Below are 72,089 nucleotides of genomic sequence, written 5' to 3' on the forward strand. Positions count from 1 at the left end.
TTTTCTGGAAAATCTAGTATAAGATCACATTAATACGTGTCTTCAAAATTTGAAATCAATATCATCTAAAACTTAAAATTGTTGTTTTCTTTGTAGAAATACATTAAGATATGATTTCAGTTTATTTAACAGTATAGCAATATTATTCAGTAGTTTCATTTCTCTTGGAGTCAGATTTAACAAATTAGACGATCTTATAAATATTTTTATTTCAATCTAATTTATCAAAACTATTGCCATAAATTGTTGATGGTATTCTCTTATCATTCTTGTAATGCCTCCTAAACTGTAGTTATGATTTTCTTTTTATTTATAACTCTACTGACATGTAGATTCTTCTCTTTTTTTTGATTTATGTTGTCAAAGATTGGTCTACTGTTTTTAATCTTGCCAAAAAATTAGCTTCCGTTTTTATTAATTTCTTATGTGCTTCCTAAGTTTTATATTTCATTGATTTATATTTATATCTATTTTTATGCTATTTATTTATCTTATTTATTTCACGTTACCACCAAATTCCATTCTGTTCCCTTAGCCAGAAACTTGAAGTTACCTATGATTTTTCCTAATGAACACTCCATGTGCATATTTTAATCCCATAAATGTACTTCAAATCTACATATTACTGTCCCTCATCCCATAAGGAATATAATAAATGTGGCTTCTATTCATTGAGTTATCTTTTTTAATTCATTTTATTAACTTTTTTCAAACTTTTAAATCTTCTCCTAACAAATAAACCTTTTCTTCATAGAATTTATACTCTTTATAACTTCTTATTCTTTTGTGAATTACTTGATCAATGCTTTCTCACTAGACTTAAAACTTTAGGGACACTGGGACCCAGTCTATTATACACCAATATGATTGCATATATGGGTAATAAATAGTTATATTCTGAATATATAAATACATTAAAACACCGGTAAATAAACATGGCTACCATATAAAATTGTAGGAACTGGGATTTTGACTCTGCAAAGTACCTTTTAATTTAGATTGGTAGAAAATTGCTGCATTTGGGAGTAATTTATTAGCCAGCTGATACAAATATCATACAAAAGATTTAAGAGCAATACAGGAATTAAACAGGTATCTTTTACAATCGTTCCAATTTGAAAGTATTAGGATTAGCATCAAGTAAAAAAAAAAAAAAAATCTAAAGGGAAAGTAAATAGAAACATTTGCAAACAAGAGAATTTTGATTCATTATATTCAGGGAACTTATACGGTGCATCTTTTGTCATCTAATTGATAAAGTAATTGTACCCAGTTTGTATGTGTTGAATGAAAATGTGAAATCTCTTAGTGCAAGTTATTAATTTAAAATGTTGTTTATTTTCTACTTATCCAAGAAAGAAATTAGGTCAATGACAAGTGATAGATAACCTGTTGATCTGGTCTATTTGGTTTTACTGTGCATTTTTCTCCAAAAAAAAAGAAAAAAAAAAAGACCATTATGAGTGTCAGAACTGATACAACCAGAAAACTAGACACAACTTAACTTGAATAATGAGAAGACAGTATTTTTATTTGGTTATATTGGTACTATTGGTAATATTGGATTTCTCCTGAAATTATTCTTAGAATGGTTAAAAAATGAAGTCAAGAAAAAGATTTACAATGGAGTTTATATTGAAGAGTGGAATTGATGGATAATGTTTAGAAAATCTCAAGATGGTTGTTTTGGCTTCAAGTTTTATGTCACAGCCTTTGGGAAGAATCTTTAAAACCCTCATAGGCCACATGCTGCAAGTGAAGTACACTCCTATGCTTTAAAATATTATGAATCAAGTGTTTTAGTCAGGTTGTTTCTCTAAGAAAAATCAATCAATGCTTTTATTATTGTAGATCAGGCTATTTCCACACTAGAGTTTGAAAAACATTTGTTACTTAAGGAAGTTTTTTTTTTTCTTTTGTTGTTTCTGTTTCAAAGGCATCTGAAAAACATAGATTGGCTTCTCAGAGATCTGTAAGAGCACTCTGCATGCCAAATGTCTGGTCCTTGAACTAGGGAACAAACAGACCAACACAGCAATACAATTTATGAAAACAAGTGAATAATGTCTTTTACTTTATGCTATTATTATTATATCATTGAGTCAGGGTGTTGCTTGTCCCCCAGGCTGGAGTATAGTGGTGGAATAATGGCTCTTTGCAGCCTCAAACTCCAAGGCTCAAGCAATCCTCTCACCTAAGCTTCCTGAGTAGCTGGTACTATAGATGCACACCACCAGGCTTGGCTAAAGAAGGATTGTTTTATCTTGTTTTATTTTTTCTTCTTTTAGGTTCACAGGGTACATGTGCAGGTTTGTTAAATGGGTAAACTGCATACCACTGAGGCTTGATGTATGAATGATTTAGTCACCTAAGTGGTGAGCAAAGTGCCTGATAGGTAGCCTTCCATTCCATTCTCCTCTCCCTCTTTCCCCACTCAAGCAGTCCTCAGTGTCTGTTGTTTTCATCTTTGTGTCTATGTGCATTTAATGATTAGCTTCCACTTACAAGTGAGAACACAGGATGTTTAGTTTTATCTTCCTGTGTTAGTTCATTCAAGCTAATGGCCTCCGGCCACATCCATATTGCTGCAAAGGACATGATCTGATTCCTTTATTTGGAGGCCTACTATTCTGCAGGGCCATATGTACCACATTTTCTTTATCCACTACCCTATTAATCTGCATCTTGGCACCTTGTTGGTTCCATGGCTTTACTATTGTAAATAGCACTACAGTGAATATATGAGTGCATGTGCCTGTTTGGTAGGACAATTCGTTCTTTTTTGGATGTACACCCAATAGTGGGAAAGAGCTTTTGCACAACAAAGAAAGCTATCAACAGAATAAACAGACAACCTACGGAATAGGCAAGCATATTCACAAGCTATTCACCTGACAAAGGTCTAATATCCAGCATCTATAAGGAACTTAAACAAATCAGCAAGCAAAAAAATGTATAACCCCATTAAAAATGGGCAAAGAACATGTATATATTGAGCCATGGAATTACTGGATCATATGGTTGCACTCTTTCAGTTTTTTTGACTAATATTTTCTCCCGTTCTGTGGGTTATCTCTTCACTTTGTTGATTTTTATTTTTGTTGTGCAGGAGATTTTTAACTTGATCCCATTTGTCCATTTTTGTTTTGGTGGCTTGTGCTTATGCTGTATGACTCAGGAAATTTTTTGTCAAGACCTATGTCCTGGAGATTTTCCCTAGCATTTTCTTGTAGTAGTTTTCTAGTCTGAGGTCTTAGATTTAAGTCTTCAATCTGTTTTGATTTGATGCTTTTATATGAGAAATAGATGTCTAGTTTTATTCTTCTGCTTATGGATATCCAGTTTTCTCAGCAACAGATATTAAAGAGATTGTCTTTTCCCCAGTGTATGTCCTTGGCATCTTTGTGGAAAATGAGTTCATTGCAGGTGTGTGGATTTGTTTCTGGGTTCTCTAATCTGTACCGTTGGTCTATGTGTCTGCTTTTATGCCAGTACCATGCTCTTTTGTTTACTGTAGCTCTGTAGTATAATTTGAAGTCAGTTAATGTGATTCCTCCAGTTTTGTACATTTTGCTTAGGATAGCTCTTGCTTTTCTCAGTCTTTTGTGGTTCCATAGTAATTTTAGAAATTTTTTCTTTCTATTTGAAGAATATTATTAGTATTTTTATAAGGATTGCACTGAATCTGTAGATTGCTTTGAGCAGTCAATTTCAAATTACCATTAGTGGTCATTTTAAGAATATTGATTCTTTCAATCCATGACCTGGAATATCTTTCCAATTTTTGGTTTGCTTTTCATTTTTTTTTTTTTAATCAGTGTTTAATAGTTTTCATAATAGAGATCTTTCACTTTTTTAGTTAAATTAATTCCTAGGTATTTAATTTTACTTGTTGCTATTGTAATTGAAATTACTTTTTTATTTCTGTTAATTTTATGTATAACATTGAAAAGTTATATATGTTGAACCATTTTTGCACCCCATGGATGAATCCAACTTGTCATGATGAATTATCTTTTTAATGTCTTGTTGAATTTGGTTTGCTAGTATTTTGTTGAGGATTTTTGCACCAATATTCATCAGAGATATTGGCCTGTAGTTGTTTTTTAATATGTTTGGTCTAGTTTTGATACCAGGATAGTACTGGCCTCATGGAATAAATTTGAAAGTACTCCCTTCTCCACTGTTTTTTTGGAATAATTTGAGTAGGACTAATATTAGTTGTTTTTTAATTGTTTGGTAAAATTCAACAGTGAAGCCTTTGGGGTGTGAGCATTTCATTGAAGAGAGACATTTTATTATGGCTTCACTCTCATTACTTGTTATTGGTCTGTTGAGGTTTTGGATTTCTACCTATCTTTGTAGGTTGTATATGTCTAGAAATTTGCCCGTTTCTCCTAGATTTTCTAATTTATTGGCATATAATTGCTCATCGTAGCCACTAATGTTCATTTGAATTTCTGCAGTATCACTTGTAATGTATCCCGTTTCATCTCTGATTTTATTTATTTGGATTGTTTCTCATTTTTTCCTAGTCTAGCTAAATGTTTATCAATTTTGTTTAACTCTTAAAAAGCACAACATTTTGTTTTATTGATCTTTTGTATTGTTTTCTGCATTTCAAAGGTGTTTAGGTTGTTTATTTGAATCTTTTCTTTTTCTTATGTAGGCACTTAAAATTTTTTTCCCCTTCATACTGCTTTTGGTGTATCCTATGTGTTTTGGAATATTGTGCTTTCATTATCATTTGTTTCAATGTTTTTTTTTTTAATTTTCTTTTTAATTTCTTCATGGACCCACTGGTTATTCAGGATTATATTGTTTATTTATTTATTGTATTTTCATAGTTTCTAAAATTTCACATTATTAATCTCTAGTTTTTAATTCCATGATGCTCAAAAAATATGCTTGATATTATTTCATTTTTGACTATTTTAAGACTTATTTCATGACTTAATACATAATTTATCTCTCAGAATCGTCCTTGTGCTTAGGAAAATAATGTGTATTCTGCAGCTCTTGGATAAAATGTTTTGTAAATACCATCAGATCCATTTGGTTTATAGTGCAGATTAAGTCCAATGTTCGTATGTTGATTCCCTGTCTGCAAGATCTTCCAGTCCTAAAAGTAGGCTGTTGAAGTCTCCAGCTTTTATTGTATTGAGGTTCAAATCTCTCTTTAGCTGTAATAATATTTGCTTTATATATCTGGGAGCTCCACTGTTGGGTACATATATATTTAAAACTGCTATATCCTCTTGCTTAAATGACCTATTTATTAGCATTACTAAACTTATTCGTTTCTTCTTACAGTTTTTGTCTGGATATCTACTTGTTTGATATGAGGATAGCTGCTTCTGCTCCTTATTGGTTTTCATTGTCATGAATATCTTTTTTACATCCCCTTATTTTCAATCTATGTTTGTCTTTATAGGTGATTAGTGTTTCTTACATGGAAAAGGTCAATGAATCTTTTTATTTTTTATCCATTCAGCCACTCTATGTCTTTCAATAGGAAATTTTAGTCCATTTATTTAAAAGTTATTGTTGAGAAGCAAGAACTTACTCCTGCCATTTTGTTATTCAGTTTCTGGTTGTTTCATGGTGTTTTCTTCTTTGTATCTTTCATTCCTGTCTTCTTCAGTGAAGGTTATTTTCTCTGGTCACAAGATTTAGTTTCTTGCTTTTTATTTCTTTGTGTAACTATTGTAAATTTTTTTTAAATTTGTGATTGCCATGAGACTTGCAAATTCTATCTTATAACCCATAATTTTAAGCTGATAACATCACTGTGTAAACAAGCAAAAAGAAAACTAACAAAAATTTTACACCTTAGCTTTATCCCCTCACTTTTTAACTTTTTATTGTTTCTATTTATATCTTATTGTACTGCCTATGTCTTGAAAAATTATTGTTATTATTTTTGATTGGTTCATTGTCTTTTCTTTCTACTTAGGATAAGAGTAGTTTAAACACCACAGTTACAGTGTTATGGTATTTTGTGCTTTTCTGTGTGCTTAGAATAACCAGTGAGTTTTATATCTTTAGGCAATTACTTTTTACTCACTAATCTGTTCTTTCTGATTGAAGTACTCCCTTTAGCATTTCTTGTAGGACATGTCTAGTGTTGGGTTAAAAAACTCAGCTTTTGTTTGTCTTGGAAAGTCTTTGTTTCTCCTTTATGGTCAAAGGATATTTTCATCAGATATACTATTCTAGGGTAAAATTTTGTTCCTTCAGCACTTTTAATATGTTATGCCACTCTCTTCTGGACTATAAGTTTCCACTAAAAGTCTGCTGCCACGCATATTAGAGTTTCATTGCATGTTATTCATTTCTTTTCTCTTGCTGCTTTTAGAATCCTTTCTATATCTTTGATCTTTGGGTGTTTAATAATTAAATGCCTTGCTGTAGTCTTCTTTGGGTTAAATCTGCTTTATGTTCTATGATCTTGGTCTTGAATTTGGTATCTTTCTATAAGTTAAGGAAGTTCACCATTATTATTATTTTTTTTTTGAATGAACTTTCTAGCCATGTCTTGTTCTCTACCTCCTTTTTACATTCAAGAACTCTAGATTTTCTCTTTTGAGGCTATTTTCAGTACTCTGTAGGTATGCTTCATTGTTAATCATTCTTTTTTTTCTGAGTGTATATTTTCAAATAGCTTGTCTTTAAGCTCATTCCTTCTTCTGCTTGATCAATTCTGCTATTAAAAGACTCTTATGCATTCTTCAGCATGTCAATTGCATTTTTGAGCTCTGGAATTTCTGCTTAATTCTTTTTAACCATTTTAACCTCTTCATTAAATTTATTTGATAGAATTCTGATCTCCTTCTCTGTGTTATCTTAAATGTCTTTGAGTTTCCTCAACACAGCTACAGGCAGTGCTTGACTTAGACCATGGTCGGGACAGTGGAACGGTCGTAACACGATTTGGTCGTAAGTCGAGTAGGCTATATGTACAGTTGAAATAGTATACGCAGAAATGGTAGTGCTGCCAGAAGCTGGTCCGCACTGTCGTACGCCCAGCTGGGCAACGTTTGCGCTGCCAGACACGGAGCAGTCGTGGCTAGCGATTGTGGTCCTAAAGTCGAATGATCGTAAGTTGCATAGGTTGTAAGTCAATCAATACCTGTACTTTGAATTCTCTTTGTGACAGGTCACATATCTCTGTTTCTTCAGGGATGGTCGCTGGTGGCTTATTTAGTGCATTTGGTGAGGTCATGTTTCCTTGGATGCTGTTGATGCTAGTAGATGTTCCTTAGTGTCTGGGCATTGAATAGTTAGAGCAGGCGTCCCCAAACTGTCCCTCAGACCATTGGAGGGACACCACATACTGTGTTCCTCTCACTGATCACCAATGAAAGAGGTACCCCTTCCTGAAGTGTGGTGGGGGGGCCAGATAAATGGCCTCAGGGGGCCGCATGTGGCCTGCTGGCCATAGTTTGGGGACACCTGAGTTAGAGACTTACTGTAGCCTTCCCTGTCTGGTCTTGTTTGTGCCTATTCTTCTTGGAAAGGCTTCTGAGATATTCAAAATGACTTGGATGTTGTGTTCTAAGCTGTATCTGTTTTGGGGGAACCCAAGTCCTATAAAACTATGGTTCTTGAAAATTCATATGGGCATGTTCTTGATTGTCCTGGACAAGATCTGGGAGAATTCTCTGGATTTCCAGTCAGAGATAATTGGTCTCTTCCCTTACTTTCTCCTAAATGAAGAAAAAAGTCTCTCTCTATTCTGAGCACCTGAAGCTGAGAGTGGATTGACGTGAGCACCCTTGTGGCCACCACCACTACAACGATGCTGGGCCAAGCCTGATGTCTGCACAGCACTGAAACTCACCCAAGACCTACTCTAACCACTCCCTGGCTACTGCCTATATTTGCTTAAGGGCATGGGCCTCTACAATCAGCAGGTGGGAATATCAGCCAGGCCTGTGTCCTTCCCCTCCAGCAACAAGTTACTCCAATCTCCAAGGAGGTCCAGAGGTGCTGTCCAGGAGAAAGGGTCTAAAGTAAAAAATCCTAGAAGTCTACTTGGTATCCTCTTGTACTGTGCCTGATCTGGCACTCAAACCATAAGGCACAATTCTTCCCATCCTTACCTCCCTCCCCTTTTCAAAGGCAGAGGAGTCTCACTCATGGCCACTGCCACCACAGGTCGGCAGGGAGTGCTGCCAACTTGTGAATGCTGCCTGGCCTGGGACATTCACCCATCAGGGAACTGTGCTTTCCTTTGGCTTAGGGTAAATCCAGAAATACCATCCAAGAGCCAAGATCCAGAACTGGGGACCCCAAGAGCCTGCTGGGTGGTTTAACTCCATGTGGCTGAGGTAATACTTAAGGTTCAATATAAAGTTCTTTTTACTTTTTCCTCTACTTTTCTCAAGTAGAATGGGTTTTGCCCCATAGCCACCACAGCTTGTAATGTGCTGAATACTTACCTGAAGCCAGCAAGTCTCAAAACCTCACCCAACACCCTTGTAGTATTTGGGTATCACTGCTGGTTATTCAAGGCCCAAGGACTCTTCAGTGAGCAAGTAATAAATCCTGCCAGTCCTGAGCCCTTCCCTTCAAGGCAGCATGTCCCCTTCTGGTCCAGGGTGAGTCTAGAAATGTCATCTGCAAGGTAGGACCTGGAAAGAGGGCCTCGTGACTCTGATCAGTGCCCTATCCTGCTGTGGCTAAGCTGGTGTCTAAGATGCTATACAAAGTCCTCTCCACTCTTCCCTCTACTCTCCCCAGGGGGAAGAAAGTGGTCTCTTTTCACGCTGAAAGCAGTACATCCTGGGGCTAGGGGAAGGGTGACACCAGCACTCCCTTAATCTCTCCAGCTGGTCTCTAGTAGGTTGCATCCACTCCCACCCACGTCCACTGTCTCTGGGCTCAGTTCAGCACTAGGAACCATGTAAAACTTGCAATCCTTGTACCCTAGACTGCCTTTCAAGTTTATTAGGGCCCCAGAGCACTTTAGCTTTTGGTGACAAGGCTTGCGGGAACTAAAATTTTGACCACATCATTGACAATTCTGCTCTGGCTAGGGCTGGTTTAAATGCTCCCGCAGTTGGTGGACATCAGTTGAGTTTGGTCCAGTTTTTCCTTCTGCTATAATGGGACAGCACTAAGTTTGATGCTGTAATTGCTGTGCTCTCCCTCCGCTAGCACCCCAAGACACTCTCTGCACCATGCAGCAGCTGCTGAGGGGAAGGGGCAGGTGGTGTCAGTGATTCAAGACTATTTTTTTCTACCTCTTCAGTGCCTCTTTCAGTGATAAGAAGTTAAAACAGGTACTATGGGTGCTCACCTGATATTTAGTTCCTATAAAGGTGGTTTTCTTGTGTCATAGTGAGGGAATGTATTCTCTTCCCGGGTCCACAAGGGGGTGTGGTTTCAAAGGCAAGAATTTCCCAGCGCCGTACCTCCACCCAAGTCTCCATCCCAGAGCTTAGAGATCTTTAACTTTCTCACACCACAGGAGCAGAGACTGCCCAGAAATCAAAAGTCAATTACTCCAGAGGAAGTTTGAAGGAACTCCTTTCATAGGACAGAAAACGTGAATGGGGCAGGGATATCTCCCAGGTTCAAAGTCCCCTCTGTCTCATTGGTGTGGACTCCATTTCTGCATCCCCTCCCATGACAACAGCATGGGAGCTTGCCCCCCCTCTCTCTCTCTATTTCTTTTTCCTTTTTCTCTCTCTCTGCCTAAATAAATCACTTTCTGCAAAACTCTTTGGGGTCTGATATTTACTTAAAACGAGCTCACCACACTTGGCGGGGTCCTCTCCCACATTCTTGGTTGAGTGAGGGACGAAGGGCCTGGAAGAACACATCCTATTTGGGAGGTGAGCCTCCCTCGTGTCCAGAACCTGGTCTCAATAGTTGTGAAATTCATGTCCTTGGGGAGGGCATGAAAGGTGGAGCCTTCCATTCTGTCATCTTGCTTTGCTTTCTCGTAATCTGCTATTTTACTAATTTCTTAGAACAAGCTTCCCTGGTGAACTACAAGGCCTTACAAGATCTGTCTATGACAATAACTTCTTGAGGGAGATGCTTAAATAACTGATTTTGAGATTTTCTTCTCTTTAAATATATGCGTTTGAAGGTAAATTGGTTTTCTGTTCATGGCCTTAATGTCTTTCCGTTGTTATGTTTTTATTATCTTACAGTTCAAAAGACTTCCTAATCTCATTTATAACTAAGCCTCCAATATAATTATAATTAATTTAACTCATGGGTTATTTAGAAATGTATTATATAACTTCCAAAAATATATCAAAGAATTTTCAAATTATCTACTCATTACTGGTTTTCTGGTTAATCTTCTGGTGTCAGAGATCATAGCCTTATGATTTCAATGTTCTTGAAGATGTTTGAGACATGCTTTATGACCCCATGTGCACAATTTTTTTAAATGTTTAATGTGATTTTTAAAATAAAATATGTAGGCAGTTATTGGGTATAATCTTAGGAATATTAGGTAGATCCATTTTTTAAGTTTTATTTTACATGTTTTCTACTTCTTTTTATTCATTCAAGCTACGAGTAACAGAAGCTTGCTAATATCTCACACACTACAAGTAGGTCTGTCTGTTTGTTCCTTTGCATAGGCCCCTCTTGATTTATTTGAAGACTCTTATCAACAGACAAAATTTAATTGTTGCTTTAACTTTTCTGATGTATTGACCTTATTATAAAATCTAAATTTTTATCCAGTAATATTTTCATATTAGAATAAATGGGCCTTTTATGTTTTAGTTGTTTTCACATGGAATGTCCTTTTCCATACATTTATTGTTTACATTTCTGTAGCTTTTCTTTTTAGATCTGGAGTAATTTCCGAGGCTCTTCCCTATTGGAAGGTACAGAACTCCAGCTTTCCTCCTCTCAGCCATGTGAAATCCCCAGATTCTGAGACTCTCAGATATGATTTTTGAGAAAAACAAATGCTTCAAGCGAAACACAGTTTCAAATACTGAACTCACTCCTCTGTGTTTCGCTTGGGCTGAGAGTTTGACTTATCAGTTTTTACTGTCTTGGTTGCTCTTCCACTTTTTCCAAATAGATATATTTGGTTTGTCTGGCTCAGCAGAAGATTTGGCCTGAAACGAACTACACTGCTACTGACATTTATAAAAAATTCTCCTTTTATTCTACTTTTTGTATATCAGATTGAAAGATCATATTACATGGACATTCATATCATTTCTCTGCTAAAAATTGACCCATGGCTTCCTATTACAGGATAGAAGCACGGGTCCCCAGGATGGCATACAGGACCTTTTAAGAACTGCTGGTGTCCGTATCCCTCTGAGCATATCTTTCTGCTTTCTCCTTCCTCAGACTGCTCTGGTCTTTTGCCCCTCTGTTGTTCCTAGGACATGCTAGGCCTCTGCCAGCACATTTTAGGCATACTTCGTACTTGTTCTTCTCTGGAAAAACAAAAAGAAGGGAACAAAACAAAACTAAACAAAAATCAAAAAACCCTCATTCTCAGATATTCTGAAAATCATCTGCCTTATATATGTCTGTGTTAAATCAAATATCAATAAGGTATTTCTTGACCATTAAAATAGAAAAGCCATGACCCTACGTTTTCATACCAAACATCACCTAACCTCCACCCTACTTTATTTTTCTCTTTAGAACTTATATCCACCTAATACATTTTATGGTTTATTTTATTCTTCCTTCCTCTCACAGAATGCAATCTTTCTGAGACCCAAGATTAGATTCTCTGTTTTAGTATCTTATCTAACCATGGAAGCTAAGAACAGTACCTCTCACAGGGTAGCACACCATAAATACATGTTGAATATATTGTTATACTACTAGGATATTTACTTAATCAAAACTTTGTTGAGGTTCTTTCTCACTTTTGTAATTATGAGGAATACACAAAGAACAATTTAAAAAAATTAAGGGGGAAATAGGGGAGGGACAGCAGGGGTTGGGGAGTTGGGGAGAGACAGCATGGGGAGAAATACCAGATAGAGGTGATGGGGAAGAAGGCAGCAAGTCACACTGCCACGTGTGTACCTATGCAACAATCTCGCATGTTCTCCACATGTACCCCAAAACCTAAAATGCAATTTAAAAAAAAATTCAGTGCACATGATAAATATCTAAATATATGGTATATTTAGAGCTTCTTTAGTTGAAGAGTATGCAGAATATATGTGATTTTTCTAAATTGTTTTCCTATGAATCTGAACCACTATTATCATATTGCATTTAAGAAATTTAATAATTTAGTTTAAATTGTGCCTTTTTAGTTAATAAAAATGAGAACTTTTTTTTTTTTTCAAAGCAGATATTGAAAAGTAGCAGCAAGGCAAAAATATCTCAATAGTACTGTTTCTGAGCCTAGCATTTTCTCAAGATTTTATTTTGTTAACTCATCTAATCCTCCTTCCAATACACTGAGGGGGATATTATGATAATTATGTTGTTATTCCCATTTTATAGGAGGAAAAGTGAGAGAGACAGGTTAAATAATTTGACCAAATTCATACAGCTTGTAAGAAGTTGAGGCTACCGGATAATGATGTCCAGAGACATCGAAATAGGCTTTTACAAGACCTATCCTTCTAAACCTATGTGATTTTTTTTTTAATTGCTAAATAATAGCCATACAAATGTTATCTCAAGTAATGAAGTCAAAAACAGACAACAAAAACTTTTAAGTTAGATTTCACATTTAGAAGTCCAGAAAGCAGAAGATTCAGTGGTAAAATGATGTATAGTCACATGAAAGAAGAATTAGATTTTTCCCCTGTGTGACACCAATGAGTATGACAGAAGTGATAAGGAGAAATAGCACAGAGATAAAAATACATCACACCGAACTTTCTAACATACAGAGCTTTCCAGAGAAAAGAGACTTTAGGAATCATGAGCCTCCTCTAATGTAAGACTTTCAAATGAGTTGCTGGACCACTAAGTATAACAAAGAGAAAGTCAAGATCAATTGGGCTTGTAGGCCACATACCTTTTAGCCACTATCAGCAATAGCTTCTGCAGTGAGGAGATTCTATGATTATGAATACTGACACATTAGCTAATGTTTCATGTTTTTACTGATCCCTTATATTGCTCTTGAAATATTGGTTTTCCCAGGGAAATAATATCTGAGTTGGAAGCATTACTGAAGATTATCAAACACTGCATTTTTGTCCAATGTTAAGTACAAGAAATATTGTGTTTTGTGTTATGTTTTTTTAGCCAACAATAAAAGCCATAAAAATGAATTAAACCATAGGAAAAATAGAGTCCCTGAAGAAAGATGAAAAACAACATATATCTAAGAAAAGAGCAAGCTGAAGAGAAGCATGAGGGAAGCATTAAATATTAAGAAATGAAACAAAACCTCATAAAGAAATGCTAAAGTAATTTCTTATTTTGTCTATCTACCCCCCTCCCTTAGACACAGATAATTTAGGTTGTGATTAGATGCAGAAAGAAAGATTTAATGTCTAAAGAATTGCAAACATCAGATAACAGACAAATGCAATGTAAGTTATTAGGTACCCCAACAGCAGATACTTAGAGAAGATTAAGGAGGTACAGAAAAACCAAACTAGCATATCATCTGATTGTGAGAAAATGATCTATAACAGGTCCCAAGTAGCTACTAATTCTGAATAACTCTATCAACTTCCTAGCATCCAGTCTCTCAAGGGAAGAAGCTGAACTTTTTCTGTGTGTTTACCATTAGGGAGCAAAATGGTGGTGGTGGCTGTGAAGTGTGTCAACCTGTTACGACCAAGATTTGAAAAGTCATTAAGTTGTGAATTAATCTTTTTACTCCACACCACTCCCTACTATTGACTCTGCTTAGTATCCTCAGATCTGGCCAATGCAACCAGCTTAATCGATCAGGATACACCTGCAATCACAGACACCATCTTCAATATCACAGCCAGCCATAAGATCTTAAACAGAAACTTGCAACTGCTATCCATGGGTACCAAACTATAGCAAAAACCATGGATGTATAAGGATGGATAGCTCAGCTGGCTCTCTGGCTAGCTTAGCTGTGCAGGCTCAACTTGGCTGTTTCATTAAGTCAAAATTTAGAAATATCTTTTTTCATGATTAAAAATTTGAAGACTACTTGCCATGTTGGAATAGAATTGTCCTGTACTTAAACTGGAGTTCTGAAATAGATGTCACATGCATGATCTTGCATGTCTTAGCGCATACTTATTTTTTAAGTATGCAGTTTTTAAATTTGTCATCCAAACAGTAAGAGAGAGAGAACATAAAACATTATTTTCATCAACAATAATTGCATTTTTTGTCTTTTTATTTACTACATTAATACTTCCAGTACAGGAAGCAAAATGGTTACTTGGTAGATTTTCTTGTGAAGTGCTTAAAAATGCTACATGATGATTTTGATTATTTATATAATTTAAACATTCCAATACAAATGCAAAGTATTGTGACTTTACACTCTATTATTGATGTATATGTTTTGATATATGAAAATAACTGTCCCATTATATTCCAAGCACTCCATTTGGTAAGCACCCAATATATTATGAACAAATTTGACAAATACACAAACATCTACGAGGTTAATAAACAAGGAAAGAACGTAAAATATACTGACTCATAATGACAAGTGGAGAAACTTAAGGGACTTTAACTTAGAAACATAATAAATACTTTCAAATCACTGAAGTTTCTTTGCACAGAAGAATGAATTTTGTGTTCATTCAAATTAGAAAAACCATGATCGATAAGCAGCTATTCCAGAGAGCAGGATTTTGGTTTATCAACAGGAGGAACTGAATACTAGAACTCATTGAAAACGGGAGTTGCCAGAAGCATTCATGCTGAAGTTTAATGGCAACTTGTTAGATGCAGTTATACTACTGTGGGTTGTAGATTGAACCAGTTTTTAACTATTATTGTGTTTTACTCCAAGGTTGTGCTATTTCCTGAAGAATGTTTTATAAGAATGAGACTGGAATTAAAGTAGCTAAATCCACTTAAGGTACAACTGGAGAGTACATAAACATAAAGAAAAAGCACTTGGTTTTCCTTGAAGAAAACAGAAAAATGAAAACAAAACAAAACGCGATTCAATGAGAGCTATCTTACAAAACTGCACTACATGAAATCACAAGACTTGAATTTAATTTTTATAAAATGAAGTAAAATTTGATTCTGTGTAAACCTCATAGAACTGCTGAAGTTTATTATATGCTTTTGACAATTATAGTAACAATTTTAACATTGGCTCAATTCATACAATGAGAACATAAAGAAAATTTCATGAGGTCAAAAATCAGTTTTGGGGTAGGGGGAAAAGTAGCCCAACTTGTTGCAATACTTTTTGAATTATGGAAATTAAATTTAAACTATGTTGGCCTTGAATTACCAGGTAGAGATTAGGACATATTAATACAGATAAGGAGATCTTTTGAAGGTTATTAAATATTATGTTTGGTAATTTCTCAGATACTTAGCTAAACTTTCCAGGATGACTATGACAACATTTTCTCATGGTCTCATTTAAATATCTACTATATGTCAATTACAATAATAAAAGAACATAGATGAAAATTTAGTAACTACTTAAAATGGAGCACTGTCCAGGTTTCTGTCTTGCTCTCTGTCTCTTCTGCTTATTTGAGCTCACCAGAAACTGAACTACAGTAGTCATTTACTAAATATTTTCTAAATGAGCATTGAATAAGTGTATTCACTTATCTTTGCAAATGGGCTTTAAATAAATAAAATATAGGCTGATTGGCAAATAATCTCAAATAAAACCCAGCTAAATTATCTATTTTAAGCCAAAAGCCTTTTAGTTTTCAAATAACCTTACTACAAATGTCTATGCCATAACACTAGTTTTGAATACCATTTCATACTAGAAATTGGTGCAAAAGTAATTGCAGTCTTAAAACTACAGTATATTATTTTAATCTATATAACCCAAATATAATCAGTGTTTTGTGGTAGTTAATGAATGTTCTTTGCTGCTATTATTGTTGAGTCCTCTTTTAATGAATTTTTACTGAGATAATACTGCTCTCAAACTTCCAACGACTTATAACAACCTACATGCATTCTTCCTTCCCAGATCTGTGGATCAGCCGCACTAGCTCTGCTCCAGGCTGCAGGTTTGGTTCCGGCCTGTTCCTTGCATTCTCATTTATCCGCCCAGGCTGTAAAGTCAACTGTGGCATGTTGTGTACTTTTCTTTTATTTATTTATTTTTTTATTTACTTTAAGTTCTGGTGTACATGTGCAGATCGTGTAGGTTTGTTACATAGGTATACACATGCCATGGTGGTTTGCTGCATCCATCCCCACCATCATCTATTTCTCCTAATGTTATCCCTCCTCAATCCCCTGACCCTCTGCTATCCCTCCGCAATCCCCCCACCCCTGACAGGACCCAGTGTGTGATGCTCCACAGGTGTGTAAATTTGTTCAACCATTGTGGAAGACCATGTGGCGATTCCTCAAGGGTTAGCAATAGAAATACCATTTGACCCAGCAATCCCATTACTGGATATATACCCAAAGGATTATAAATCATTCTATTATAAAGACACATGCACATGTATGTTCACTGCAGCACTGTTTACAATGGCAAAATCTTGGAACCAACTCAAATGCTCATCAATGATAGACTGGATTAAAAAAAATGTGGCATGTAAACACCATGGAATATTATACAGCCATAAAAAAGGATGAGTTCATGTCTTTTGCATGGACATGGATGAAGCTGGAAACGATCATCCTCAGCAAACTGAAACAAGAACAGAAAATCAAACACCACAAGGTCTCACTCATAGATGGGTGTTGAACAATGAGAACACATGGACACAAGGAGAGGAACATCACACACTGGGCCATGTTGGGGCTAGGGGAGAGATAGCAAAGGGCAGAGGGATTGGGGAGGGATAGCATTTGGAAAAATACCTAATGTAGATGATAGAGGGATGGATGCAGCAAACCACCATGGCACATGTTTCTTAAGGCAGGTGAGAGTGGCAAAGAGAGTAAGCCATACCCAACAAGAGCCTAGACTTGAAATACATCGTGCCTTCTCACAGTCCACTTGCTCAAAGCAATTCACAAAACTAAGTACAATGTTCATAGGGTGGGGAAGTGTATTCCTCAAATGGGGCTTGGAGAGTGATGAACATTTGCTTCCCATTAATCCCATCAAACAAAGTCATATTTTATATGCCTTCTGTGCTATCCTAATAGTGCAACACTTCACACATTTTGAAAAGATATTTTCAATTAAAAGTTGAAAAAAACATCTTGGCATTAAGCTATTGTAATAAAGGGACTTATTCAAATTGTAGGTTATATGATGTATGATGTTATATTTCGTAAACTGCAGGAATGAAAAAATAACCTCACAGAAAAAGTATGTGAATATTATTCTTCAAAATTAAGTGTGTTTCTAGTTGTCTTCTGGAGCCAAAACTCATCTGATATGAAACTTCCAACATAAGCCTTCATTTTTCAAATTTAATTTTTAAAATTTAGATTAAATGGTAGCAAGAAATTTCGATTACTGGTTTTGATCTTTTACAGTATTTAACCTTATTTATGAAGTTAACCAAATATATAACTAAAATGTGAGTAGTGGGTTGTAACTGCCTAAGAGTATTAACTGAGAAGTTAACTACCCTCTTCATCATATAATGTCTCTGAAAACCATCATGATAATCTCTAGGCCACACTTATGCAACAAAAATAATTAATAATTGATTTTAAATTCCATCAATGAGTTAATATTTTTAATTGCATTAAAGAAACGGTTATTTGCTTTTCATATTGCCTGTCTCTCTGGCACATACAACACAGATATATTTTTTATTCATTATGAATGTTTTCTAAGGAAATGCATGATTTTCTAATTACCATCTACATTAAGAGATTCACATTTTCACTATACGAATGACATATAAATGATTTTAGCAGGTTAAACCTTTGTCTAAAAATTACATATCCAACCTGAGTTCCTTATTAATTCCAAAATGAATTGCCATTTTCCCCAAGCTCTTCACATCAGTCAACAACATAGGCTTATAGCTGTTAAACATTCAGATATATACTGTTTGCTTATAATCAAATGATCAAAATTTTCAATAGCTTTTAAATCAATTATAAATAAATGAATTTGATTTTTCCAAATGTTTTGAGAATTCAAATCAATGCCTTATCTGAAAACATGGACATTTTTGGTTGACTATGTTTGTAATGAAGATGTTTACAATTTAAATCTCAGCATAACTGATTATGAAAATGAGAGTGATATATAGAGAAAATAATTTTATAAAATAATTTATGTTTTTGCCTCCCCAAAGTAAACATGTGGAAACTGAGTCCCCAAAGTGATGGCATTTGGAGGTAGAGCATTGAAGGTAATTAGGTCATGAGGGTGGAACCCAAAACAAAGATTTGTACTCTTATGTGAACAGCGATCTAGCTTGCCATGTGAAGATACAAAGGGAAGTCAGTCAGCAGTCCGCAAACTGGAAGAGGCCCTTAACAGATCCTAACTTTGCACACACACTGATCTTGGACTTCTGTCTTCCAGAACCATAAACAATACATTTATGTCTTTTATAATTCTGTGAATTTATGTACTTGTTATAGCTACTGAAAAGAATTGACACTTAGTTTTTTTTTTTTTGTTTTCTGGGTTTTTTTTTTTTTTTTTTTTTTCGGCAGAAAACGATCTGTCTGGGCTAAGCTCTACTTTCGTTTTACTACTAGTTTTTTTTTTGTTTGTTTGTTTGTTTTTTTTTTTTTTTTAATTTTTGAGTAGACATTCTGATTTTCCTTGACACTTGACCACATTGAAGTGGTGAAACATATTATTTTTTTTCTCTCTGGCTTTTTGATGCATTTTATAGAAAATGACAGTATTCCCAATTACTTACTTCATCTTTCTATTATCAATTTTTACTTCTCCACTCCATTGATATAAGGTTTGCTCATATAATTTTTTTTTAGTCAAAAGATTATGAGAGAAAGCATCATGTGACTCTTACTCACATGAACTTTTAATAGTCATTATGCATTTAATGTGTGTGTTTGTTTGTTTATTTGTTTATTTTATTTTATTTATTTATTTTTTTTTTGAGAGGGAATCTCACTCTGTCTCTAGGCTGGAGTACAGTGGCATGATCTTAGCTCACTGCAACCTCCATCTCCCAGGTTCAAGCAATTCTCCTGCCTCAGCCTCCTGAGTAGGTGGGACTACAGGCAACCAACACCATGCCTGGCTAGTTTTTGTATTTTTAGTATAGATGAGGTTTCATCATGTTGGCCAGGATGGTTATGATCTCTTGGCCTCATATCTGCTCACCTCAGCCTCCCAAAGTTCTGGGATTACAGGCAGGAGCCACTGCACTTGGCTGTATTTAATCTATGTTTTAAAAATATTAGCCATAACATAAGCATGGCCCAAATAGGGTTTGTTATTTACTTATTTTTTCAGTTCAAGAAGAAGACACAGAGGGCTAGATTTTAGGCAACGTAGAGCTGACATGGTAAAAGCAAAATATAAACATTTACTGGTATAAATCACTGAGATTTGGAAATTGTGTGTTATGACAGTATAATTTAGTAAATGTGATACAGAGGTACAATAGTTTTAGGTCTGTCTAAAATAATGAAAATAATTTTAGATGCTACTTCATCTCAGAAGTAAGCATTCAAGAAATTTTAGAAAACTATCTTCATTGCCATTTGATACTTATGTTGCTTTTATTGTAGATATTAGACTCACTTGAAAACCACAAATATGTGATGAGCTGATTGAAGTGTACAAGGATGATCCAGCAGTATGTTTGCTTGGACTCCACAGGCATTTGCAGAGTGGTACCGCCAACAACGAAATCAACCAAAACAAAATTTCCACTATTTGCTGTTCAGTTGCCATGTGCCATGTTCCATGCTAAGTGTTTTATGTGCATTATGCCATTTTAACATATGATTATATCCTATAAAGCAGATACTCTTGTTATTTTCATTTACATATGAGGTGGTTGAGATATATAGTGTTTAAGTAACTGGCATGAAGAGGTAATCTAGAGGCAAAACCACCTGTATCCATACCTAGCTATGTCTACTTCTAAAGACCATGCACGAGAAAAGAAAAACACATAAAATTAATTAGCTTATTTTTTAAGATGTGTAATAAAGGAAACATCTGTATCTGGAAGAGATTTCGTGGATAATATCTTGAAAACAATTTGAAAAACACACAAAAAGCTATGAAAACTATGTATTCTAAAATTATAATAAACAGATGAATGGTACTTGCTCAGATCTAGAATAGCAAAGTTGGTGAATTAAAAGAGAAAAGAACCAAAAACCCCTCTAAGTATTATAAAAGTTGAGTATTTGATAACAGAATTTCTAATCTGTAAGGCACAAGCATATATTTTTAAATAAGCTGATCTTTAAAAACCTTGTTTATCTTTTGGAGGAAATAAAAGAAACTTATTTACCTTTTGGAGTAAATAAGACACTTATTTACCTTTTGGAGTAAATAAAAATTTGATACCAGCTTAATACAATGCCTTAGGCATTAAGATAAATTAAAGGTAGTTGAGCTAGAGATTTAAAAATATTATATATAAAGTATTATTTAATATACAACTTTATATGTCAGAGAAGGCTGTACATTAATATTTATTAATATTGAAATGAAGGCAGGATATTTCTATTAAAAATATTTACCTAAAAAAAATCCCTAAAAGAGATATTTCTTACAGGACAAAGATGTCTGCAGAAAATTTATAAAATAAGAAGCAACAGATAAAATGTAAGAGAACAAAACATATATGAAAAAGGGTTATTATGATTCTTACATATTAAAGTCATCATAGAAAACAAATATCTTAGTAGGTTAATAGAGGATGGATAAAGAATCGAAGGAGTTCCGTAATGCAAAGACATAGAAAATAATATATTAACGTAAGTCAACCTCACTAATAAGCTACATGAATTAATTTTAAAATGGCAGCTTTAACCTATTCAACTTTTAGATATTATAGCACATAAATATCATGAGTTCAGTAAACGGAGCCATTTTGCTGACACATTTTAGAAATGTAAAAAGATACCAATTAGAGGATCCTAATTGTAGATTATGTGGATGAATTCTTAAGAATCTTTTAGTTGTTTTTTTAACCCAAAATTCTACCACTAAGGTTTTATTATGGGTTAATAATAAAAGATGAGATACAAAAATATATCTGAGATCATCTGACTGTAATAGTTCTAATGCTCAATGTTCAGACATGATTTTGGTAGAAATGCATAATCATTAAGTCAGTCTTAAAAAATATTTAGATATTTATATGAATTAAATACATTCCAGTGGAAAACATTACAAGGTATATATTTAGTATATTCACAAATGTGCCATATGTAATGCATATATACATATATTTTAGTGACGTAAAATAAATTTACATAGTTTCAGAGTACATGTGAACATTTAATACCTTCATATCATTGGTAAAGGTCAAATCAGTGCGTTTCATACATTCCGTACTCTAAATACTCATCTTTTCTTAATGCTAGCACCATTTGAATTCTCCTTTTCTGGCTATTTTGAAATAAACCATAGATTATTGTAAACAGTAGTCACCTACTGTCTGTCTAACACCAGATCTTATTTCTTCTATTGAACTGTATATTTGTACACATTAATCAGCTTCTCTGCATTCTTCAATCCCCTCCCTTTCTTGGCCTCTGGTAATCACTAATCTATTCTTATCTTCATGAGATTCACTTCTTAGCTCTCATATATGAGTGAGAAAATGCAATATTAGTATTTCTGTGCTTGGCTTATTTCACCTAACAAAATGATCTCCAGTTCCATCTGTTTTGCTGCAAATAACAGAATTTTATTCTTTTTCATGGTGGAATAATATTCCATTGTGTATATATACTACATATTTTTTTTTTACCTACTCAGCTGTTGATGGGCACTTAGGTTTTTTCTATAGTTTGACTATTGTGAATATTTTTGCTATAAACACAGGTGTGCAAATGTCTTTTCAATATATTGATTTCCTTTTTTTTCCAAGCATTTATTGAAATGATTATATGTTTTTTGTTCTTGATTTGGTTAATGTGATGTAACACATTTATTGATTTTTCCATATTAATCCATCCTTGTATCCCTGAGTTAAATCTCACTTGATCATGGTAAGTGATCTTTTTAATGTTTTGTTAAATTTGGTTTTGTTGAGGATTTTTGCATCTATGTTCATCAAATGATTTTGGCCTGTTATTTATCTTTGTTGTTGTTGTTGTGTTCTTGTCTAGTTTTGATATCAGGGTAATACTGACCTCATAGAATGTGTGTGAAAGTAATCTCTTCTCCTCCATTTTGCTGAAGAGATTGAGTAGAACTGGTATTAGTTCTTTAAGTGTTTGGTAAACCTCAGTACTAAGGCATTTGGATCCTTGGTTTTCTTTGATAAGAAATATTTTATTACAGCACCCATCTGTTACTTGTTATTGGTATATTGATATTTTCTGCTTTGTCATGGTAGGCTGTAGGTGTCCAGTACTTCATCTATTTCTTCTAGGTTTTCCAATTTATTGGCATATAGTTGTTGTAGTAATCTCCAAGGATTCCTTGTCTTTCTGTGCTCTTAATTGTTTCGTCTCGTTTTTTATTTCTGATGTTACTTGGGGCTTCTCCTTTTTTCCTTAGTCTAGCTAAAGGTTTGCCGATTTTGTTGATCTTTTCCAAAAACAAACTTTTTATCTTGTTGATCTTTTGTATCTTTTTGGCCTCATTTTTTATTTGTTTATCCTCTGAACTTTTGTTATTTCTTTTCTCCCACTAATTTGAGGTTTAATTTACTTTTGTTTTTCTAATTCCTTGAGGTGCATTGTTAGGCTATTTATTTGAAGCCTTTCTACTTTTTGATAAAAGCATTTATTGCTATAAATGTCTTTCTTTCTACAGCTTTTATTGTATCCAATAATTGTTGGTATGTTGTATGTCCATCTTTATTTCAAGAATTTCTAGATTTTCTTATTAATAAATTTATTGACTTATTGGTCACTCAGGAATATGTTGTTTAATTTCTGCTTGTTTTTGCTGTTTTCAAGGTTCCTCTTGTTATTGATTTCTACTTTTATGACATTGTGCTCAGAAATGATACTTGATATAATTTTGACTCTTTTGATTTTGTTCAGAATTGTTTTGTGGCCCAAAATAGGGTTTATTTTGAAGAATGTTCCATGTACTGATGAAAGGAATGTGTATTCTGTAGCAATTAAATGGAATCTTCTGTAAATGTCAATTAGAACTATTAGATTTAGTGTCTAGTTTAACTTCAATGTTTCTTTGTTGACTTTCTGTCTGGATTATCTGTCCATTACTAATTTCGTCTAGATCCATGTCCTCGACCAAATCTCATGTTGAACTGTGATCCCCGATGTTGGAGGTGAGTCTTGGTAGGAGGTGATTAGATCATGGGGGCAAAGTTCTCATGAATGGTTTAGTACAATCTCCTGGAGCTTTTCTCATGATTATGAATGAGTGAATTCTCCTGAGATCTGGTTGTTTAAAAGGATGTGGCACCTCCCATCTTTCTCCATTGCTGTTGCTTTGGCCATGGAAGATGTACCTGCTTTCCCTTCACTTTTCACCATGTTTGTTAGTTTCCAGAGGCCTCCCCAGAAGCAGAAGCTGATACACTTTCTGTGCAGCCTACAGAATTATGAGCCAATTAAACTTTATAAATTACCCAGTTTCAGGTATTTTGTATAGCAACCTGACAATGTACTAATACAATTACTGAGAGTGGGATGTTAAAGTCTCCAACTATTATTGTGTGGCAGTCTATCTCTCCCTTTGTATGTATTAATATTCACTTTGTATCCTAGGATACATAAATATTTATAATTGTTATATCTTCTTGCTGAATTCACAACTTTATTTCTTTTTTAGTCTTTGAGTTTTATTCTATTTTATCTGATATAAGTATAGCCATTCCTGCTCACTTTTCATTTCCAGTTGCATGGCGTATCATTTCTTGGTTTTGTTTGTGTGTTTGTTTGTTTGAGACAAAGTCTTGCTCTGTCACCAAGCTGGTATGCAGTATCACAGTCTTGGCTCACTGCAACCCCTGGTTCAAGGGATTACCCTGTCTCAGCCTTCCAAGTAGCCAGGACTACAGGTGCTCGCCACCACACCTGGCTAAGTTTTTGTGTTTTAGTAGAGATGGGGCCTCACCTTTATATGTTATTTCCTCATTTTCCCTTGCACTTTTAGAGTTCTCTCTTTGTCCTGGTCTCAGAGTTTGATTATTATATGTCTTGGGGTAGTCTGATTTTGTCAGAAATCTCCTTTGTCTTCTCAGGTCTTCCTCTACCTGGATATTTATATATTTGTCAAGTATTGGAAAGCTTTCTGTTATTATTTGAATTAACTTTCTACCCCTTTCTCTTGCTCAACTTTCTCTTAAATGTCAATAATTTTTAGATTTGTTTATTGAAGTATTTTTTATATTACAGGTAATCTTCTTTGTTTTTTATTCTTTTCTTCTTTTTACTCCTCAAACTGTATTTTCAAATAAGTTGTTTTGAAGGTCATTCATTTCTTTCCTCTGTTTGATTCTTTCATTGTTGCAAGCCTCTAATAAATTTTTCAATTCAAAATTATATTTCAGTTGTATGGTTTCTGTCTGATTTTTGAAAATCATTTAAATTCTATGTTAAATTTATCTGACAAAATTTATAAGTTGCTTTTCCATGTTATCTTGGAGATTACCGAGTTTCTTTAAAATGATCATTTTGAATTCTTGATCAGAAATTCATATATCATCATCTTCTTAGAATCAGTTACCAGTTCCTTGATTTGTTCACTTAGGTTTTGAAACCATTCCATAATAGTTTCCTCTTTGCTGTTATTTCTTGTGGATGTACATTTACATCTTTGCATTAAAGAGTTACTTATTTCAGTCTTCTCAGTGTGACTTGTTTCGCTTTTCATTGAATATATTTGCTTACAGGTTCTTTACCATTTGATCACTGCCTTCTTTTCAGCTCTAGGTGATGCCTTATGTCCAAATTCTCCTTTTCTCTAGTAAATAATTAAAGTACTACCCTTCCTGAAAGGAGGATGATCCGAAGGAGTTACCCTGTCAGTGTGGGAAGGCTAGCGAGGGTTTCATGCCGAGGGAATCTGTGTGATGCACCTCCGAAAGCATGGTGCTGAATAATAGCCACTCTGATTTGGCACTTTCTTTTACTGAGTGACAGATTACAGTTGCCAGGTCTGGGGATAATAGTTCCACCTTCTCCCTTTGTCTCTCCCAGTCCTCAGGAATATTTCTTACTTCAGTAATGCTTCCAGTGGGTTTAAGCAGGGATAGGTCCCCTGACAAGAAACCTAAGATCGTAGAGAAGCTGGTTGTCTACCTTGCTCTTACATTTTTATTACAGACATAATGAGCTAGGGGGAAAATTTTCCACACTCTTCATTCTAGTCAAAATGGGAGGATGAGTATTGTACACATGTGGATGTCTGATGCTCTTACTTTCTGCTTGGAGATTTTTCTCTTCTCTATGGCTCCATAAACTGTCTCATCTTCATATTTCAGTATGAGATATTTCTGGTGATAACCTTAGTGCTATATATTTTTTTTGTTTCCCTGTGGTGGTTGAGGAGAAGTGAAGCCAGCTTATTTATGGAATCTGAAGTCCAATACATATATATTTGCATATATTCATTCACATATAAGTTTAAAGAGAGCAGAAAAGAAACTGCTGCTCAAATATTAATAGTGCTGCTGTGGAATTATGTGATTTTACTTCCTTTGTTTTTTTGTAAATATTTTACAATGCATATTACCTCTTAGGAAAAGAAATGTAATTGTCATGCATTGAATTTTGTTTCTGAAAAGTTATATATTTTAGTCTTAACCCTAAGAGTTAGAATGAGGACCCCTAACCTCCAAATGTGACCTTATCTGGAAGTAAGTTTATTGGAGATTTAACCAAGTTAAAGATGAAATTCTTAGAGTGGACCCTAATCCAATATGACTGATCCTTATAAAGGGGTAAACTAGGACATAGAGATACACAGAGATACAAGATAATATGAAGACACAGAATGTCATGTGAAGGCACAGGATTGCAGTGATGTATTTACAAGCCTAAATGCATCTATAACACTTAAGTCTGTTGGTAAACCACCACAAGCTAGGTAGGGGCAAGGAAGGATTCCCTTACAAGTTGTGGAAGAAGCATGGCCCTGCCAACATTCTGACTTTAAACTTATGGCCTCCAGAACTGGAAAAAAATAAATTTCTGTTGTTTTAAGTCACTCAGTTTGTAGAAATTTGTTAAAGTAGTCTTGAGAAATTAACAGAGTGATGACTATCTTTGATAAATGATCTAATATTGAGCCAAAATAAAGTAAAATCTTTTGATCTAAAAGACACACATGATTACTTTTCCAGAGCCAATGTGTGCCTAGAAGTTTGAATTCTGTGAAACAACAATTGATTATTAAATTGACGTGTTTTTATCTTCCAAAATAGTTACTGTAGTTTTTCTTAGCCTATTTATTTATACACATTTTCAAAAGAACAAAAAGTCATGTAATAATATTTGTTTTGTAGAAATTGTTATTTTTGCTGCTGTTTTTGCTCTTATTCATTTATTTTACCTACCTAGCTTAAGTTGGACAGAGTGATTGCTTTTTGGAAATATTTGTTGCTGTGATTCTATGCATCTAACATGTGAGAGAGAAAAGCAGTGATTTTGTGTTTAAGCCTTGTGTCTCTCTCCTGCTCTCCCTCTCTCTCTCTCTCTTTATTAACTAATACTTAAAAAGCGATTGGAGTCATAGAGACTGGTTTCCCTTTCCAATGCCCTCTTTTCGAATTCCAAAGTACTAAACAATTTTTTTCATAAGTGTATATTTATTCATTCCCTATACAATTATTTTAGTGGTAATTTCACTTCTCTTGGGCCCTTCCTTATGTTGGTTTATCCCTTTAAGAAACTCAATTCAAATTGGGCAACACGTTGTTTACTTTATAACTGATGAAAGAGAATCAGGAGCTTTGAAGGTACTTTACCAAATATTTCTAGCCATGTTATCATAATCTGGTTTCATCTACACACTTTTAAAGAAGATACTTTGTACAGAAGCCTTTTCAGTGTAAAGTAATAAATCAAATGAAATGTATGATGTTGAAATGGCTAGTTTTCCGTGAAAATAGCTGAGTAGGGCCAGATTTAAATTTTTTATAGTTAGAAATTGTTTCATGCTTTATTCAACTTTTAGAGTTTGAATAAATATAGGATTGTTTGGATCAGTATCTATATTTGTATAAATTGATCCACAGAGATGTTAATTAAGAGATTTAGCCACAATTATCCAGGTGTATCTCACATGTTGGATATGATGCCAATCCGTAAGAAAAAAGATTTTTAGCATATAACTTATGTTTTATCAGAGAGTGTATCAACTATTATTTGATTTTAATTTAGACATTTGACCTTTTCTGACACGACTATCTTTTCATCAATTCTGATGAAATTCTTATATTCATGTATGTATTCAAACATCTTCTTTTCTAACTAATGTAATATTTTACTTTCTTCAAGTTGTATTTTAAAAAATGTCTTGGAAATTAAATAAATCTATAAAATTGTCAAACAAATAATTTTAATAAATTGCATTAGAGTGAAGTTCCTGCATCCAGAAAGAAAATGGAAACAGTGCAAGACATTAAAATCTTATTTTTACTATCTTTGCTTTTCTGTTGGCATTTACTGGCTTTCTGTTATTCTTTTTTTTATGTAATATGGAACATTCATTCTAACTTACTGATGTACATAGATGTAAACACAAGGAATCTTACTCTTTTTCTTTTTGTTCTTATGTTTTGCTTCATAGATAATATGATGAATATTTCATAATTCTTCCCAGCTAAGTACACTCCTGATTACTGCATTTTCTTCTCTCCCGTCTTCCATTAAATTGCCTTTAAACATAAAGTTCAATTAAAAGAATCCCAGATTTAGGGTTAAGAAACCTGAGTTGAATTACTTCTGCATAACTTTGAGCAAGCAAATTACCTCTAAATCTGTGTTTCTTCACATATACAAAAATATTAGAGTGTCTGTCACATCCTCCACAACTATTCAGAACAAATAATTTTAAACATGTAAAATTGTTAATATAAACTGTATTCAGAAAACAATCTTCCAATTATTAGACATTCTTGAGATAACAATAATCACTCTCACTGTTTAACTCAATATAAAATATATACAAGGTTATGTCAGGAGTATATTAAAAGCAAAATTATCTAAAACGTCTGTCTGGCTTTTCCTTGGATTTTAGCTGAATGCGGTAAGCCACTTACGTTAACCAATGGATAAGTGCTTTTAAATGAGAATTAAGTCAATGAGACAACAGGGAATTAAAAAGAAAATCATATCATGATGAGATTTAAAATATTAAGTAACTGGTGGGAGTTAGGGTGATATGTAAATCTACTAGTCAATTTATAGGTAGGTCATGTGTAAAAGCACTAGAGAGAAAAATCTTCCCGAGATGACAAGAAACAAAGAAGAGAGAACAACCCTTTATAAACTTCTAATCTCCACTAGTACCATTCCATTTTATATAATAAATGAAACATTCCTTTCTTAAATAATAGCTTTGAATGAATGCATGAAATCTCCATCTTAAGAAAAAAAAAACAAGCAAAATAAAATGTAGATTTCATTAATTATATAAAATGGAATGGTACTAGTGGAGATTAGAAGATTATAATAACTTGCTTAACAATGTCCTTATGTCATTTGCTTAATAATGTACTTAACATTAAATAATCTTGTTTTAAATACAGTGATTTATCTGCCTATGCGGACAATTTAATACAGAAGTACAGAATAACCCTGTTAAGTGGAACTACATGTAGCTTGACAGGCGTTCACTTTTGTTTTGGTATCTCCTCTTTATTCTACAATTGTCATCTTTTCCTGAAAATCCACTCTGAAGCTGAGCACTACCGTCTTGTTCCTACTTGTGTTTCTTTCACTAATTATTAATTTCAATTGCATATTCATTGTTATATTTACCTATATAATATTCAGCCTTCCAAATACATTGTAAGTACCATGAGTAGAGAGACCATGTTTCATTTCTTTATTATTTTAAGCTCAATGTGTAGGACAGTCTTAGAATGCAGTAGTTACCAAGTAAATATATGTAGGTAAAAAAAATGAATGGCCCTACAATATTAATATTTTAGCTACTACTCAATCCTTAGTTTATTCATTAAATAAATATTTATTGAGCACTGTGTAGGCACTCAGAATACATTGGTAAACAATTCATAAGAGGCCTTGCCCTGTTGAACTTACATGGTATTAGAGGATAAGGACTATCATAATAAGCAGTAAATAAATAATAGGTTTAAAAAGCGCTAAGTGGTTATAAGGAAAAAAATAAGAAAGTAAACTACTATACGGGAATTAGAAATTTTGGAACAAGGTCTAGGGCAGGTTATAGGATTAAGAGATTGAAATGCTAGGTCATGTCTTCACTTTGCTACTCGATGGCTTTATGACCTCATTTTCTTTTCTTTTCTTTTCTTTTTTCTGAAACAGAGTCTTACTCTGTCAGCCCAGGCTAGAGTGCAGTGGCATGATCTTGGCTCACTGCAACCTCCTCCTCCTGGGTTCAAGCAATTCTCCTGCCTCAGCCTCCCGAGTAGCTGGCATTACAGGTGTCCGCCAGCACATCTGTCTAATTTTTTGTATTTTTAGTAGAGAAAGGGTTTCAACACCTTGGCCAGGCTGGTCTCAAACCCATGACTTCATAATTCACCTTTCTCACCCTCCCAAAGTGCTAGGATTACCGGCATCAGCCAGTCTGCCCCACCTACCACCTCATTTCCTAAGGTACCTCTGCAAAATTGGATATTTGAGAGATTTACTCCAGGATGCTTATATTCTATGATTCTGTCTAAGCAAAATAATTCTTTTTTTTTTTTTTTGAGATGGAGTTTCCCTCTTGTTGCCCGGGCTGGAGTGCAATGGTGCGATCTCAGCTCACAGCAACCTCCTCCACCTCCCAGGTTCAAGCAATTGTCCTGACTTAGATTCTTGAGTAGTGGAGATTACAGGCATGTGCCACCGTGCCTGGCTAATTTTGCATTTTTGTAGGGATGGGGTTTCTCCATATTGGTCAGGCTGGTTTCAGACTCTGGACCTCAGGTGATCTGCCCATCTTGGCCTCCCAAAGTGCTGGGATTACAGGCATGAGCCGCCACTGCACCTGACCAGCTAAACAACTCTTACAGAGGGCATGAATCAGTGATATTAATGCTTGTTACAATTTAAGAACACAAATGGAGGCATCAGATTCAAACAAAAAAAATCTGGCTTTGCTGATTGATGAAGAAACCACATTTGTTATTGTTTGAAATTCAATACTAATTTTATTCATTACCTAGAATCTATGCAAATGCAGTTATTAACTATGTTGTAAAATTTCTGCCGTTTTAAAAAAATAATACAATGGTAAGCACAGGCAAATCACTTAACAGTAAAACATGAATAAAATACAATTTGATAATGTTATATGATATTATGCTGTGTTACATTTATCATATTGTATTATGCCACATTTGCTTGGTTTTCTGAAATATAAAATTGTGATGGAAAAAATGTCAGATATTCCTATTCTGGTTTTATTGTGCTAGATGTACCACCTGTCTATAATTTCCAGGTGGTTCTTCAAACTAAAGCTTAACTACTTAAAAATTTCAAATATGACAAATAGCTCTTTGAAGTTGACTTTTGTGTGTGCTTCAGAGAAACACAAGATGGAGCATAAATAAAAACAACTCACGGAACAAGGTTTAAGATCTGACATTTCGAAGCAGCAGGTTTCTTCTGCCTTCAGGGAGATAAACAAAACTATTGAAAACCCCATTAGGTATATTTATAGCCCAGGTTTAATGTCCGAGATGTAAACTAAGATGCCAGACTGCCAGCCAGCATCTTTGGGACAGAAGAAAACAACTTCTTAGAAGGAACATTTTCATCCTTTTTTCATCTATATTCCTAAGACATGGCACCTTAATCTTTTATACAGTGCAGGGGGAGACTTCTTTAGATTACTTTCCTTGAAAAATTTTATTTTTTGGTGAAATGTTGTCTTGGGGAAATTCACTAACCTGTTTTCTGATATACTGTACTTACTTATTCTTGGGTATGAAAAGCGGGGCCTGGAGAAGCAGAATTCAGAATTTTTTATAGCTCCTCAATGGAAAAAGGAACATGAATAAATAACTGATCCTGAAGAAAACATACTAATGAGCTGTCCTAGCAAGAACAAATAGACAGTGTATTAGTCTGTTTTCATGCTGCTAATAGAGCCATTCCTGATACTGGGTAATTTATAAAGAAAAATAAGTTTAACGGACTCATAGTTTCATGTGGCTGGGGAGGCCTTATAATCATGGAAAAAAGTACGGACGGCTTACATGGCAGGAGGCAAGAGGGAATAAGAGCCAAGTGAAAAGGGTTTCCCCTAATAAAACCATTAGATTTCATGAGATTTATTCAATATCATGAGAACGTTATGGGGGGAACCACCCCCATGACTTAATTACCTCCTCTCTGGTCCCGCCCACATCAAGTGGGAATTATGGGAGCTACAATTCAAGATGAGATTTGGGTGGGGCAGAGCCAAACCATATCAGATACTGCGCGATATGTGAAAGCCAAAGGATAACTAATAAGATGCGTCAACTAATCAGTGTAGTTTCATAGGGCAACTGAAATAGACTTTTTTATATAGTTCCCCAGGGCCAAATTGGTATGTGTTATGGACCAGTGTTTATGTCCTCTAAAATTTCATGTTGAAGGTGTAACCGTCAGGTCAGATGCATTTGGAATAATTAAGTAATTAAGGTTAAATAAAGTCTTAAGAGTAGGCCCTGATTCAATACATTAAGTCTCTACATAAAAAGAGACATCAAAGAGTGCTCTCTCTCTCTCTCTCTCTCTCTCTCTCTCTCTCTCTCGATCTCTCTCTCTCTCTCTCTCTCTCTCTCTCTCTCTCTCTTTCTCTCTTTCTCTGTCTCTTTCTCTCTACATACAACGGAGAGGTCATGAGAGCAAATATGGAGCTGTTGGCCACCTACAAGCTGAGAGAAGAGGCCTCAGAATAAAGTCTACCTTGCTAGCACCTTCATTTGGTATGCCTAGTCTTTGGAGCTGTGAGAAAAATATATTTATGTTGTTTAAAGTCACCTAGGCTGTTGTATGTTATATTTATTTTCTTTCTTTTTTTTTTTTTTTTCTTTTTTTGAGACAGGTTCTTGCTCTGTTGCCCAGGCTGGAATGCAATGGCACAATCTCAGCTCACTGCAGCTTTGACCTTTTCAGGGCTCAAATCATTCTCCCACCTCAGCCTCCAGAGTAGCTAGGACTTGAGACATGGGCAACCATGACATGCTGATTTTTGCATTTTTTGTAGAGATGGATTTCACCATGTTGCCCAGGCTGGTCTTGAACTATACTGAGCTCAAGCAATCTGCCGACCTTGGCCTCCCAAAGTGCTGGGACTATAGGTGTGAGTCACCACACCCAAACTGTTTCATTTTTTACAGTACTCCAAGCAGGTTTATATGGTATATATAATATAGAAATAATAATTTTATTTATATATAAGCAAAACTTTCTAGCCATATGCTCAGGTGAAATTGACAAACTTGAGGGGCATACTGAGTCTACTTTCATTAACAGGTTAAGAAAAAGCCAAATAATCCACTGAGTGTGTTTGTAGCATAAATAGGACATGGATTAAATATAGCATAGAGTTCTATTTCAAACCTTCAAACCTGGATGAAATTTCCTGTTTTGTGGACTGAATTGGAAATGCTGACCAAGCAATACGTTTATAAAAAAATGTTATTCAGTGTAATTATGTACTTTTAACACGTGAGAAAAGAGAAATCTAATAACAAATACAAAAAAAAAGTAGTGAATTCCAATGTTGTGAAGTAAATGCTACTGGAAAAGGTTAAGAAGTGACACGAGAATCTGAAAAAAACTATATTTGCTGGTAGAGGCAGGAAAAAGGTTTTAATCAATGAATTCTCTAATTAACAATTAACCGTGATAATTTCTGGGGATAAAAAAGATTACTATTACTTTTATTTTGCTGTCTCATATAAATCTACATTTTTCTGCCTTTTTAAAAATAAAGATGGAGATTTCATGTATCCTTTCAAAGCTACTCTTTAAGAAAAAGATCAAATCCTATAGGGTGACTTACAAGACATTTGTCCTAAGTTAGAAATGATTCTAATCTTTTCTAATGTTCATTGAAACAAAAGAAATTAATCGTAAAATATTTGATCATTTTTAAAGACTGACTCTCTAAGTAATAGTCTTGGACTAGCCCAAATATTGCTACACATTTTTAGTGTAAATTTAACAGTTGTTTTCTCCTTTACGCACATTTCTTTTTCTTCTGGACTTACTTTTTGGAATCATTATCTTTATGCTGAACTGGCATTGTCTCAGGATCATTCTAAATATAACAAGAAATATAGCCTCGAGAATTCTACTACCCTGTGGATTAAACTAACAATTCAAGTAAGAATCTTGTAAAGTAGGCAAAATTCACATTCAAGTAAATTTACATATTAGCCTTTGTATAAGCAGCTACCTTTAAGTCTCAACTTTTATGCACAAGTTGCCAGTTACTTAAAATCCTTTGCAGCTGTTATATGACAACTCAAAAATAAAATATTTGGCCTTTTGTTTAAAAAGCTGTGAATAAAAACATAGCATACCATGACTTCTCAGCTGAGATATTTAACAGGCCAAGTTTGGTTCAAATGAACATTTGGCACAGATTTTTAAATTCTGTCTTTAGATTGGCAAAGGTGGAAATCAGAAAACTTGTTTCTACAGATTCAATGTATCAAGCTCCCAGTAACTGAATGCCAAATCTAGTGCAGAAGACTGTCAAGTGTGATTTTTCACTTAAGAGAATAAAATATTTTTATTACCGCATTTGTCTATTAAGAAAGCTCACTGAGTATGGTCCACATCTATAATCCTAACACTTCGGGAGACTGAGGTGTGAGAACCACTTGAGGCCAGGAGTTCAAGACCACCCTTGGCAATGTAGTAAGACCCCGTTTCTAATTTTTTAAAAATAAAATGTACAAATCAGCTGACCATGATGGCTCAAGACAAGGCATGGTCTTAGCTACTCGAGAAGCTGAGTAAAATGGGAGGATCACTTGAGCCCAGTATTTCAAGGACTGTGGTGAGCTATGAATGTATCACTGCCCTCCAGCTTGGGCAATAGAACAAGACCATATCTCAAAAAATTTAAAAAAATTAATAAATAGAAAAGAATGCTTGCTAAACTTCTGAAAGTTTGGGTTATCTCTCTTTGATATTCTTATGCTCTAATTCACTGGGATTACTTCAATCACCATTTGCTATTCTGGCTTGCAATTTTACATTTCTCTAATGTAGTTCCCACACTGCTGCTATGGAAGTTTTTCCAAAAACACAAGTTTGTTTTATTGCCAGTTTCAAATAATTCAATATCACCCATGGGAGAAAGCCTAGTCTCTAGCCAGTCCTATAAATGAGTACATGATTATGTGTTTGTGTGTGTCTGTGCATGTGTGTGTGTTTGTGCAGATGTTTGCCTTTGTGGCTGTTTCTGTGTGTGCAATCTGGTTCATATCTATTTTCTACTTCCTTTGCAAATTACTTGTAGTTTTCAGTAAGGGCCACACTGATTTATCCTCTTTTTTTTTTTTTTTTTGCCTGGGACAGCGTAACTGCCACTTTTGAAATTCCTGTTCCATCTTCACCACCAATATCCTAGAAAACAGGCTAGATTGCTATATTCACTTCTCAATTTCTGGCAAAGATTTCTTATTTATTTTAAGAATATTAAACACCTTCTTTTGACAAGGCAAAATTATTCAAACAGTATCTTGTGACTTTGTTGAAGTGTGTAAAGATTTCTGGCACTTTATTGCACTTATTTATTTGTGCCTAGCTCTCTCTTCAAAACTAATGACTCCCAACAGTTGGAGGCATGTGAAAATATTTATGTTAGTGAGACATGATAGAGTCGGGGGTCAGGCATCAAATGAAGGGGTTTAATTTTCTTTGCAAGTCAATGTGTGCCATAGAGAGAGATCAACTTGAGCCAAGGACAGGGTCTCTTTATAACCGGTACTCAACAAGGTATCTGGTAGACATGATGTGCACATTAAATACTTATTATACAAGTAAGTGTGTAGATGGTTTTTCAGGAGGTTACAAAGAGATCTTCCAGGTGTGCAAACAGTTTTATTTTTTCTTCTTTCTTTTGCTAAAATTGTATGTTGTGAAAAGGAAAATACTCTGTATTAATTTGGATTAATATGTCAGAGGATATATAACTATAGATACATACCTGTAACTCTATCAGAATATACATGCATATATATATGATATATATTTGTAAATCCAGTAAAGTCTGAATTCTGAAAGAATGAAGACATACTATTCTTTCTATCATACATGAACATCTTTTTTTTCTTCTTCTTCTTTTGAGTTGGAGTTTTGTCCTTATTGCCTGGGCTGGAGTGCAGTGCAATCACGCAATCTCAGCTCACTGCAAACCTCCGCCTCCCTGGTTCAAGTGTCTCCTGTCTCAGCTCCTGAGTAGCTGGGATTACAGGTATGCATCACCACACCCAGCTAATTTCCTAGTTTTAGTAGAAATGATGTTTTTCCATGTTGGTCGGCTGGTCTCAAACTCCTGACCTCAGGTGATCCGCCTGCCTAGATGTCCCAAAGTGCTGAGATTGCAGGAGTGAACCACCATGCCTGGCCGATAAACATCTCTGTATCTCCCAACTTTTATGAGAATTCTAAGTAGGTGCTCAATAAATACTTGTTGATTAAACAAATGCATGTTTGATATGTAGTTAGATGAATAATTGCTGTTTTAAGAGCTACCTCTGGTTTTCTTAGGTGCTTCAGTGTGAAGTAAGTGTACTCTGGTGCCCCAGTGACCAGCTTGTCTGAGTGCAGTGAAACAAAACACCCACACACAATTATGTGAAACAAGTTTATTACATCCAGACAGGCAGCAAGGGACAAGACAGCTAGGATGTATTGCTATCCGGTTCTCCAAGGCTCGGGAAAGCTGCCTGAGGTGGATAGAGATTCATCTTCACATGTCGCATTTGCACAGCTGCTGAGGGACCCTGGAAAGTAGCCCCCTTGGGTTTTATACATTGGGATACATGACACATTGGGCTAAAGTGTTAAAATACATCCTGTTTCTAAAAGGGACTAGAATGGAGCCCAAGGTGTTCGGCCAATCTCTCCCATATTTCAGGATGTTGCATTCCCAGCACATTCTACAATTATTCTTAAGAACAAGCAACGAAGGCAATTGATTCAAGGCCATGCAGAGAACTGTTCTACATCTAGGAATAGAGATAAAATTCATCTTTGGAAAAGACCTCTCTATTATTAAGTAATCGAAACAAAAGGAACATATACACATACACATACTCAAATGTGTCTGTTAGGTATGCAAATGTAAAACCTAGAGTCTAGGTTTTATAGTCTAGATAGAAGAGGTTGATAGAAGTGCTAAATTGCTCTGCATGTGAATGTAAAATGATTGCTTGTCTGTCTCACCATCCAAACTGAGCTCAACTTTTATCTGAGTTCTGCTCATCTTTATCTGACATATTCTAATTGTGCTTATCTGAGCATAATTTTTGGCACTTGCCTACTCAATAAATCCCAGGTGACTTGAACTAAATGCATTGATCTGAACTGTTATACTGTTCAAACAGCAACATCAATCATTTGCACATCTAAAAGTTTCTGTTTGCATATCATATGATTGCAAACTGTACAAAACACTGTGATATAAAACAATAATTTAAACAATCATAGAAAGTAATTACTTCAAACCAAATGGTTATATTTATATCTTAATTGGCGTTTCTTAGACATGCTTGGCAGTAACCTCCTCTCATTTAGGAAGCTATTTGTCAAACATAATTCTAAATAGGTTTTAAAGATCATCATGCCATTAATTAATAAGGCGGGAATCACTATTACTCTCATTTTACCAATAAAGAAATTGAGACTCACAGTTTTATTAAATTATTGCATGGTTGGACATGGAGGTCACACCTGTAATCTCAACACTTTGGGAGGCTGAGGCAGGAGGATCACTTGAGGTCAGGAATTTGAGACCAGCCTAGCCAACATGGTGAAACTCCATCTCTATTAAAAATACAAGAATTAGCCAGGCCAGGAATTGTGGCATGTGCTTGTCGTCCCAGCTACTTGGGAGGCTGAGGCAGGAGATTCACTTGAACCCCAGAGGTGGAGGCAGCAATGAGCCGAGACTGCACCACTGCATTCCAGCCTGAGTGACAGAGCAAGACTCTTGTCTTCAAAAAACAAAAAAATGTAGATATTGCAAGATGGCACCCCTAGGAAATTTGCCTGATTTCACATGATGCTGCCTTTCTTTTAGGATAGTAATATCTTGCAGTGCTTGGTTGAAAATAAAAACCCAAGTTTAGGGTTAGAGAATAAAAATGTTCTCTCCTTTTCTATTGAAGATATGTAATACCTGTTCTAATTTAGATGCAAAGAAAAGCATAAAACAAAAAGTGGCCAGGATTTTTAAGCCATTTGCATACATTTAATTTTGTGTTCCTGACTGAATATTTGTATTGAATTTTGAATAAGAAAAAATGCCATAATTGCACTTTATATGTATTTTATATTTCTGTAGTATAATTGTTTCTACATAATAAACTATGAAGAAGATGCTTCATAAATTTTGATCAGTGTTCTTTTTCCAATTACTCATGTCTCAACAGATGTTTTCAAAATGATAAACTGGTTTCATCAACCTTATTAACATTGGTATTTGAAAATTACTTGCCAGTAATATACTGAAGTCTAGAGCACAGTTAATTGCTATATCGTACAAAATTGCTAAGTACTACAAAAACCCTCTCAGCTTTAGAAAAATAGTTAGCAGTACATTCAGAAAAAGTTAGCAGTACATTCAGAAAAAATGTTTTTAATATAAAGAATGTGATTTTTTAAAAATACACTCTTAAATTTTTCCTCTCACTCATTGTCACATGGAAGTTTCTCAGTTATTTTGGTAGAGATGTGACTTTTTTCTCTTATCTATTCATATACCTAAATTCTAAGAGTTACAAAATAACCTAGAAACTTAGCTTAGTTGATTAAGATTAGAATCCTGCAGTCTATCTTTAATGAATGGCAGCATTAAGTTTCATAAGAGATTAATCACTTATTAAGCATAATAATGTTAACAGTTTTACATTTCTTTTTAATCGGTACAACCTTGTAAGCAAGGTAATCTCTTCTAGAAAATGTGCTACCTTTGATTGAACAGTGTGCCTATTCAATGATATTATATATGACTGTGTCATCTCTATGTATTACTGCATTCCATTGGTCCATTCTTTGATTCATAAAAAAATATTTTTGAGTGCCTACCATGGACCAGGTACCTAGCATTCTAAGTTTGGGAGGTAGAGTAGGGAGGAAAACAGACAAAGTCTTCACCCTAAAGCTTACATGCTTTCTTTGATAATAATTTGACTAGAAACAAGTGATATTTTATCCCTTGCCTTGATCATTTATTCTTATCCTACAGCTGTTTTTCTTAGAATTAAACAAACCTCAGCAGATATCCTTGTTACTTCAATTATCTTAAATTACACTTTGTCTTAGGACAAAAACCAAAGCAAATGAGCTAAGAAAGTGTAGAAGTGTTGTAGAAAATATATACCGTATATCTGTAGCTTCAATATCTAAATATTTTGGACCAAGACTGTTCTGCTAGTAAGTATTGAGTCAACAGTTTTCCAAGTAGGATGCTACAACAGAAGGCTTTTCATGATCTGCTCTTAAGCAATCAAATATAAAAGCAAATAGATAAGCTAGAAACTTTTGTGCTGCACACTGAATGAAATGCAACTGACGTAAACATCTATATGCGTGTCATTTTTTTGTTTGTGTATTTCCTTGCTTCAATTATCCGACTACAAGAGGAGATTTGCCCTGAATAATCCTGATGATAGAATTGGGTGTGTCTTTAGCTCATGTAATCTAGATTAATGGTTCTTAACTGGAGATATTTTGGTACCGGGGGACACTAAGCAATGTCTGGAGGCATTTTTGGTTGTCACAACTTGGGGAATGCTGCTGGAATCTAGTGGGTAGATATCACAGATGCTGCTAAATACTCTAATATTTTTAGAACAACCTCTCACAAGAAAGAATTATCTGGCCCCAAATGTCAGTACCATTGAGGTTGAGAGAGACACTGTAAAAATCTAGATAGAGTGTGAAGTGAAAGTTGAAATTTTCATTACTGACGAAATGTCATTCGTTTTTTCAAGGGTGTTGCCAAACTGAGACAACAAAAATATATGTCAAATTAAATTTGAATTTAAAAGAGCTTTTCTTTTCCTTCCTTTTTTTTTTTTTCTCGTTTTTAGTATAAATGTTTCACACGAAAAATTTGGGACATACTCATACTAAAAATGTACTCATATTTTTTCCTAAAATTCAAATTGAACTGAGTACCTTGCATTTTTTTATTGAATTTCTCTTTGTAGGGCATCTAATATCTGCAGACCTTGTCCTATTTGTTTATCAATGTAGCAGTGAACATCTTCCCATGTCGCTTTCATCCGAACATATTTTTCATTTATATCCTTTGCATTCCCATAGTGCTTTGTCTGAATATTTGTTATAATATGTATGCAAATATACTTTATATTATTAGCAATTTATAATAACTTGCCATTGCTATTAACTTACAAGTCCCTATGTTACAGCAGGAGAAGAGGAGACAGCAGTGGGAAAACATGTACTGTTTACTTTTAAATTTATCTTCATGCCTTAAACATATGACTTGAACATCCTAGGCTATCAATCTCAATATTTTTGACTTAAACAAAATATCTGAAAGTCAGTTTAAGAATTTTGTTTTGAAAAAATGCACTTATTTTAAATCTATTTTAAATCCATTTCAAACTCATTTTAAAAAGATGACAAATTCTGTCATAGGAATGATTTCAAGAAATACTGTGTATGGTAGACAGCAAAAGAGCAAAGTTTAATCCATGTGACTTCATTTGTGACCTTCGCAAAGTTACTTTGGGAGTACAAAACATCGACACTACATTCAGCTCATGTGTGTGTGTGTGTGTGTGTGTGTGTGTGTGTGTGTGTAGAAAGAGAGTGAAATGTATATATAAGTATATATATATATAATATATATAAGCATGTATAATATAAAAAGCATATATATATATATATACACAAATATATTTGCACACAATGAAACAGACCTTGTTCTATTTTCTTTTCAATGTTGCACTAAACAAACCCAGTCACATGTATCTGCCTCACAAAATCTTAATACAACTTGAGGAATAGTTTTGAATCAAAAACAATTAGTGAAAGGAAGCTGGCTGACTGGAATTAGAAAAATAAACAGGAAATTAAAAATCCACAAAATTTTTCAAAGCAATGTAACATCTAAAATATTCAGGTAATTTATACTGGAATCGAGTCATAGTTCCAACAATTATGATGAACTCCCTTATAAGTGAGTTTATGAAAGTTTCTGATCCACATATTTTACCAAATTTACATGATTATGATGAGTTATATGACAGTGGAATAATACCTCTCTGAATTTTTTTATACAAAAATAAGATAGATGATAAGTATTAGCTGAAACATTAACACCACATTAAAATCCTAGAGGAGTTGATTTCAGCATTTATTCTAAGAAACAAATTAATCTGCGCTGTGAGAGGAAGGGACTTTACTGGTTGATGTGATAAGACAACCTTTCTTCCCTTTAGGACCAAAACGGGATTCCTCAGGCATCTGGGAGTGTTGCATCCAGAAGGTCCTATACTAAGCCTCTCTTAAGATAATGCCCTGAAGGGCCCCACTTGGTCCCTGTTAGTGCTCACTCCCCAGCGGCCTGTCTACATCCAATGAATGTTGGCTACACGGTGTGTATCCCAGCCTCCTTGCCTTAGTAAAATGACAAGGAAGGGCCATTTAGCTTAGAGGCCCTGAACAATCAGCAAAGCTGTCCTTTTCCTCTGCATCAATCTTCAACACTTGGCCCTATTCATTCTTACTTCTTTTACTTCCACATAGTGTTGAACCCAAGGAACTTAGCCTTCTGCTTGCAAATATCCATCTCAGAATTTGCTTCCTTGTTCATCAAATTTGGGGCAGGTGGGTTGGTTGGTTTTTTGCCAAGTGCCCAAATGGTGAAATATAGAAATTTGTATAGGCTTTGACATTCGCATTTCAGAGAATGGGACACTTATCTCTTCTTTTTGTGGTGCTAGAAAACAGATTTGGGCAGAGTTTTGTCCTTTCTCTGTAGCAAACAATATAGTATTTTAAGCTTCATTTCAGCGTTCAGTGAACCAAACCATTATTCTGTGCATGAACTGCATGCTTGTTTACTGGCTAGGTACTGTGTAAAATCTATTGGTGAACTAAATAGTAATTGAGGGGAAAATATCATTTTATGTTATTTTCATTAATTTTATTTTCAATAACATATTATGTAATATAGCTAGCAAGGTGCATTTTATGTGTGCATGAGTGTGTGTGTGTGTGTGTGTGTGTGTGTGTGTTTCATTTCATTCTTATAAAATCATGGGAGCTGGCATGCATTACTATTCTCCTTCTAAAGGAATAAACTGAGATTTAGTTAAGACTGATTATCTGGCCCCAAATCACACAGGCAAAAACTACTGAAGCCCTTTTCTTTCTACTTTGTTTATTTAATAGATATAGGATTTTGCTCTGTTACTGTATTAGTCCAGTTGTATGCTGCTGATAAAGGCATACCTGAAACTGGGCAATTTACAAAAGAAGAAGGTTTAATTGGACTCACAGTTTCACATGACAAAGCCTCACAATCATGGCAGAAAGTAAAAAGGAGCAAGTCACGCCTTACATGGATGGCGGCAGGCAAAGAGAGAGGGAGGAAGATGCAAAAGCAGAAGCCCCTGATATCTTGAGATTTATTCTCTATCTTGAGATGAATATGGGGAAACCCACCCACATGATTAAATTATTTCCTGCCAGATCCCTCCCACAACATGTGGAAATTATGGAAATACGATTCAAGATGAGATTTGGGTGGGGAAATAGTGCCAAACCATATCAGTTACCCAACCTAGAGTGCAGTAGTACAATCATAGCTCACTGCAACCTCAAACTCCTGGGTGCAAATAATCCCCTGCCTCAGTCTACCAAGTAGTTAAGAATCCAGGGGCATGTTAATTTAAAAAAATAATTTTGTAGTTCCGGGGTTTTGCTATTCTGCCCAGTCTTGTCTCAAGGTCTTGGCATCAAGTGATCCTCCTGACTTGACCTTTCAAAGGTCTGCGATTACACGTGTGAGCCACCATGTTTAGCCTCTTTCTATTTTAAACTTATTGGAGACCAGGGCACATAAGCACTGAACCTGCTGCTAGCCCTGGGACTATTGAGCTGAATCTGCTACTGGACCATGGAATTACTTTTGTTCTGTGAGTGATGAAGACAGGATATCTATGGCGTTGAAGGAGAAAAGTAAATAGGGTGACTTTGGGTAGACTTAATTCTATGGGCAAATTCAGCATATAGAATGTTATGAACTTGTGTAGAGCTGCTAGGATCTGAAAAGCAGTGTCCAAGCATGTAAGTCAAGATTACGGGAAAACCTGAAGCATGAAATGGTATGTGACCAGAGATCCTCCATGGGCCTAGTTCACAGTAGGCCTCAGTAACTGTATGTAGAAATAATTACTGAGTAAATCTATAGGGAATGTGGAAGTCGACTTGATCTGGTACCTTCATAAGACAATGGATCCTTTACCTTCTAAAAGAGTCAGTCTTGTGGGGGCCCTGAAGTCTTTCTTTGAGATTAATGACATGAGCCCAGGCCTCCTGGTAATGTTTCTTTCTTGAGTCTCAAATGTATAAGGGTTATGGTGCCATGAGTTGGGTGGTAAGGACCTGCCATTTGCACTTGGTTCATTTAATTTGCAGTATTAAGGGTTGTTTTGGGGAGGGCATTCAGTGTCCATATGTCTAACATCTTGCCTGAAAACAGATCCTCTCTCTCCTGGAATACAGCCACTCAAATACACATGGTTTTGTCTTGCCATCATCTCCATGCCATAGAATTCCAGAGAATTCTAAGTATTGGAAAACTTACTGATTAATTGTCCTAACTTGCTCTGATTAAACTGTAAGATCCTTGAAAACGAGAAAGTTACTTAAATGTGCCATGCTTTAACATATTTAATAAATCTCTTTTAAAAGACCTAGTGAAGACAGAGCTAGATCATGATAAAATGAAAGAATTCAGCTGGTAGACACCAATAGAGTAAGTGTTCACAGTGGCCAAAAGCATAGGTAGCTTAGGTCTCTCCCAAAAATGGTCTGAAAAATAATTTGACTGGAGATCACACACATGGTAAAGATTTGATGGAGGAAAAATGCAATTAGAAAATATATCAACAGATCATCCAGGGGTTAATTGTAAGAAGGGTCTGAGGTAGTTGGTCAAGAAATAACCGTAATAGTTATTTGGCAGAGAAGCCACCTGATACAGTGGAGCTTTAGAACAAAAAAACAATATTGGTTTTTAAATAAAGTAAAAATTGTTATACAGCAGCAGGGAACATCTGAATATTATGAAAACTATTTATTTGTGTAGAGAGCGTATTATAAAATTTGAAAGACACAAAAACTTCCCCTGTTTTTTTTAGTATCACATTTTTAATTTCCTCACCATTCTTTTGAAAACTACAATCCAGTTCTAGGAACTTGACTGAAATTTTACAAAGTATAAAAAAACTGCATAAAATAGAATATACCTCTGTTTAATAAAACTTCAAAGATATATCATTAGAAGGCCTGGGATATAGTTATATAAGGTCTTAAATACCTCCAAGTTCTCTAAATTGTCAAATATGAGACTACACAGTAATCTCTGATTTATGTTAGATTTTTGAAAAAGATGTATTTTTGCCTCATGGTTAGGAAAAGATAAATGACTACATATTTTACAATGGTGTCTATTAAAATTAGCCTTCAATAATGTGAGATAAAAGTCTCCTTTCATTTATAGCACAAAAGCAGCACATTTGAGATGAATTTACCCAGTTTCTGCTCCAAGGCTTTGACAACTGTTTATATTGGTTACCATTAATATTTTATTGCACAATTTAATGTTATCAATTAATACTATATGTATATAATTTAATTTTTTTTTTCCAAAGGACACTCCTACTTACTTGATGTGACTGTCTTAATACATCTCTATTTGTGACTATTGATCCACACATTTTTCCAAGGCTTGAGGTATTTTCATTGTCAAACATACCATATACAATTCTACTCTTTGCTGTAGTGATGAATTGTCTGAGTATAATCTCAAATTCCTGAATTTTTCTTTTCAGTTTGGTCATTCTAGAATGTCCTACAGATGCTCTATCCTGTAGTCTACTGTTTACATTGACTTCCCTCAGTTCCATCAACCAATTCTATCTTATCCAAGACACCTTCCCCCATCACTTTAATCAGAACACATTTTTCATTTATATCCTTTTCACTCCCATAGTGCTTTGTCTGAATATTTGTTACAATATTTATGCAAATATGCTTTATATTATTAACAATTTATAATAACTTGTCACCAGTATTAACTTACAAGTCCCTGTGTTATGGAGGAAGGAGAGGAGATAGCAGGAGATAGTGAGAAAACATGTACTGTTAATTTTTAAATTCATCATCATGCCTTAAACCTCTGACTTGAACATCCCAGGCTATCAATATCAGTATTTCTTGATTAAAAAATAATCTGAAAGTCAGTTTTAGTAATTTTGTTTTGAAAAAATACATTCATTTTAAATCTATTTTAAACTGATTTTAAACCTAGTACAAATTATATCAAGGGAATGATTTCAAGGAATACTGTATATACTTAGACAGAGAAAGAGCAAAGTTTAATCCATGTCACTAATTTTGTGACCTTGGCAAAGTTACTTTGGGAACACAAAATATTGACACCAGATCCTCCAGCATATATATATATATATATATATATATATATATATATATATATAGAGAGAGAGAGAGAGAGAGAGAGAGAGAGAAAGAGAGAGAGGTCAATATTTATATATTTATATATTTTATATATAAATATAAATTATACATATATATTTATAATTATACATATACATATATAAAATACATATTTATACATATATAAAAATATATACTTATACATATATATTTTTTTTTAAAGGTCCAGCATATTATTTGTATGTTTCATCTTGGTAACTACATGATGTTTACCAATGTTTACCTATTGGTGTTTGTTTTACATTTAAAAACTTAGAAAAATAATAATACCTACTTTTTGCTTCTCATGGGGTCAATGTGAGCGTCAGGCAAGGCAAAATGAGTGTAACTGATGGTGCTATAAAAGCTGACATCATTGTTACCATAGTTTTCTCTTTTATCTATATGTTGAATTAATAAATATTCTCTCCTTTTGCCTCATGTACGTGTTCAGGAGATTAATCAATGACTGCTTTAGAGTGTATTGTAATTTGCATATTATGTGTGATATGGTTTGGATGTTTATCTCCTCCAAATCTCATTTTGAAATGTGATCCCCAGTGCTGGAAATGGGGCCTGGTGGGAAGTAATTGGATCATGGGGGCAGATCTCTCATGAATGGCTTAGGACCATTCCCTTGGTGATAAGTGAGTCTTAGTTCATGTGAGATCTGGTTGTGTAAGAGTCTGGAATCTTCCCCCTCACTTTCTTGCTTTCTGTCTCACCATGTGACCTGCTTTCTCTTGCTTTGCCTTCTGCCATGAGTAGAAGCTCCCTGAGGCTTCTCCAGAAACCAAGCAGATGCCAGCGCCATCTGCAGAATCATGTGCCAATTAAACCTCTTTCCTGATAGATTACCCAGCCTCAGGTATTTCTTTATCGTGATGCAATGGAACTGCACAATGTATTTATGTGCATTATCTTAATTCTCACATTAGACTTCGTGACTGACTTCACACACTACTAAGAAATAGGATTAAGAAATAAAACTTTAGGTCTATACTCTACATTATTTTTCCTTTTGTTCCCTCCTCCTTCTTCTTCTTCTTCCTCTTCCTCTCCTTCCTCTTCTTTTCCTTCCTTCCCCCTCCTGACCCTTCCCCTCCTCCTCCTCCTCCTCCTCCTCCTCCTCCTCCTCCTCCTCCTCCTCCTCCTCCTTCATCTTCCTCATCTTTGATATGGGGTTTCACTCTGTTGCCCTCTAGAGTGCAGTGGTGATAATGACTCATTGTAGCCTTGAACTCCTGGGCTCAAGTGATCCTCCCACCTCAGCCTCCCAAGGAACTGGGACCACAGGTGTGCACCACCACCTCTAGTTAATTAATCTATGTGTTTACTTTTGTTGAGATGAAGCCTCAGTATGTTGCCCAGGGTGGTCTTAAACTCCTGGGCCCAAGTGGTCTTCCTGCCTCGGCTTCCTAAATTGCTGAAATTACAGGTGTGACCCACGGCACCCAGCCCTGCTTTTATTTTTGCTTGTTCATTTTCCTTTTGCCCTAAAATTTTTCATGGCCACTTATTTCTGTTTTGTTTTTCTTCATGAGCTGTAAACATGATATAAACACACACACACATACACACACATATTAAAATCTCTCTTAAAGCTTTATTTGCAATTTCAATTCGATATTTGGCATCACCTCAAAGATGTCTCAATACACTCTTTATCTAAATAGATCAAACAAACATATTATTTCCATGTCACAACTGTCCACTCTCCTTTCCATCTTCATTTTCTGTTAATTACACAAACACTACCCTGGATATTTTCAACATTTCAATGCAATTCCTGATAACAAGTTTATATTTTATCTCATATTGCAGAAGCTGATCAAATTATATAGATTCTTCCTCTGCAAAACTTCATGCATTTACTTATTCTTTCAGTAATTTTCTATCCATGCATAATTTATACATCTGAAGTTAGCAATACTTCAATAGTCTTCTAGAAAGGCTCTATTTCTCCTTTACGTTAACGTTAAACTATTCTAACCTCAAGAAGAGTTCAGTTTTTTAAACATAGATCTGCTCGTTCACACTGTGATTAACAGACTTAATAATTTTCTTACTTTTCAGTTCATATGAAAGCTTTACATTGGCAATTTATGGTTCCTAACAAGTCAACTGACCTGGCCTGATTTATTACCCAGGGCATCTGTATAAATAATCTGCGTTCAAACAAATCTAGATTATCTACTGTTTTTTTAAGCTGCTCGTGAGTCTATGGTCATAATAGTCTCTCCCTAGTTCCAGCACCACCACACATCTTCATCCGTCAAGGCTTATTTCAAATGTCATCCTCTTTAAGAATCACCTTTGGGCTTCCCTTAACTCAATGCTATCTTTCTTCCTAGAAAGCCCCATAAATCTTTATTTTCATGTTTCTCCCGGAATTTATCATAATCTAGCTTTTCAAACTGAAAGTCAGAGAGTTGAGCATTTTCTCTTAGCCTCTTTGGACATTGTCTTGTAGGGACAGGCACGATAATAAGTAGTGTAGACATAAAATGTAAAAGCAAGCTTGAATCAGAACCAATATACTCTTATATGGTTATATAGCATGTTTTCACGTAATATTTATTTTGAAGATAGTGTTTTACAAATTAAAACCTTAAGGAATAAAGACCCCTTTAATTTGAACTGTCTTGTGTATTTGAGTAGCATGAATTCATTACACTGCAAGATTTTAAGAGCAGGGTTTGTATGGTATGTGTTTTTGCTTTCTAATCCATCCCCAAGCATCTAACACAGTTCTCTAGTAGTAAAATAATGCACTGCTAGATGGATTTGGTGATTTTTCATTGTGTATGCCTGGCAGAAAGGCATATTTCTGAACATGGATCATGATCGATTATCTAGGAGAGCCAAGTTGAATCAAAAGAACTGTGTTATTCATAGGGAGGAAAAGTTCAACATGGCAGTGATTCAGAACGTGGTCTCCAGAAGCTGACTCTTGTTGTAAATCCCGTCTCTGCCATTTAAGAGCAAAGTCTTCATGAAGTTTTAACATTATCTCTCTGTGTCTTCATTTCTTCATATAGAAAACAAGATATAGTGATAAAAGTGTCTATTTCAGCCAGGCACAGTGGCTCATTTCTGTAATCAGAGCACTTTGGGAGGCCAAAGTGGGAGAATCACCTGAGGTTAGGAGTTCGAGACCAGCCTGACCAACATGGAGAAACCTCATCTCTACTAAATATACAAAATTAGCTGGGTGTGGTGGCACATGCCTGGAATCCCAGCTATTTAGGAGACTGAGGCAGGAGAATCACTTGAATCTGGGAGGCAGAGGTTGAGGTGAGCCAAGATCATGCCATTGCACTCCAACCTGGGCAACAAGAACAAAGCTCCATCTCAAAAAAAAAAAAAAGAAAAAGAAAAAAATGTCTATTTCACATAACAGGGTTAGTGTATAAAGAGTTAAAATATGTGAAACCTTCCGAACAGTGTCTTGTACATGGTTAAAAAATATATGTGTTATTTTCATTGTTATTTTATTAGTGTATATGTCTAGTTCATTTTGCATTACTATAAAGGAATATCTGAGACAAGATATTCTATAAACAGAAAAGGCTTATGTGGCTATTCTCCTGGCTGAAAGATTGGCATCTGGCAAAAGCCTCAGGCTGTTTTCACTCAAGGTGGAAGGTGAACAGGAGCAGGTGTGCAGAGAGATCACATAGCAAGAAAGAAAGCAAAAGTGGGGAGAGATGCCTTATAATTTTTAGCAAACAGCTCTTTTTATTTATTTATTTATTATTGCATTTTAGGTTTGGGGGTACATGTGAAGGACATGAAAGATTGTTGCATAGGTACACACATGCAGTGTGATGTGCTGCCTTCCTCCCCATCACCATATCTGGCATTTCCCCCCATGCTATCTCTCCCCTACTCCCCACCCCCCACTGTCCCTCCCCTACTTCCCCCCGACATACCCCAGTATGTGATGCTCCCTTCCCTGTGTCCATGTGTTCTCATTGTTCAACACCCGCCTATGAGTGAGAACATGTGGTGTTTGATTTTCTGCTCTTGTGTCAGTTTCCTGAGAATGATGGTTTCCAGCTTCATTCATGTCCTTACAAAGGACACAAACTCATCGTTTTTGATGGCTGCATAATATTCTATGGTGTATATGTACCACCTTTTCCCTGTCCAGTCTATCATCGATGGGCATTTGGGTTGGTTCCAGGTCTTTGCTATTGTAAACAGTGCTGCAATGAACATTGCTGTGCATGTGTCCTTATAGTAGAACGATTTATAATCCTTTGGATATATACCCAGTAATGGGATTGCTGGGTCAAATGGAATTTCTGTTTCTAGCTCTTTTGAGAACTAATAGAGCAAGAATGCACTTATTACAATGAGGATGGCACTTAGCCCTTCTCAAAAGATCTGGACCCACGACTCAAGCACTTACATTAGGCCCTATCTGCAATATTGGAGATCAAGTTTTAATGTGAGGTTTGGACAGACCTATCCAAATTATAGCAGTATGCATGTATCATCTTCAACCATCCACCATCTGAGTCTCTTTTCTGTGTTTGGCAAATTCTCTCTTGATAAGGAGCCAAAAGTTATCCCTTAGAGAGAGAAAAAAAAAAAAAGAATTTGTGAATACAAAGCCATTTGTTCTACCGTATTAGACGAGAGGAAATGGCATTGCATTCGCAAATTCTGGTAGGGCAGGCGTGTAATATAAGCCTGACCAATTAAATAAGTATTTTCAATGCTTTGATGTAAAAGTTAATGATGCAAATAAAGTCAATTAGAGAGTCTCTTTGGGTGGGGGTAGCAATGACAGAAGTCCTTGCACATAACATCTAAGGAAATCCAGCAGTGGCTGAGCAGATTGCAGTGTCCAGGCATTCATGCCTCAGCTGTTTTCAATTCCTCCCTGTTGCAGCTCCAGTTTCTTCCTGATCTTTTTCAGAGCTTGTTTCTCTAGTCATCACAGTGATAATGTGAAACACCAAAAAACTATTTTAAAAATCACAGCTTCATTGAGATATAAATCATATACCATGCAATTCAGTTATGCAACAATCGTCCCATCAAGTTTGTAATATTTTTATGACTCCAAACAGCAACATTATACTCGTTAGCAGTCACTCCCTATTGTCCCCAACCCTTCCGCACCCAGCCCTAGGCAAGCGCTAATCTGTTGTCTGTCACGACACCTTTGCCTATTCTGGCTATTTCACATAAGCGGAAGCATATCATATGTGACATTTTGTGACTGGCATCTGTGACTTAGCGTAATATTTTCAAAGTTCATCCATGTTGACACATATATCAATACTTTATCCTTTTTAATTGCAAAATAATATTCCACTGCAACTTTATACTTTTTTTCTATTCGTTAGCGCTGAACATTTGGGTTGTCTCCACTTTTGAGCGGTAATCTTGGAGACCAGTCTTTGAAGTTTATTCTGACTCCAGGAGGTCTGTTCTCAGCTGCCACTTTCCCTGCTTTTCTCTGGTGAATTAGCTGGTCTGCAGTTTAGTTTTCTGCACTAATAGAGCTACCAATGTCCTCTTAATCACTTACCAGCAAGTCTCCACTGTTTTTATACCACTGGTATATCTGAACTTCCCATACTCTGCTCCAAATGAAGTCAGTTCCTTTGGAGAGAGCTTCAAAACTCTCTAGATAGCTTGCCTCTCTGCCTGGACAAAAGCTCTGAACTACTGTTACAGAGCTAGGAGCAGGGACAGTGACCCACTTTCTCAGTGACATCCTGCTTTACAAGCAGGGTGCTCAGAGTGGATGGTCTAATTTTCTCTGCTTGCCTCCTCCAACGTAGTTACTCCACCCTAGAAGTGAGCTGGGTAAGGGCATTGGCGACTCCAATATTCTACTCCTGGCTGTGTCTATGGCAGACTCTACCCTACAAATGGGGACTTAGAGAAGATGGGAGCCTTTCCAAGAGGCTTACCTGGAATACTATTTCTGCGATAGATATAAAGATGATGAGAAATGCTAGTTGACTGTGGCTTTTACATAAATATGGCAGTCCTTGATTAGGAGCTGGGATTAGAGAAAGCCCCATCTTGGAAGACACACCCAGAGTGGTGCCTTCAGTCATGCCAAGCTGTGACTAGTTGAGGGTAACGTAGAGGTTGAGAAAGCGAGTGGGTTTGAATGTAGCTCAACTCCTACAGTTTCTTGATGTTTTTCACTGAGGTTTAGTTTCTTCATTTTTTCGTTTGTCCTTAGGACCACTTGTGCAAACGTTAAATGTTATTTTTTAACATAATTTTCCTCATTTGTGGTTGTTTTGCTGAGAAGAAGTCAAGTTTGCAGATTTCCTCACATTGCCATTTGAAATAGCACCACTCAGCTAGGGGTGGTGGCTTATGCCTGTAATCCCAGCATTTCGGGAGGCTGAGGCCGGTGAATCACCTGAAGTCAAGAATTCAAGACCAGCCTAGGCAACATGGTGAAATCTCGTCTCTACTGAAAATACAAAAATTAGCTGGGCATGGTGGCCTGTGCCTGTAATCCCAGCTACTAGGGAGGCCGAGGTGGAAGAATCCCAAGAAGTGGAAGTTGCAGCGAGCCAAGAGATCAGCCACTGCCCTCCACTCTGGGTGACAGAGAGCCAATCTGTCCCAACAACAACAACAACAACAACAACAACAACAACAAAGAAACAGTACCACTCAACCTCCTATTGTTGAATCCCTTTCTATTAAACACTTATATCATCCAGATTTAGTTTCAAATCTTTGTATCTCACAAACCTAACTAGCATTTTATGAAAGCTCTGCATTTGGAAATTCAGATAGCAGGACTTGCTATGGGAGTTTCCCACTGCTGCAGGGACTTTCTTAATGAAATGATCTATACTGTATGGCTGAATCTGGATATATAAAAATATACTTTAATATCCGTCTCTTTAATCTTCAAGTGAATTAATATAATTATGCTACATTTAAAATTCTACTTCTCCATAATTAATTGAATTTACTATTTATAAGTTTTTGAATTTGGAAAATATTGTGTAAAAATATCTCTTCTGTGAGATTAGACCATATTGATGAAAAATAAATAAAATATAATAATATGGCTGCATGTTTATTGCCATATTACCACTTGAATTTTTTAATGTCAAATTTTTCTAAAGGGAGCATTTAGGATAAGGTGTTTGGAAGGTGTGAGCCTTATTAAATAGAATTCTAACTTAATTGTGAGAAGATTTTGGGATAATCTGTATGTTCTTCTAACAAAGATATCTTACTACATGAATTTATACCCATTCTGAACAATGGTTCTGGGTAGACTGTAAACCGTAAAGACAGATGCATATGTCAAACCCCATCATGACTAGACATACCAGCCACTCATTAGAGATCTGAATCTCCACACATCCCATATGGCTATAAATAGTGCAATAGAAGGAGGTCTCCAGATTGAAAGTCCCATGTTAGGTGGCATATTCTAGTTAGGTACTTGCACTTTTCTCACTAATAAATTATAAGCTTTTTGTTAGAAGGGATCATGTCTTATTTGAGCTGTTGCTCCTACATCAGTACACATTATAGAATCCTGTAGGTGTATATCAACGCTTCACAAGCAGGTGAGTAGTTAATATTCTAGCTCTAATTTTCTGAAAAATAGTTGAAATTTTTTCACTACTAAGTTGTGTCAAGGGCAAAAGAAAAAAACAAGCATCATTTAATAGAGAATTTGAATATACAACTCATCTAGTGTTTCTAGTCTAGAAAATTGGAAGGAACATTGATTGGGGTCGAAGACCTGGAGCTGGGATTCCATTCTGCATTATTTTGGATAAGTCACTTATCCTGTTTAAACTTTAGCTTCATTATTTGCAAAATTAAATTATTTATGTTTACCGGTGTTTTTCAATTTTTAAAAGCTGTAATTGTGCCTTTTTAGTACTCTGGTTCCAGTTGAAACTTTACAAACAAGCAGTTCTTTAGTAGTAAAGAACATTTTTAAAATATGTAAAAGCCAGCCTTTCTCTCTCTCTCTCTCTCTCTCTCTCTCTCTCTCTCTCTGTCTCTCTCTGTGTGTGTGTGGGGGGGTGTACACCTAATCTCTTTGCTACCTATGTGAATAATACCTACCTTCTTAAATTATTTGACCATCATCTTGAAAAGTTAAGCCAGGCCACTGATAAAGGAAAAAGTCAACTTTAAATAAATTCTCCTAAATTTACCAATCTTTTCCAGAAGGAAATAGACTATGAACTCTTACCAGAATGTTCTCCTGCGAATCTGTGATGATCTGAGACTGTCTTGTACCATTAATCAATTCATAAAATAACACTCCATACAAATGCATCTCATCTGCTTTCTTTGTGGTTTTAGAATGGACATTTCTTTACATGCAACCTACTGCAGTTATTTAATGAGATTATTCACTATTTTTTAGGTTTTTAAATTTTTATTTTATCTTCCTATGAGAAGGTAACCAAAATTATCTAAACAGTTACCCTATCAATTTTTCTATATGTTATTGTCCAAGGCATATGTGAATATACAGATAAAGAGCAGAAATAAAGAAATTATTCTATTTGTTTAAAACATCCTGTTTAGATCATAATTATGCTGTGTATAATAAACTTTACACATTTAGATGTCCAGCTAATTTTCGTGTTCATTATACTCATGCATTTTTTTTTTACTTTCTGTTCTTTCTTCAAAGTATTAATGTAAGAAGATAGTTTTTAAGCAATTATCGTACAGAACATGTTCCATTAGCAAGATCAAGGTGTTCTGCTGCTAGAACTGAATAATGAGTATTCTCCCAACTTGTAGGACAAAATACTAGAGATAATTTTTGTCAATTTTAAGTTTTTCATATGAATACATTTGTCTTAGAATATTGACTGTTGTTGCATTGTATTGATCCTGTATGTGTGTAAGATACCTACTATGCTAAAAAATTGTGTGTTTGGATTTTATAAGTGCATAATGTTCAGTATCTCAGATTTTTGATGATATTTCACGGATAGCACTGTGTCAATATTGTTCAGTGTTAACCAACTGAACAATATTGACAGCCACTGATCTAAGTAAGAATTTAAGAAAGCAAAAGGGAAATTATAAAGGTGGAAAATATGAAGTGATGAAGTGAATCTTCCTAGTGAATAAGTGTCTTTGATTACTATGGACATCCTAAGCCCTCTAGTGCACCTATACCAAATTATTCATCGAATGTTCTTGAAAATCCTTATGTGGATGAAAATGTTTCTCATAGTATGCTATGAGAAATTTAGAAAAGCTTATTTACCATGAGTAATTCTGGTAAATGGTAATAATTCAAATACTAACACTAAATTTATTTAAACAATTACATTTTTTAAAGGCGTCATTTTGAGAGTCATGATTTTGCAGAAGAGTTAGAAATGTATTTTCAGTGGTGGGGATGGTGATCTCTATTTCTAGCCCACAGAATCACAATTATTAAAAATAAAAATAAAAAACCAAGCACCCAAGCCAGGCAGCAAGCAAGAAACAAACAGGCAAAACAGCAAGTTTGACCAACAGCTTATTGGGAAGGCAAGGGGCTCACTAGACTAGGAGTCATTAACTGAATTACACAACAATGCCTTCATTCAGAGAAGGTTTTTTTTTTTTTCTTTAAGATTTTAGCATGTTTCCTTCATTACCTTAATTTAGACTAATTACTGAAAAGAGTTTAAGAAGATAATGTCATTATTTGCATAATCAAGAAGTAGAAAACTCTTTTCCCTCCATGAAAGCCACTATGCATAAGAAAGAGAAAAATACAGAGAAAGATACTCAAAAAGTACAAACATCTGTGGAAAATTTATCACAATAGGGAATGCTAATGAAACAATATGCATTTTGATGTTCAATTGACACTTAAACATAAAGGCTTCTTTTCAAATCTAACATTTTTGTTAAAAATAGCTATTTAAATTCTGCCATTAATTAGTTTTGCCATTTATTCAACAAGACTTTTTAAAAATAATTCGAGGTTAAAGTATTCATCCCTTATAAATAATGTATGCATACATTTCTTAGATTATACCTGTGCATGATCAAGTACATCTGTTCTTATTTTCCAGATGACATGATTTCTCTAAAACAAATGTCTTTTCCAAATCTACAAATTGCCATAGGTAAAATAAGTCACTCTCATTAATTCTAGGTAGAGTGAGAGAAGACTATAGTGTAAAACTAAGTTTCATGCTCAGGGATCTTCCTTTCAAAACCATCCAAACTCCCTTAAATAAAATGCTACAATAGCACTATTTGTAGCTGTAGAATGAGAGAAATTTGAAGCTTGGTCTCAATGAGATGTCATATTATTGTCCTTAATCATGAAGCAACAAGAACAATCTTGAAGAAGCTGGATATTGCATTGAAAAAAAAAAAAAAAAAAAAAAAAAGCTGGATTCTAAAGAAAAGCATCCACGAGGCTGCTGGACAATTTAGTTTTAGAACTACTGAAATCAGTCGTTACCCTCCTAAAGTTAGCAATTCCTTGCTGAAACTCGGACTTTCTGCCCTAAAATCCTAACAGATTTTAGATGGAAACATTATAAAATGTTACAGGAATATTTAAAACTCTTGAAACAATTTCCAAAAATGTAAATAAACTTTTTAGAATGCCAAGAACAAGTATCAAACTACTTTGCAAAAATATAAAATGCTTAAACATTGCTTCCTAATCTCCAAAATATTAATACGGTTATTAACGAACAGTCGGGCTCAGTGGCTCAGGCCTGTAATCCCAGCACTTTGGGGGGCCAAGGTAGGCGGATCACCTGAGGTCAGGAGTTTGAGACCAGTCTGGCCAACATGAACCCCATCTCTACTACAAATATAAAAAAATAGCTAGGCTTAGTGGCACATGCCTGTAATCCCAGCTATTTGGAGACTGAGGCAGGAGAATTGCTTGAACCTGGGAGGAGGAGGTTTCAACGAGCCCAGATTGTGCTACTGCACTCCAGCCTGCCTCGAAACAAACAAACCACAGTTGTTTAATATGCAGAGATATATGATACTGATAATTTTATTTTAATCTGTTTTGCTTCCTTTTACATGGTTTCCTTCAACACTTTGTCAGTTTTAGAGGAAGATTCATTGTATAGTAATACACAAAAACAAGGGCTAAATATAAAGGTACAGTGCAATCATTTCCAGGATAAGGCAGGCAATACAGTAGAGAAAGACACAGGTTGTATATTTTTCACATGCTTCCATTAAGAGCCCAAAACACGAAAAAATTCTAATTGACAAATCATCTTCTTGAAATTTCTATATGTAATTATGACATGCTACCAATTACATTTGAAATGTCACTCAAGAACTTTCTCTCGTATTTTGTTAAAAATGTTGTTTTGTAGAAAATCACCTTTGGGAAAATAAATATAAACGGTTCCTATTTAAGTACCAGTTGAAAACCATGGTAATGAGAAACATGTATGTGTTAGGACACTGGGGTTTATAAATCAAAGTTTATTTTATAGGGAAAATGTTAATCTAGAAGAAAGTCTACAGAAATCTGCCCAAATTGGCATTTAGATTACAGAAAATTAGCATAATCTTTTTAACTTACATACAGTAGACCCCTCAGAAAATTCTCCCTAAGATTTTTCTGCAATATGGAGAATAAAGACATGTTTATTTTGGAACTGACACAGGACAAGCTCCCAATCTGAAAATGTTTGCTCAGAATTTCAAGGCATTTCTCTGAAAAAAAAAGGTTTGTAATATTGTAGTTGTTTAAACTTACCACCTGCCTTCTAAGTCCGGAAAGCAATAAAACACTTTTGGTGCCACTGCTTCAAGTTTTTAATCTATACCTTAATTACTCCATCCACCTTGACTGCATTCAGAACAGAAAGGTTCTCTGTTCTAGACTTTTAGCTTTGTCCTATAACTAATTATTGTGGTATATAAAAACACAATAACAGTTCAACTTAATTAACTATACGGCTTTACTGACAGCTGAATCAAGATCTTTATTTATTCATTTTTTACACTGGTTTCATGCTCTTAAAAAGCCAAGCTTTGTCCAGATTGAAATTATTTCTGATCATCTCTAAGAAAAATAAACTAGCACAATAGGAACATGAAGGTATATGTAAAGCACTTAAGATATAATCTCAAGTTATTGAAATCATGATTGAATTAATGCTAAAATCATGTTCTTACTAATTAATGATAACATTCATTAATTTATAATTTGAATAAAATAAACTAGTTATAAAAAATAGCCACCATCTATGTTTAGGAATATTTAAGAGAGGAAGGAAAACACAGGTATTTCAATATGCTTTTGGAGATAGTTACCTACCTATTGAGTGCATTTAATAATCCTTCATTGCATCAGGTATGTAGTAACCAAAACAATCACTGTTCTCTGTGACTCCATCATTTAGACTCAATTTCTCAACTGATTATGTATATGAATTCTGATCAAATTATATTAAAACAAATTAATATTTATAGATAACATACAGATTATATGCCATAACTAGGCATATAAACATTGTATACATATACATATTGCAATCTATAATGTTATGCTATATGTGTTATCATTTACAAACATTAAATTAAGCTTTTATGTCATCACTTGATAACCATTTAGTGTTTTTGAAATCTTTGAGCCAAGGGCTGCTTTGAAAAAAATGTATAGCTAACTACAGGCTCTGTTCCCCTTCTGTTTACTTCATGTCCTCATACCCAAAGAACATCCATATAAATGAACTACAGTTTACTATCTCTGATGCTGAACCACCCTGAGGACAAAATAATAGTCTATGATGTTTCAGTAATAGAGACACTGAAGATACCACCAAGCTTGTCAGGACTGAAGATCATCATTCTCTTTCTCTACAGTCTGTTTAATAAGGATTTGATCTTGATCTACATGCCATCTTCCACAAAGACTGTCTAATGCAAACTTTAAACTGCGTAAGGTAAAATCTACCCATAAATGTTCCACTTGAGATTTTTAATGGATTTTTTTTATTAGAAATCTCTACTATTCATTTGGATAAGATTGGTAACCAAGGCCATGTTGATTTTCCTTTCTTGCTCAACTAATGTTATTTGTTTGGTGGTTGTTTTATTGCACATTACTGAGAACATTTTCAAGTCAGTTTATCTTAGATAACTTGCAACTCCAGATATAGGCAGTTATTTAATATTTTTTCCCTGAATCTGATCTTTTGTCTTTCTCTAATACATGTTTTATCCAATTCCAACGAATTCACTTCTCTTTGTCGGTTTTTGCATGAATTGAAAAGCATTTCAAACTCTTGCCAAATCTTTTTATCTTAGTGTTTCTCAACCTTAATCTATTTTCCTGTACTAAGACTGTAATTCTGTCTCCACATTCTTTTCTTCCCCATGAACTTATCTCTAATCACAGGCATTTTTTTGTGCATAAAACCTGTAATACCTTGTGTTGCTATTCCTGCCATGTGCTCTCACAGATTCAGGAGATCAGCATTTACCTTAGTACTCTGGGCCACATGAATCCATTTCTCCGGCTAACAAATCTTCCTATAAGTATGTGCCAAGTGAGGGAGAGTGTCTGTAAACAAGTTTGTGTGATGACTATCACTGTTAATACTATTTTTAAAAGTCATTTTCAGACAATATTGTCATTTGCAACAGGATTCAAAAAACAAAACAAAACAAAACAAATTGGACTAGAATATGAGTCGCTCCAAACTTTTCACCAGACCTATATAATTTCCAGATTTTATATTTACCCCCTTCTGTTTAAGACACTTGACTCACACCTAAAGAGACAGGTCAGACCCAAGCTCCTGCCTTAAGTTGGTGGTTCAGAGAAATACTTAAACCAACAGTCAGAATGCAACATCAAGTATGTATTGTTCTAATTCTGACTTTTCTTCTTTATCTGCTTGTACTGGTTTTTAACTTACACACCTGCGAGAATTCTCAGAAGAGCAACCTGCGTAATAACTTTTTATTTCCAGGACCTTCGTCCTACCTTCTTCATGCCATTTCCTCCTCACTCCGCTACCTCCCCTCTTTCATTCCTCTTATGAAGCAGGGGTTTTATACTAAAATCTAGCTTGTTAAATTTAGAACCACAACACCTCATGCCAGGGTTTCTAATTCGTAATACCTACTCCTGTATTTGCCAAAACTCTGCTATAAGCTCTGCAGGGAGATCCTGCAATATGGCATTAGCCTTCTAGCTACATAAACACACATTGCTTTTTTCTGCACCCACCTATGAGTACCAGGTACAGAGGCTGCTTACACTTTTTTTTTTTTTAAGATGGAGTTTCACTCTTGTTACCCAGGCTGGAGTGCAATGGCGCGATCTCGGCTCACGGCAACCTCCGCCTCCTGGGTTCAGGCAATTCTCCTGCTTCAGCCTCCTGAGTAGCTGGGATTACAGGCACGCGCCACCACGCCCAGCTAATTTTCTGTATGTTTAGTAGAGACGGAGTTTCACCATGTTGACCAGGATGGTCTCGATCTCTTGACCTCGTGATGCACCCGCCTCGGCCTCCCAAAGTGCTGGGATTACAGGCGTGAGCCACCGCGCCCGGCCTATACTTCTTTTTACTCCATTATACTTCCGGTTGACTTTTGCCTCTCTTTCTTTCCATTTCATTTTCCTTCCCATGTGGTTAAAGCTTGCACGAATCATTCATTCATGCATGTAACCAATATTTAACAATCACATGTGCCTGTACTGTTTAAAGTACAGGTGATGCGAAGGTAGATAAAACAGACTGTTCTCACTGAGATTTTGTATGATGGACTATGAAAAGTAAATAGAGAAAAGTTACAATAATTTATGACTGCCATAAATTTCAGAAAGGAAATAAAACGGCAAGATGTGCTGGGATTAGGAAATGAGAGCAGGGAAAGGAACCGCTTTATCTTATATGGTCAGGACCAGTCTTGGGTCCAAGGATTTATCTGTTTCTAGCCAGCATCACTAACACTTCCCAGATCCAAAACACCATCATTTCTCACCTGGACTATTGTATTGGCTGAAATCATTGAAAATCTGAATTTCCTGGCTTGAATCTTCTTTTGCCTTCTCATTTCACTAAAAATAAAATTTGAACACTCATTCAGGGTTCACAAGGTCTTCATAATGTCTGTAAACTCACTGCACACGCATGCTTCTGCGCGGTCACTCCACTTTACCCAGGTTTTCTGGGTTTTGTAAAATGAAACTCTTTTCTACCTCAAGTCCTTCCTTTCTCTGGAACACTAGTCTTCTGTACATTTACAGAGCTCATTTCTTGACTTCAGCACAGTATTCAGCCCTTTCAAAAATCTATCCCATGCCGGGCGCGGTGGCTCAAGCCCGTAATCCCAGCACTTTGGGAGGCTGAGGCGGGTGGATCACGAGGTCAAGAGATCGAGACCATCCTGGTCAACATGGTGAAACCCCGTCTCTACTAAAAATACAAAAAATTAGCTGGGCATGGTGGCGTGTGCCTGTAATCCCAGCTACTCAGGAGGCTGAGGCAGGAGAATTGCCTGAACCCAGGAGGCGGAGGTTGCGGTGAACCGAGATCGTGCCATTGCACTCCAGCTTGGGTAACAAGAGCAAAACTCCATCTCAAAAAAAAAAAAAAAAAAAAAAAAAAAAAAAAAAATCTATCCCACTAACCTTTATTGGTCATTACTTCTAACATATAACTCAAGCTGTTTCTATATTTAATTCTTTAATTATTCTCTGAGTACTTCATACATTCTTTTTAGAAGTACTCTTCCCTACTTAGACTATTTCCTCTTTTATTCCAACTCTAGCAGCACTGCTTCATGTACCGCAATGGATATCACCTTCTCTATGTGAAGACAACTCTGAGGGTGGCATTGTCTTATTTTGCCTCTATAATCCCACAGCACTTGGCTATAAATCTGTCTCCTTTTTATCTAGGTAAATTTATGACTCTGTTTTATCCATTGACTTGGAAGCTCTATAAAAACATATATGTCATTTACTTTTTTCTTTGTACAGTGATTATATAGAACAGCACATTTTGTACAATAGGCTTCCCAAACTATGTGGCAAATTGAATTAAAATCTTATTTCACATAACCTTAATCTAACCCACAAGGCACAACTACTAAATTAATGTATAATCTGGAATGAAAGCAGGGACCATTTTGTCGTAGTGTTCTTAGAGTTACTTATCAAGGCAGACTACATGAGTAACCTCATAGAGACTACAGTAAAGTTTATACAGCATTCAGACATTTCCTTGTTCTTATGTAATAGTGGGAAGATCACATCCTTCATAAATGTTCATTACTATAATCATCATCGCCCTATGAATAACAGTAATACGTGGCATGTCAGATGATTTGCTAGCCATTCTCCCTCATTATCTGAATTAATCCTACAGCACTGGTTTAGCAAGATAGTTGCTAATTCCATTTCGGAAGGAGAAAATAAGGTTTAGAGGGGTTAAGTGAGTTTCCCGATATTTTTTAGAGAATAGCAGAAGGGAGATATAATTCCAGCTCTGTCTGATCCCAGAATACTTGCTCTTTCTCTGTATTATGCAGACACAGAGAAAACAAAGCATCATCTTAGAAAAGGGCTGGTCTGCACATTACGTCTCTGTTGCCTGCTCTAGGAAGCAGAGCGAAGGGCCTGCATGTCCTATTTACCTGTAAACCTGTGATGTTAGGTAGGTATTAAAAACGTTTGCTTGTTGGCCAACCACTAAGGGGCAGTGATACATAACAATCCTCTCACTGTGGCTTTGAGCAGCGAGTCATGGTAGCTATAAGTCCATTGCAGAAAAAAGAATTGAATCCTCTTGGTTTTATTTCTCAGTAGAGAACTGGAGCAGAAACAAAGCAAAACACTTTGTCTCCCCCCAGGATCTAGTTATACCTTTTACTAAGACAAACACATCACATTCAATTCTGTGATCCCATTGCTGATGAGAGAGAAATACATTCAGAGAACCAACTGGAGCATCCAAATATTCCTCACACAAAAATGAGCATTGCCTTTGTTTACAGATCTTTTTTTCTTTTCTTTACCACCATCCTATGCTCATAGAGGCAAGCTAATTAACTTGTATGAAATAATGTTCTCTTTTCGGTACTGAAGTTTAAAATTTCAAATGGCTATAATATCTGACTCCTTAGACCCTAGCAATTAGGATACCGGTAGTTAATGTCCTTCCAGTGCTATCAACTCCATGTCCTCTACATAATATCCTCAGATACTGCTTTTATGTCAGGCAAGGTTGGATGCATGGAAATTGCTATAATAAAAGTTAGAGGGAAAATCCTTGTACTATAGTTGACATGCTGTATTGATCCGTATGAAATTCAACCATTACTGAGACAGATGGGGGAGCTCTGAGACTCTCAATCTAAAAATTGCATCAGTTATTGCTGATACTGCTGTACATGCTGACAACAGCTAGAGTCTGAAAAGCAGGGTTTACATGCCTGAAATAAATTGTTTTGATTAGAACCTTTAGGAGAGATAGTCATAAGGTACAGTTTTATTGACTATTTGCCAAACAACACAGACCCATGCACCGTAAGCTTGTTTTGCTCTTGTAAGTCAAGCAACAACTAGGCTTTTATTTTCTAATGTTATGGACTTAGAGTATAATATATTATCATTTATTCTGAATTATTGCATGCCTGGCATTTTAGGAAATGGAATTAATTTTCAAGTATTGCTCACTTCCTTGAATATCTTTCTGTATTTGCTTGTTTCCTTATAGAAGTTATACTTTAATTTTGTGTGGTAACATTAGACTGCTTTGATTTTGTGATAATCCATTAAGTGTTGTGGCCCACACAGTGAGTTCAAAAAGCTGTCATTGGGCTCTAACACACAAATTGTAAGGAGAATAATTATATAACTAACTATATTAATAATGCCTTTTCTCTTTTTCTGCTCTTTCCTCTGAAGCTGATTTTTTTTCTCTGAAGAGAACTTTCTTTTAATCTATTGCTGTTTTTCCAAAACAAAACAATTCAGTACAATCAACCAAAAAAATTGAATAAATGGCTGTAAAATGTAAAATGGGAAGCCAGCATCCTTGTTGTCTGAAGCTGGACCTTGTGTTACTTTATCCCCCACGAAATCAATTCATCGTGATATTCTTTTCCCAATGAAATGCGTGAAGCTTATTGTTCTTTCTTGCATTCTTAGCATGCATATGTGAATTTCAGCATTGGTTCTTAAAGACAGAATTAAGAGTACAGAAAGTCCACTCTAAGTACTACTTGTAATGATAGAATTCTGGTATCTGTTATACCTACATGAAAACAAACATCTTGCCTAGAGAGAAACAGGTGAGCATGCTTTCCATACAATCACCTTTATGAGTACTTAAAATTAAGAGCATGAATAAAAGGAAACTACATGTATTATAGGATATATTTTATGTCAGGCACTGTATTACCTGTTTTACATATATTATTTACCAAATTTTGTGTCTAATTTACTAAAACAAAGAAAATAATAACTAATAAATATATAGTGTTGATATATAGTGTTGTGCCTATTAAATGTAAACTTGATTTAATCAGTCTTGTATTTATTAATCTAACTACATCCTAACTTTGTTCACATTAATTAATCAATTAATCAAATGCATGTAGAACATGATGACTGCCCTCTAGGATTTTATAATCCATTCAACAGACATGAATCATCGCATTTCATTGTTAGCTAGGAAATGCTAAATGTCAAATGATTATTAAAATTATGTACTAAGATATCAACAAACGCCAGATATTGCTAGCTGAATAAAATCATACTTTTTTTTCATGTAACAAATGCCTGTTTAAAAAGGGGCATGTATTAATTAAAATGGCAGCACCAGTATCTACAGCTAATATTTGACCAATAGTATCTCAAGGTTTCATAAATTGTTCTCAACATGTGCTGACACCACCAGATTCTAAAATGGTGAGATCCAGTGTCTCAATTTTTAATAACCCATTTGAATGACAAGTTGCCTAGCTTTCAGTTTATATGCCATAGGAGAGCTAAAGGAAGAATTAAATTGGCTAGAGTCTGCACCTTGGATTTGGGGTTAGCACTGAAGCATAGGACCACAAACCATGTTTTTCAATACCCAGTTTGCAGTACCAGACACCACAGTAATGCTAATTGCAAGGGGCCTGTCATCTTCTAAACGACATAAACACAGTGTTGCAAATTATATCATGAAGTTTGATCATCGTTACCATTACAGGATAAATAAAAACGATTATTACATGAAACTAGCTAACACTTGTCCATATGCCAGAATGGCAGATGTCATTGTATGGGGCCCACTTACCTAAACAGCTTACTGTATCCATTTACATTCTTCGAGAATTTCAGGCTATTGTATGCAGCAGGAATATGTAGTAGTCCCACTGCAATGCAAGAGTTAAATCCTGTCCCTCTGTTCCTAAGCAGCCAGGAGGGTCATAAGCATTGAAACAAATGGAGCATCATTTATTACTTCTGTCTCTGCTGTGTGTTTGAGAGGAAGTATTGGCACTTACTTTGCAACAGATTTGATCTTCTGTTCTCTGAGGAAATGCTGTCACTGGTATTATTTACTCTCTGAGCAACAAATCCTCATAAATTATAACGGTTCTCCAGACAGCCATTTACAAATTTAATCAGGGATGACTTTCTTGCCTTTTTCACTTATCCCCAAATTATATTCAGGCCCTGTCCTGTGCCACATTTATTTCAGAAATAAAACTACAACAAGCTTCCAATCTAAAGATCCCTAGGGGTAGTGAGGACTTGTGTTAAAGAAACTTCTTATCCCCGACGGCTAGCAGAGGGGTTTCAAATGCAGGAATTTCCTTTGAGCACCTCCTCCATGCCTCCATCCGGATACCAGAGGGGTTTCAAATGTAAAGTTCTTTTCCCCGCAGGCCTGGTAAGCCAGGCAGGGTTGTTCTGTCCCAAATTCCCACGGAAAGCTCTGGGAGGAGGGGACAGCGTAACTCAAGGTTGTAGAGTAAGCAGCCAATCCGGTATCAGAGTCAAAGATCAATCACTCTAGAGGACGTTTGAAAGAACTCCTCCCATTGGACAAGAACATGAAGGGGGAGGGAATAACTCAAGGGTTAAAAGCCTCAGCTGCTCTTACCTAAAGGGATTCCCCGCTCTGGGTTCCCCTCCCACAGCAGCATAGGAGCTGTCTTCTTTCAGTCTCTGTCTGTCTTTCTCAGTCTCTCTCTCTCTGTCTAATAAGTTGTTCTTCCGCAAAACTCTTTCGCTCCACTATCATTCCAAGGGTAAACTCACTGCGCCTCTGGAGGCTCTTTCCCCATTCTTTGGGGTTAGAGAGGCCAAGAACCTACTAGCTCTGGGAGCTGGGTCCACCACCCACCACCCCGCCACAGTAGCCTATGGAAGAAAACTTGTTATTCCTCCTGCCTGAGAGTATGAGAGTGCTGCAAGAGATTCTGTGCCAACATCCTTTCTTGTTTCCCGTTGGCAACTATGTCACCCAAATAACCAATAATCATAGAATGTGAGCATGAACGAGAACCATATCCCTATAGCACAGACTCTGAACACAGAGAGACCTGAGTTTCTGTTCTGCCTCCACTATTTGCTAGACATGTACCCATGAGAGTGTTTTAGCCTTTTTAGGACACATTTTGTACAAATGTAAAATGAGATCAACAGAACTCGCACAATTATTGTTAAAATTAAATGGTATAATGTTAGTAATATAGAAACGTCTAGATATAGTAAATAATAAATGGCAGCTATTATTAATAGCCCGCCTCTCCTCTCTTTTTAAATGAAGCAACTTAACCAGAAAGTATTTGCCAAGTATCCTATAGAGTTGGGAATAACCTTGGAGTTTAAACATGTGTTCCCATTTTAGCATCACTTTCTATTAAACTCTGCAGTAGTTTATATTATATGACAGTCAAATGTAAATAGTTCCCTTGGCACTGTAGTCACTGTTTAGTGGAGATCCTACCAACTTTGTGTCATTTCAAGTAAGGACATAGAGGAATTGTAGGCTGTCACCTCTGGATATTATATTTTAGGCTCATTTCAAACTGTTTTTACATGTAGGCATAGTACTTGTGGATACTGATGCTGGATGAAGTTGAGCTGTCTCAAAAATAAAAACTCAACATGGCCAAACTGATGTTAATAAATGTGATGGCTACTTGTAATGTATCAACTTGTCGGGAATCATGGGGGTGTCCAGATATTTGGCTTAGCCATATTCTGGGTGTGTCCATGGAGGTGCTTCTAGATCAGAGTAACATTTGAATCAGTAGACTGAATAAAACAGATTGCTTTCCTCAATGTGGGTGGGCCCCTTCCAAATTCCTGAGGGCCTGCATAGAAAAAAGGGCAGATGAAGAAGGAATTGATCCCTCTTTTGCAGTGCTCTTTGAGTAGGAAATAACTGTTGCTCTACCCTCAGGCTGTGACTTAGTTCTGGTTTTTAGGCCTTCTGACTCAGCACGAATTATACCATCAAGCTTTCCGGGGTGTCCAGCTACTAAATGATGTGAAACTTCTGAGTCTCATGTGAGTCAATTCCTCATAATAAATCTCTTTCTGCATTTACAACCTATCAGTTATGTCTCTCTAGAGCACCCGAATACAATAAGCCAAGTAAAGGACCCTGGATCAGGAGACCAGAGTAGGGTAGACTCAAGAAAATGAAGGAATAATAACATTTATCTTTCAGAGACCACACATGAGGAGGGGACGACAAGCAGAGAGTTGTATTCGATTTATTTCTGCTTTCACTCTTATAATGATACTTGAGGTCTAATGACAGAAATACCAAAGAAATGTGTGAACAGGCAGAGACGAAGACTAAGTACACAGAATTTCCTAGATCTATTTCCTTTCAAATAATTGATTACTAGTCAAAATTGCAACAAGCAGACATCAATAATTTCATTAGAAATAAAGACAATACTTTACAATTTTATCATCAGTGATAATCCAGTATTCTGAACTACAAGGTTTAGAAAGCCAAATAGATAAGCTTTTAAAAAATTGGTCCCAATGCAGAAAGTGCTAAAAATGAATAAATATATGCGAAATAAATTAGTGTTAGTTTTATCAGACACAGTATTAGACAGAATCAAATTGGGCAAAATGGTAAAATAATTACATTCTACTCTGCGTCATTGTTTGCTCTAGGATGCCATTATATATTAGATAGATGTAAGATGCAGATAAGGTGGATGGTCCCCACAGAATCTCTTACCCACCCCGCACTGTTTACATCAGATGCTTTTGCGCAGATGAGGGAAACTGCCCAGGATATTGTCTGTGCATGTCTGCAACAGGCTGCGGCCCCTCCTGCACACTGGGAGAGTGAGTTGTTGGCACAGAGACACGGGAAGTCCGTGCCTTGTGGAGGGGAAGAGCCTGGTCTCTTCAGCTCCTATGTGGTGGCCTGGGATTCAGTCTGCGAGGTATGAGCTTATTAACAGGACCCCTTATTTTGTAACCGAGAGGTTTCTTTTAATAAATTCTGCTCTCTTTACCTATCGATCTGCCTGCCTGCCTAATCTTTCCTGGTCATGTGACAAGAACCCGGTTTTAGCGGAACTAAAATACAAAAATATTTTCATTCTATTGATCCTATTTCACAGATTAGGGAGAAAAAAGGGAAATTCAGTGATGTTCAAATAAGAAATGATCCCACATATACAGACTTTCAAGCTTTAAAGTTATTAAAAATGTGTGTTTGTATATACATATTTGTATGTAGGAGCTGAGGAATACTGATAGGTATTGAAAGATAAATCCTAAAAATAAATAAAAAATTTAAAAAAACGATAAATACTTATATATAATGAGAGCTGAAATCTCTGAGGTATCCTAATGAATAACACTTTTCTTCCTTGTGCCGATTTCTTTTAAGTTAAGATCTAAGACAAAAGGAAGTTGGAAGACAAAATATAAGCGTGTTCTCTCTTTCTCTCTCTTTGTATTTCATATACATGTGTATATATGTATATGTACATATATATACATACGTACATATATATACACACACACACATATTTATTTTATTTTATTATTTATTTTTTTTTTTTTTGAGATGGAATCTCATTCTGTTGCCAGGCTAGAGTACAGGTGTGATCTCTGCTCACTGCAACCTCCACCTCCTGGATTCAAGTGATTCTTCTGCCTCAGCCTCCCAAATAGCTGGGACTACAGGTGCACGCCACCACACCCAGCTAATTTGTGTACTTTTGGTAAAAACAGGGTTTCACCATGTTGGCCAGGATAGTCTCAATCTCTTGACCTTGTGATCCATCCACCTCAGTCTTCGAAAGTGCTGGGATTATAGGCATGAGCACCACACCCAAACTTATACACATTTATTATATAAGAAAAAAGAATTATATGGAAGATCCAAGGGCTATAGAAATAGATAGATCTATAGAATTTCTATAGAAACTTTTGGTTTCATTATGACTCTATCTCATAGACTCTCATTTTTCTAAATTATTATCTATGCTAATACAAATCCTGGAATGTCAATATACAATAAAGAACAGAAAAGTTGTCAATGACATTTAAGATAAGCGAAATAATATTTTTACCAGTAGAAGAGATCCGACTTACCCCAGGTAACCGATGGCCTATCCTTATGGGTCCATAGCAACTTCAGTTCTTGCTTTCTCAGAAGAAAGAATTTAATTAAGGGGCATAAAGCAGAGAAAGACACCTGGGCAAGTTCTAGAGCAGGAATATCAATTTACTTCAAAAGACCTCAGAACAGGAAAGAAAAGAAAGTGTGTGTGGAAGAGAATCAAACAGGCACATGAAGGTTAAAGAGAGAAGTCCAAGTGCCCCATTTAACTATGATCCTAGGACTTTTATAAGCTTGTCTTTTTCCCATGATTCTTCTCTTAGGGTGGGCTTTCCACATGCCCAGGGCTTTCCTGACCTTTCAGAAGTGAGCACGTGCATTGTGTTTAGGGCGTTATATTTTGCCCGTCTGAAGCTTGCTTCCCTTTTCTGGTGGAATTTGCCCCTAGAAGATTATACTTCACCATTTTTATCTCTTAACATGCATGGCCAGGCAGTTGCTTCTTCCTGGGTGCTGCTTTCAATTAACAGTTTGATGTTAACAGGTGCTGACCGTCAGGAAATGGCCCCTCCCTGGTGCTACGGAATTATCATTTTTTAGAGAGGCAATGTGATATTTGCTAAACCATCACCTGACATTTCTAGTGGGTAGGAGGGGAGAGCCCTCTCCTGCCCCACTCATGCCTAACTACCTGTAACTATATTTCAGTAATTTAATCCAATAAGAGCTAGAGTTCTCTTCAGATATTCTGGCATCTCAAAGTCTATGGTACCACAATGTCAATTACCTTCAATATGGTGTCCATTTTTTAATTATCTGAATAATTGTATATTTATAGCCCATACAGCATTTACATTGCCTTGGTAGGCTTCCCAGGTAACATGAGGATGTCACCTTTCTTCAGCTTTTATGAGCTTTACATACAACATAAATGATTTCTGTATCTGTTATGCTCTTGCGACTTAATGCTACAACAACACGTTTAATAAACCCTAAGTGCTTCACCTTTGTGTTCAGTTTTATACATTACATTCACATTTACACGTCATCCTATCCATCCCTCAGTCAATATTGTGATATAAGCCTCCTATCCCAGCATTACTTTTTTAATGGAATCCAAATGTTATTGTCTCTATTCAAAATCTTAGCTGAGGAATAAATGGAGTTTCATTGCAACTATTCTCAGGAAAGCCCCATAGACTTCCCTCTCCGTCTTGTGAACTCCTTTGCCTCCCGTTTCCTCAGTCCATCAAACACGTAAGACAAGCAAAGCCCCATGAGGACAGGCTACAGGAACAGTTGTGAAATGTGACATCTCTGTTTCATATCCCAGTCCTTCTCTTGGCATAGGCCTAAAATAGCAGTCGGTGGAATCCGGAGTGAAATGACTTCCTGTTAGATATTTAGTAACAACAGCTCAAACATTTTTTAAGTGTCTTCTTTTGTCACACAGTTAAGAGAATGCCCAAGTGAGAAGGTAGTACAAAGTGGCTATTATCCTATCAATATGTATTCTACCAGTCAAACTGGGACTATATGGTTGAAACTGAAAATATTCTGACAGTTCATCTCCTTAATTCTAAATGTGAGTGTCTTTAAATATCTCAAGAGGCAATTGTTTCTATTATTGTTATTTTTAAAATTTCCATTGATAATTATAATAATAATAATGCTTTGAATAGAGTAAAATGGGGATCTCTTTTTGCCCATGAGAGAAGTAACTTTTCCCATAGGTAAGACTGAGAGAAGATAATTAATAAGTGTGACCCAGCCTCTTTCTAATATGCCTACTAGCAAAAAGCACATACTCTCTGCATCACATTCCTTAAATCTTTAAAAGGGCAGGACCCCATTGAGACATCTTGTAAGTTCCCAGAGATACTTGAAACTGGGGGAGCAAGTTCAGCTTCAGGTTATAGTCTGAGCAAACCAACATGGCGAATACACTGAAAGACACATTCTCTAATTTAGGTGTTATCAGAATTCTCGATGCTCTTTTGATCTCCATCTGTCTGATCTCTGTGTTTCTTAATTAGTTCCCAACGTGAGCAGAAAAAAAAAAAAAAAAAAAAAAAAAAACAAGATGCTATTTATTATTCCCTCCTCAAGTTGCAGCAATAGATCATATTTATTGATGTTTCCTTTATTTGAATTTTATAAATTTATATTGTTCATAAATGCCACTGAATTACAATGTAGTGATTCCAAACACTTAATTATTTACCTCTACAGCAAAGTTATAGTTTTCATTATATTTATAATGGCTTTATTAACTTTTCATTACTTAGATGCAATTGAGCATTAGTAAAATCTCAAACAGTGATCATAGATAGAAGACGTTAGTGACAACAAACTTTAAAAATGTGGAAGAAATCAACTCAAATAAAATGTAAATTTGCTGGAGGATTTGGAAGCAACACTTGTAAATCGCCTCTGTGTGTGTGTGTGTCCACATCTACGAATCACAGTACCCCCAGATTTTTAGTGAAAGAGTTCCAAGTTTTTCAACATTTAATTATTACTAGAGATTTTCCAATTTGTCTTTATTTTCCTAGAACAGCATAGAATCACCACCCTGGTATTAACTCCATTCATCATAAGTTTAGTTATATACTTAAAGTATCTTCTGTATAACATATTAGTGCCAGAAATTGTCTAGATACAAACCAGTTTCAATGGATCTTTAATATGCCTTTATTTAATACGAGCATCAGTGAATCATCAGGGAGAAAACTGATTTCCATAATTGTCCATAGCCATGAATTATAACTCTTCCTCAAGAATTATAACACTTCCTCATAGTGTATGTATTTTGGCTTTCCACCCTTAACACTTTTATTGTGTTTGATTATATTTGGTACATTGTATTTTACATTTAAACTGAACTCCACCATCATCCCGCCACCAAAAGTCAGGAGAAAATGACAGAAAAAAGAATTTTCAGATTCCCTTGCCTCCCAGTTGTATTTTCTGTCCTTCAAATATAAAGTGAGACGTTATCTGTGGGCCAAGTGCTTTGAGTTCATTTTCCATTTATGAAAATCCAAGCATGCAAATATCCCTGTGCTCTCAGAAATGCAAGCTCAATTTAAGCTATGTCACTGAGGAACAAAGGCAATTAAATTAGCCTTCCCTCTTCTCCTCGATGCCTTTCTTCTGACCCTTCCACTTTACTGATAATTTGTCTCAAAAACCATGTCAGGAGAGCTCAAGATCAAACTCATAGGCTACTCACCATTATAAGCCTCACTTGACCTCTGG

This window comes from Saimiri boliviensis, chromosome 3, assembly GCF_048565385.1.
Source record: "Saimiri boliviensis isolate mSaiBol1 chromosome 3, mSaiBol1.pri, whole genome shotgun sequence".
Classification (NCBI taxonomy): domain Eukaryota; kingdom Metazoa; phylum Chordata; class Mammalia; order Primates; family Cebidae; genus Saimiri; species Saimiri boliviensis.